The 72,089-nt window shown below is 38.7% G+C and overlaps 2 protein-coding genes across 4 annotated transcripts in view; one reads left to right on the top strand and one right to left on the bottom strand.

The window, feature by feature from the left end:
* Positions 1 to 30,432, top strand: part of LOC121525904 (nesprin-2-like) — an 81,189-nt gene extending 50,757 nt beyond the window's left edge. Inside the window, exons 35-51 of one of the 2 annotated variants that reach the window (XM_041812111.1) lie at positions 12,682 to 12,844; positions 14,642 to 14,829; positions 15,059 to 15,209; positions 17,495 to 17,677; positions 20,611 to 20,748; positions 20,995 to 21,189; positions 21,289 to 21,598; positions 22,358 to 22,426; positions 24,726 to 24,853; positions 24,974 to 25,103; positions 25,249 to 25,460; positions 25,553 to 25,753; positions 26,562 to 26,690; positions 27,478 to 27,669; positions 28,760 to 28,834; positions 30,024 to 30,073; positions 30,222 to 30,432. In XM_041812111.1, coding sequence (XP_041668045.1) covers positions 12,682 to 12,844; positions 14,642 to 14,829; positions 15,059 to 15,209; positions 17,495 to 17,677; positions 20,611 to 20,748; positions 20,995 to 21,189; positions 21,289 to 21,598; positions 22,358 to 22,426; positions 24,726 to 24,853; positions 24,974 to 25,103; positions 25,249 to 25,460; positions 25,553 to 25,753; positions 26,562 to 26,690; positions 27,478 to 27,669; positions 28,760 to 28,834; positions 30,024 to 30,073; positions 30,222 to 30,432 — 2,725 coding nt within the window. The remainder of the gene's footprint in view (positions 1 to 12,681; positions 12,845 to 14,641; positions 14,830 to 15,058; positions 15,210 to 17,494; positions 17,678 to 20,610; positions 20,749 to 20,994; positions 21,190 to 21,288; positions 21,599 to 22,357; positions 22,427 to 24,725; positions 24,854 to 24,973; positions 25,104 to 25,248; positions 25,461 to 25,552; positions 25,754 to 26,561; positions 26,691 to 27,477; positions 27,670 to 28,759; positions 28,835 to 30,023; positions 30,074 to 30,221) is intronic. The other variant, XM_041812112.1, reaches the window with a different exon arrangement.
* Positions 30,433 to 37,941: 7,509 nt separating this feature from the next.
* On the bottom strand, positions 37,942 to 70,944 carry esr2b (estrogen receptor 2b). 2 transcript variants are annotated; one of them, XM_041812113.1, is made up of 10 exons: positions 70,686 to 70,944; positions 56,797 to 57,332; positions 54,940 to 55,139; positions 54,728 to 54,844; positions 53,250 to 53,609; positions 48,293 to 48,431; positions 44,327 to 44,460; positions 40,342 to 40,525; positions 39,777 to 40,106; positions 37,942 to 38,079 (listed from the first exon to the last, which is right to left on the bottom strand). In XM_041812113.1, the coding sequence occupies exons 2-10, from the start codon at positions 57,225 to 57,227 to the stop codon at positions 37,956 to 37,958; spliced, it is 2,019 nt and encodes a 672-aa protein (XP_041668047.1). In that variant the 5' UTR covers positions 57,228 to 57,332; positions 70,686 to 70,944; the 3' UTR covers positions 37,942 to 37,955. The 2 variants fall into 2 exon arrangements, with proteins under 2 accessions (XP_041668047.1, XP_041668048.1); XM_041812114.1 differs by lacking the exon at positions 70,686 to 70,944 and adding an exon at positions 60,831 to 60,871.
* Between the last annotated feature and the right edge of the window lie 1,145 nt (positions 70,945 to 72,089).

Below are 72,089 nucleotides of genomic sequence, written 5' to 3'. Positions count from 1 at the left end.
TGATTGTGGTGGAAAGCATTCAGATTCTACATGTAATTTTGCCTAAAAAGAAATATATACCACTTTTTGCTTCTTCAAGCAGTGAGTTTTTGGAAGTAATGAATGCCACTGGAAATCAACTAAAACACTGGTAGCTACAGTGAAAACACAGCTAATAAAAAGGGAGAAAGTTCATGGCTCAAATGTAGCATTGAGGTTTCTTTTATTTGAATCAGTTGGCCAAAACCAATAAACATCCCAGAGCAGTATTTGTGAATGGCCCCTTGTTACCATTGAAGATGTGTAAGGTGTAATTTTTTTACGATCATCATGACATCTAAAGAACTGAAACCAATTGTGGGATTAAGGATCTACTGTTACAGACTAGCGAGGGGTGAGACCTATTAAGCTGATAAAAGTGGGGAGTGTCTTTCTGCACAAGCTGCTTAACATGATGGGAAACCATTGTGACCACTGGCCATGCTCGGCACACCTCCAAACCGTCAAAGGAATTTTGTAGTAAGGGCTGAAATGGCATTTTCAGCAAATACCAGCAGTTAATTCATGATGACCAGCTCTATTTCCAACTTTGATTTTTGAATGTAAGCATTTCCACTGAATAAAGCAACAAGTGTCTGTCTCTGAGTGCATGTGTGGTGGATAAAAAAATGGAGACAGGGCTAAAAGTAGATTTGTAGATCACTGGGCTCCAGCCCTCACTTAACCCTCGGTCGCCTAATCCACCCAAGCATCGCACGCTGGAGGAGGACACTCCCCAACTCTCTGAACCAATCAAACATGCTGGAAGAGGCTCGTGAGAATGTAGAGGCAGATTATAACTGAGGTTTATTTTCTGTGGTCTGTATCAAATAAAAAACCATACCAAACAAACCAAAGTTGAAAATCAACTTAAACTTGAAAAATCCATAGGTACATTGCCAATTTAGTCCCATTGAAGTCTTTTTATTTTAATCATTAAAGCACTGAGGCTCAGATTTAGGTATTTTTTAATTATTCAAATCACTTATGATACAGAGCTCCTCTGGCATTATGCCAGTTACCTCTTCAATATAACTTTGAAATAACCAAATGATACAAATATGAGTCCAGAACTAGTTTTCTTTGCCTTTGCATTTTCTTGCAGCTTTAAAGGTGCTTAAATCCAGATATCAACATTTTCTACCAAGATTCAATGCTCACTGAGGCTGTTTCTTGTAGTTAAACAATTACATTACCATGGTTTGCAACTTTTTTAAATATGTATTTTATTTAAATCTCATTCAGAAGTGCTAATGTTGCAGAAAATGCATCCAGTAATGACTGCGCTTCAAATTGGATGCTTTAGTTCTGCAAAATTCTTAAATGGCACAAGAAAATCAACTGTAGCTACAAGTTAACTTTCAGCCTGTGTTTTACTCATATCCATCAAGCCATTGATCAATCCACTAATCCAACCATCCGTGGCCAGGTCTTTGTACCAGCAGGCTGTACCATCCATGCATCCATCAGTGCATCCATCAATACATCCATTCATGCATTGATCCATCCATTCATGCATTGATCCATCCATGCATCCATGCATCCATCCATCCATCCATCCATCCATCCATCCATCCAGATTCTACCACTCATCTGCACCTGGGTCTCTGGGTACCAGCAAGCTAAGCAGGCTGGCCTAGACATCCCTTCCCTCAATAACGTTTTCTGACTCTTCCTGGGGGATCCAAAGGTATTCCCAGGCTAGAAAAGATGTATAATCCCCCAAGTTCTCCCAAGGTTCAGGTTCAGCACCCGAGCCCAGGTTCGGCAATCTAATCCTGATCAGATGCTCAAACCATCCCAACTGACTACTTTTTGATGCAAAGGAACAGGGACCCTACTCCAAGCTCCCTCCATAGTCTTAAATAATCTTTGGGTGGTTTGCTGGAGGCAGAAATGCCACTCTGTTTTATTTTGTTAATCTTAACTTTCAAAGTTAGTTGACAGCCAGGTTATAGAGTTTGGTCTAAAGAGAAACACTCTTAGTGCACTAGGCTGTCGTTTTCCCATTATTTAACCCCATGTAGAAAGCAGTCAGGTCAATACTAATGTTTTAATGGTTAGTGGGCTTGAGTTCATTAAGTGCTTTTCTCTTCTGACTTCTGACCACTCTTAAGTGCTTTTTACATTGCATGTCACATTAACCCATTCATAAACTAATAGCAGAGGCTGAATGAGAGGGTCCATCAGGATTAGCTAATCCATTAAACATATTCACATGCCACTGATACAGCAGCAGGAGAAGTTTGAGGTTCAGTATCTTTTTCTTTTTTTTTTTAATGCAAGAAGCATTAAAGGAAGAATTAAGTATATTGCAACTTCAATTTATAACATATAGTATAACAGACTTTCCTAGATTTCCTTGAAGTCACTTATCAGTTATCTGTCCCTCCTTTTCCTGTTGGAAATTGAGAAGAACTGTAACAAAAAAATCAAAAAGTCCTTGTACATAATGCTTTCCAATGGGGCTTCAGTATCTTGTCCAGAGACACTTTGACACATGACCAAAACAGCAACAGCTTTACCACAGAGCTGAAATTAAATTACCAATAGAAAGCATCCAGCTTTACGCTATTATCACTTCAAGTTTCAAAGTCTAGCATCATTGTGGCCTTCAGTGTTAAAAGCAAAGTGGTGTTTTTGAACATTTGAAACCCTCATAGAATTTGTATCATAGCAGCTGAAGTGTGAGTGTCTTTGGATGGAGCATTTGTGTGAATCGTGTTTGCCGAGTTTGCCTGCACACAAACAGTCCATGTTTCTGTCTGTTGCTTTAGAGTTGATAGTTTCGACAGATGTTTCAGCAGATATATTAATGCAAGTTTAAATATCACTTTTTGCTTGTATCTTTGGCCTCATTCTTTACAAACATAACCACAGGCAATGCGGTCATCGTTGGGTCCGTTGCCAGAGTCCTGCACCCCTGTGTCACCCGTTTTGATAAGCGCTGATGTTGTTGAAGATGAATCAGTGATAACCTCGTCCCTCAGCCTTTGTCTGCATCTCGCCTCACTAAGTTCCCGCAGATGACTGCTGAGGTTTGACTTGCAGAGGGATTAGACGCGTTGACACTGGCCCACTGCTAGCCTTTGTCCCCCAAAACAAACCGGGTGCTCCGTCACCCAGCCCAGCAGCTGCCGTCTGCTGACACGAGCCTTTGTGCCAATGGGCCCTCAGCCACAGGGGCCACGCGGGGGCCACCATCGTCTCCCCTCATTGTCTGAATAAGATGCACACGAGGCAGATGTTTGTTTTTTAAAAGTAATCTCCCTTCTCCTCTCGCCTTTTCTTCCAGTTTCACCTGCATGAGCAAATTAACCCTTTTAACTGCCTCTCGGTGGGTTTTTGTTTCTTAATTGCAGTTTGTTAAATCGTAAATTCAAGTGGAGCTTTTAAATCTTTTCATTTGGCTGTTTAGTGGTGACATTAAAACAAAGAAGAGCTTAATTAAAACTATTTCTACAGTCTCCAGGTGCTTCTATATCAGGGCATCATGGTAATGATGGTAACTACTCTCCACTGACGCAGTGATTTGCTAGGACAAACAAGTGACTGTTCATGTCACTGTGCAGCAGTTAAGCTGAAATATAGGGGTGTGCTACTGCAAAAAAGATGGATTAAAGATTTTAAGCCTTAAGGTTAAGCTACCCCTTGTTTTCTAATGTGTGTGCATGTGTGTTACTTGATTAATTGCATTTCCTTTCAAAGTGTCTCTGAATTCTTGGATTCAGTGACCTTTCAAAAATTGTATATTAACTAGGGCCACTGGCTCTCAGTTGGTGGGCCAAGACCCAAAAGTGGGTGGCAAAGCAATTTTCACCGGGCCAAAGATTGTGCCAGGAAAAATATCCACCAAGAAGTCTATAATATGCTTTTATTTGGAAGGGAATGTCTCCATCTCTATGTTCAATTACATGCTTTGTTACATTCAGTGCCCGTGTCCATAGAAAGCTTTTTTAGCACTGGCAGAGCTGATAAACTCATTTTCAGAGTGCTTTTCACCAGCATTCCTTGTTGCTATGTTACAAAAAACGAATCCCGCTTTTCTCGGTAGAATCAGTGACGTTTTAAAATAGCTCTGTGTTCTTCATCCTTATCCATATTTCAAAGAAATGTCACTCAGAAGACATGCAGACAATGCAAAGGAATCCTGTCCTGACACAGGCAGCAGCTGCAGACCTGAAAACTACCCCCGAAAAAGATGAACAAAGACATCTTAGATCAATTTCAATTGTCAGTCCAACCCCTTTTTGATCTTGATTGGCAGGTGAGGAAGAAGTAATGTTGAGTGCAGCACTGTTCCAAAAGTTGAAGGCTGCTGCTGAGGAGGTTTTTAATGTCCAGGGCACTGAGTGCTCCATCCTCTTATCCATTGTTCGTTCCATCCATCCATTCATACATACATACATACATAGATACATTGTTGCATCGATAAATCCGTAGAAATTTGGGTTGTGATTTGCCATGAAGGAGTTTGTGGTGTTGGGATTTTATGGCACATTATAGAGGTAAGATGTATCAACAGACAGCACAAGCTTCTCATACTTTCACTGTGACACGAACATGCTTCTCCTGGTGGCTCTGGCGTTTGCAGTGAAGCTGTTTTTGCACGATACTACCTCTGATACTGGCTTAACAGTAGAAAGACTTTGCCTCATCATTAAACCTCAGAGACAGCGAGGTGAAACAGTCCCACTCTGAACAGTCAATGTAAATGATACTCTCTCCTTTAGTATTATGACTGCTCAGATATGGGCCTGCTCCCTCTGCAGCAGGTGCCAAATCTCACATGAACTCTGTGGTTGAATTGACTGTAATTGCCGCTTGTGTCTGAATAACAAACAGCCATTACTGTAACTGATGGCAAAGCTGTCACTTTTATGTCCTCTATGTCTGAAAAGGACTTAAGATTTACATTTATGTACGTGTTGTTTATGCATTGTTTTCCCTTCTTCTCCTCCACCTGTCGTCGCTGTGACTTGTCTCCATCATTCAATCCTGTAATGTATTACTCAGTTTTAGCACACTGAACCCCAGGCCAGTTTATTGGAAATAGAAGAAAGTGGCAGATGGACGTTTTTCCAGACGCGGGTTCCCCGCTGGCTCTGTCTGTCTGTCTGTCTTCAGTCTGGTCGTCCGAGGTAGTTCCCCCACAACAGCCATTGACAGCTGCACCTATAATCTGCTCAAGTCGTAGACTAACTTTAACTTTAATGGGCTAACTTTAATGAGATTCTGCTGTTTTGTTTCTGCTCAGTGGCTCTGTTTGTTTTTAGACGATAGTGCAGGCCGTAAAGCAATAAGAGTTTCACACAGGGTCTGGGTAATAGAAGGTCTTTTCTTCTCTGAAATGCTTAAAGAACTGGCTTTATGTCTGCATGTCTGACATCAGATGAATGCATGTGAGAAGAATCACACAGACACTTTAGCTTAAACAGCATGAGAAATTTAAGGGTCTGTATCTCAAGCTTTTACAGGCAGTGCAATTACTTTTTATTAACATTGTGTGGCATTTTACCTAAGTGTTTTAAGAACACACATCCATTCACTTATTTACTGCCTTTCCTAGAGACAATTAAATTTCAGCTGGTTTCTTAAGACCCTGTCTTATTTATCCAAACATCTTGGGATAATACAATGTACTTCTCCCATGGTTACTAGGAGATTCCAGTAGTTCTGTAAAATCATTACAAATGATCATTATCATTGGACACCAGCATTTTTTCAGATAATATGATAAATAGATAAAGATTTCCAGAATGCAACAGGTTCAAGTCTAGACTGTGGCCAATTTCCAGCATGTCTCACCCCCATTCTCTCAATCCTATTCAGACTATCTACTGTCCTCTTCTTTGAATAAAGGTGTAAAAAAACCCAAAATATACAGTATCTTTAAAAACAAGTCTGAGTTAGCTGTACTAAGATGAAGAGGGAGCCCATTCCACAGTCTGCAGCCATACAAATAAAAAGATTTCCCTTAACCAGAGTTCTTGTGCAACACTTTAGAGACTTCTCAATGAAAGACAGTGGGAAATCTCAGTGTAAAAATTATTAAAATGTGTTCTAAATTTAGCAAAAATCCCCCAATGCATTCTTAAATTATTGTGCTCACAAGATTCCAGGACACAAAAATAGTGTTCATGCTGACCTTTTTCCCTTTAACACCAAACTCAGTTGGCATGGACATTTGTGCAAAGTTCATTTAAATCCGTCAGAACATTCTTGAGATTCAGTGTTTGCAATCAAGGTCTGAATAAGGCCCAGTGACCTTGATCTTTGATCAGATCATCATTGGGTCAGAGAAGATATTTGCACAGAGTTTCAAGAAAATCAGTCAAAACATTCCTGAGATAACACGCTCACCAGCTTGGCCCTGACAAGAGTGCCGGTAGCTCAGTAGATAGAGCAGGCGCTCTTAAGCAGAGGCTATAGTCCTCAATGCACCGGTCATAGGACTGATTTCCTGTCTCTGCAGATGTTTGTTGCATGTCATGCCCTCATTCTCTCCCCATGTTTCCTCTCTCTCTTCAGCTGTCCTTAAAATAAGGCAACATTTCTCCAAATTCATCTTGAAGAAAAAGAAAGTCCCAGAAGGACTTGTGTAGATACAGATGGACAACATGAAAACATAATGCCACCCGTCCTGGCTTCTGCTGGTATAAAGGCATAAAGATGAATAAAACAAAATACAGCAAACATGCTCTGTCCACTCTGTCCCTTAAGTTGGTAAAACTGTCTGATTCAGTGAGCAATGAACATAATAAATCTTTATAAGATCAATAAAACTGAGCAAAAGCTTTGTAGTGAAACAAATCATGTAGTGCACTGCCCCAGAAGTAAACTACGTCATGCAAGCTTGATGGCAGCCATTGTTATTCTTCCCTATTGGTGGAACCAGTTGGTTAATTGAACCAAAAAAGCTGTGAGATTCTTTGTTCTTCTTTTGCTAATGAAAGTTGCCCAGTTCTTATCAAACTGCCGCTGTAGCTACACCCACGCTGATCTCCTCACTGGCTGCCATCGTTTACAGGTTTGCAGTACAAATAGACCACGCCTGTAACTACTGACTCTTATTGCTCTGATTGGGAACAAATGTTTTAAATTGAAGCTTTACAAGATAGATCTTCCTGATGACAGACATGGAATCTGATCAGGTTAAAGTTAAAGGGTTAAGGGGCAGATTGATACGACACATATATAGGTCTTCATATTTTCAAGACAAGAAGATAAACATGGACAAGCAGTAAGATATTACCGTACCTAATAACAGGTAGTCAGCAACAGTTATGATCATGTGACTTTAATTTTGCAAAATCCCTAGGTGTGGACTGTTCCCATTTTCTTAAATGTTATAATTTTCTGCTTTTCTGTGTCATGTTTCTCTTTAAGTTTCCCAATTTTATTGCTAGGTGTGTTTGATAAAAAACTCTTTGACTCTAATATCTCTGATGCTCATTTATTTTGGATTTTATGACTTTTTTGAGACAAAAACATATCCAAAAATAATCCAGTCATAAATTTTACTAAGAAGACTTTGATAAGTGAATCTGTTAGTGCATCAAGGTGTTTGGGGATGAAAGGAGGAGGAGACAGGCAGACCTAGGGGAGCGACAGAGAAGGGGGAGGAGGGGAGGGGAGGAGGGCAGTGCTTGCTAGCGGATGAGCCATCGCCATGGAGTAGCCTCCTCACCAGCCTGTAAGTACCTCTCGCTCCATGATCTCCTGAACCTCCTCACGCCTGGGCGATACAGCTTGCGTGAGGCTGAAGAGGAGGACGGGTGAAGGGGAGCAGATCGGGTGTTTTGTTGTGATAAAGATGAGGAGGAGGAGATGGAGGAGACAGGGAGGGAAGCAGGAGAGAGAAGGGGGATGGGCCGGGCTTTGTCGGTGCAGGCATGCAGACACGCAGTTGCATGCCGAGTCATTGAGAGCAAATTTAATTCAGACGGCCAGCTCGAGTCGTCGTGTGTGCTGGTATTTAAACAAGGTGGCAGCTTGGACAGCAGGTGTCTTTGTGCATCTGTGTGTGTGGATGTGTGAGGTGTTACTATGAGCCTGTCTATGCATGGACGTCTATCCATGATGGCAGCAGCATGTTTTATATGTCAAACATGTTTTCTCCGCCCAGCAAAGATATGCAACCTGGAGCACACGTCTGCATGCACGCACTCACAAATACACACAAAAACACAAACAGATGCGTGCAGATGCATCGGCAGCTAAATATAGGACAGGAGTTTCCCCCTTCAGGCTCTTTTAAATGCAGCATCAGCATCTAGGATTGTCTGATGTCTGTCTCATTATGCAAATCATGAAAGAGTCTTGAGCTTGTCTTTTGGCAGGAGAGTAAAGAAAATGCAGCTTCAGTCATGGTGAGAAGGCTGCTTGTTGCTGCTTTGGTGTTGGTGTTGCATGATTCAGCCGTGCAGCGTAAACGAAAACGTCACATCTAAACTAACCTTTAACATTGACGTACAATGCTCAGCTAGTATTTTTAAGAAAGAAATTCCCCCTGTATTTTGAACAAACTATAAGACTTATGCTTCAACAATTTTGATGGCTATCACTGAGCCTTATTATGAACTAGATAAAGGTTTATTTTAAGAGGAGGCCCAGGGATTCCCCTTGAACCTGGTCTGTCATCTTCAAGAACATGCATTTAAATCATCTTTTAATACCTTGGATTCTTAATTTTTGATCTGCTGTTGTTTAGAATTTCATACTCAGCTACTTGGTAAGAAATAAAAGTCTTGCCTATGTTTTCTACTTCCAAAATAAGTCTTGTTTCTTGTTACCTGCCAAAGAGCAACTGGTTACTACCACTTTTATGCCTCTGATTGCTTAAAGTGATGTTTGAAATATGTATGCATTTTCACAGTTTCCTTCAAAGCGGTTCCATGTTCTCAGAGAGGATCAGTAACAAAAAAAGGTGGAGTCCTACTCATGGGCGAATTCAAAATAAGAAACTGGAGCACACAAGTCACTTTCTGCAATTTACTCAGGAGTAGAGGACTGATGTTTTGCTGCCCAGTGCGTCTTCTTTAGAGTCGAAAACCATGAAGATGTAGTGTAAATCAAAACATCACTGAATCGTGATCCAATACTGAGAAAACTGCCCTCTTTCCCTTTGGTGATAAGAAGGACATGCCTTAAGCGTCTGCAGTGTGTCTGTTCCTCTCCTACCTGTTGGCATGGTGGCACGCATGCATGCCAGCGGAAGGTAAACACAGCTGTGACGTTGTGTCGTGCACGTGTCTGGCTAATGGATTAAGCTAGTGAGATAGTGGAAAGGACTGCATTACTATGTGGAAAGAAAAGCCTCTGATATGTGGAACTTTTTCATGAAAGGGATTTGAAGATCACTGTGAAATGTTGGCTCCTGCTGTACTGTTTGTTTCGTCCTTTATCAGGTTATGAGCAAAGTAAAAGAGCTGTATGGTTGTTGTGTCTGTTGTTTTGTTATTAAGTTGTACAGATAGAGATTATGCGCTGTTAATCAGGTTGTAGAACGATGTTAAAGTTGATTCATTCAAAGGCAGACTTTTATTAGGCTACATGCTGTTTTTACAACTGATGTGGAACTAATAGGCCTTGTAAAATGTTTTTTATTTTTGACAGACAAAGTCCTATAACATGTTTCTTTTCTCAGTGGGTAAAGCAATAACACGGGAGTTATCTGAAGATAAAGCTACCCAACATTGATTTGGATAGAGCACCAAGATTTATTTAAAATCTCAAGCTCCTAAGTCATCATAGTGCCCTATATGCTCCAGTTGGTTGACCACTCACTGGTTAAATCATTGGCATATCTGTATTTTTAACACTAGACTTAATCTGTTCCCCTTGTACTGGTGTGATATTATTCATTTGTAAAGCTTCTTTGGCTGTCTGTCCCCAGATGTTTTGAAATGTTTTAAAGGAGTTGCAGGTATGCTGCTCCTGCAGCGTGGAGTCTACTACAGGAGCATTTGTGTCTTGTGGAGATGGTTGCGTTAAATCTTTTTAAAGCAGATTAAAGGTGTTGGAAGATGATGCATTAGGTTGTAGATGCTTTGACTAATGACTTTATGCTCTGTGAGCGGGATGGTGGACCTGCGGTTTATGTCTGTAACCTTGCTAAATGAGCCTGTCTTGGCCAGGGTGCTCTCATAATTGAGATTATACATGTTCAATAGAAAAACAACATTAGTACTGAGATCAAAACCTTTATTCTTGACATTTTTTATGTTTTAACCAGTGGTTTTCAACTGGTCATGCCTTAGGACTGAGGTCTGGGCTTTGGCTCGGCCACTCCAGAACATTCATTATGTTGTCTTTAAACCGTTTCTGTGTAGCTTTGTAGGAAAATAAATCATCCCCAAAGCTGTTTTTTCCTGAAAGATGAAAAAGATTTTCCTCTAGGATTTTCCTATATTTTTGCTGCATTCATTTTACCCTCTGCCTTTACAAGCCTTCAAGGGCTGGCTGCTGAGAAGCATCCCCACAGCATGATACTGGCACCACTATGCTTCACAGTGGGGATGGTGTGTTTGTGGTGATGTGCAGTGTTTGGTGTCTGCCAAACATAGCATCTGGTCTGATGGCCAAAACCTCCCATTTTCAACTTTCTCCCACTTGATCATGGAGTCTCCTACATAACTTTAGGCAAACTCTAGTCCAGATTTGATCAGCTTTCTTTAACACTGGCTTTCTCTTTTTTCACTCTCCAAAAAAGTTTGTTTCCAAAACGTTCACCCACTGTCTCTGCTGCTGTGTTGAATGCTCAACCTCTTGTGCCCCCCGCCACATGAGTATTCTGCGTCTTTTGTCTGTGTTGTTACTTGTTGAGGGCATGCATCGCTAACACATCGAACCAATTTAAGGGATGCATGGTAGCATGATGCATCTGTGCTTTCCTAGTTAGCAGCAAGTACTTCCTGGCCCGTGAGGTGTAAGTTCTAGCTAAACTGCAAACTTTGTAGGCATGCATTGGCAGGTTTTCTATTAAAAATGCAGTTCTCCTGTAGTTGAGATAAAATAGTTTTGAGTTTTATTTTGTACAAAGACAGTACAGCAAGAATCCAGGCTTCAAGAATCAGGTGTTTGGTTATGTTGTAAAAGAGCAAGTTTGTCTTTGCTACCATAAAGCAATGTGTGTTTAAAGAAGAAACAAAACCATCCTGGTGTCACAATCAGAGTGACATAACCTGCAACATATTTGTCTAAGGGCAATGACAGACCTCTGGCTGACAAAGACACTCTGAACTCAGACTCCAGGTACAGACCTCTATACAGAGTGATTCTCAGAGGTGGATTTTAATGACTGCTCAGTCCCCTCTCTGCTTTATGTTGGTGTGTACAGGAGAATGAACTGATGTAGGTCACTGACCTGAGAGCTGGACTGGAATGCGGTCTCTTTCCCAGACTACACCGAGCTCTGTCAGATGTAGGTCATCCTGCAGCCCTGCTATAATAGTGGCTGTTGTGTCAAACGTGAGAATGACAGCAACACTTCTCAGACGCTCTAACAGGCTGCTGCAGCTCTGATCCGTGCTGTAGAGCTGATAACAATGACGGGCTGATGGGTGTGATTCTCACTGTGAATGGCAGCAATCAACATTTGTCCATCCTGTTGTTAAGCCCAATTTGCATCTCTGTGTCTCATTTTTGATGATTCTCATATGAGAGGAGAAACAGGTGTATTTGAACAGTTAAAAGCTGCATAAAGTTTCTTATTTTACATACCAGCCCATACAAACTTCAATCCCAATTCAGCTCATTACAATTGTTCATTATATTGTTCACTGAAATTTCACAAATTCCTATGAAAATAGAAAAAAGAGAAAGAAATTTCCATTAAAACAGTTATTTAGCAGTGAAACAATAATCAGCTGAAAGTCAAATAAAGGTCTAAAATAAATTGTTAGTCTGCACAGTCAGTCCAAAAGTTCACACTGATATCAGCTGATACCCAACACCTTGGTATTAGGAAGGAAAAAGTGGTATCGGAACATGTCCAGCCAAAGTGGATATTCTTCAGCATTAAAAAAAATCATTTCTCAAGGACCAAAACAAGCAAATGTATAAGTATTTCTTTAATAACTTTCTGTATTCATTAATGTCTCCCATAAATCATTAAACAATGGCTCATTTTTAACAGTTTCACTCTTTGAAAAAGGCCTGGTAACTTCTTAAACAGCTGACTACTGTGACCAGCTGCATACAAAAAGAGGGAATTCTGCATTTGCAGGTCTATTTTTAGCAGCAGATTAATCCACATTTGGTTCTCTAGTGAGTATTTCTGGTAGCAGGATTGTGTGTGTAGGATTAAGTTGAACAAATAAAACTACTATGTGTGTGCATTCATGGTATTGAGTCCAACAGTGTGATTCATTGCTTTGTTGTTTTTAAATCAATACAGTGGAGATTACGATAAGAAAACGCTTTTAGAACAATTTACGCTTGGTTTTGTGTTTTGACATTGATACATTTTGTTAAATGGTGTAGACTTCTTCAACATTGTAGGGAAAAACATCCCTGAATTCATGCATAATCCTTCTCTGACAAAAATAAGAGAAATGGCAGTGTCAAACAGGTTAGCACTCTCAGGCTTTAGGGGAAATGACTTTTGTCCACTTAGACTTTAGCAGCAGATTCTCTAACATGACCTTTTTCTCCCTGCAGGGTGAGGAAGCTGAAGGAGACGCTGGTGACGGTGCAGCAGCTCGATAAGAACATGAGCAACCTGCGGACATGGCTGTCTCGTATTGAGGCCGAGCTGGCCAAGCCGGTTGTCTACAATGTGTGCCATAGTGACGAGATCCAGAGGAAACTGGCAGAGCAGCAGGTCAGCAAAGACATCATGATTTTTGTTTGTTTGGATCAATATACATCTTTAGAGAGAGAAAGTAAAATTGTTCATCCTCACAGATCATACAAAGGAATAAAAGGAAGATCTCATTAGCACATATCAATTGTTAGAAATGAAAAACCATGTGACTATGTGGAGGAAAAACAAGATTTATGAGTGAAGGAAAACTTTCACTTGGTGGTTCATGGCCTCAAAAATATTGCACTATTAACTCTTGCACTTTGCACAATTCTACTACTCAGCTTAGAAATCATCTTTGTTAAAAATGGGTCTATAAAGCTTTTTTGTGACAGCACAGAGCAAAGGTTTACAAGCAGTGAAGCCACTTTAAGGTATTTTTAAGGAAAGAAGTATCGTACCCTCAAACAGGTGACGTGTGCCTGCTTTTAAAGCCTTTATATCAGTAGAAGCAGGGGGACTGTGGAATAAAATCACAGCAGGAAGGACAAAGCTGTCACACTGAGTGGAGAGATGTAAATGCATCAAGAGTTGGTCAGACTTCAGTAGATGGACAAAAGACAGGAAATGGACTGCAGTGTGTTGACTGCAGTATGTTGTCGTGCTGTTTTTCTAGAAGAACTTTTTCTGGTGTGGGAGAAAGTGGAGAAAGAAGACAGTTATTACAACAGAAGATGGATGAGGTTTCATCTTTATAGGCCAAATGGCTCTCTGCCCTCCTTGATATCATAACTAGCAGTGTTCAGTACCATTACTTTAACAGGACTAACTTGCCAGCTACAAGATAATTGCTATTAAACATGAATTTATAATGTTACTTGTACATACTAAGCCCATATGGAGAAGTCCATATGGGCTGATTGAATGTACGACACAATAAAAACTTCACATTTATGACTATCTAAAATCTGAAAACAATTTGGACTGCAGCTAACTCTAAACTTGGGAAAAAGTCTGAAAAGAGAGAGGGAGTTGACGGACAGGAAAAGTAGAAAATGAGTAAATTTGTAAAAGTAAGTAAGAAATAAAGCACCATGCTGACTGAATGAGACAGAAAAAGGCTGCAGCTCTCTCCATTAGTGGATGAGGGACGGCTGAAATGACTCCAACGTGGATGGGCTCTTTAAGCTCTCAGCTTGTCACCATGGCAACCCAGAGAGTGGTAACTTTGAACAAACAAGTGCCGACAAAAGTGCTGTCAGGCTTCAGAGGGAGGCACACATACAACGCTGAAAATACACAGGATGTGTGAGGTTTTAGCTCTTAAAGTGTTTTTTGCTCCGAGTTTACAACAAATCAGTGTACTTTAGCAGCTTACAAGTAGGACAAGAGGTAAAAGAGGCACTTGGGAGGTCAGTCAGACAGTCACGATGAGGTTGACTAGAAAATCAACAAAGAAAACCTTAAATAGTGTTTTTTCTTTCAACATTTTCATCACAAACTGCAATTTATTTAACTTTCTGTGACTTATTAGTTCCCCATTTTCTATAAGCATCATTCATTTACATGGAATGAATACAAACATGTTTAAACTTTGACCATGTGAAACTTGATTTGCAAAGGCTAAGAATGACATTCTCCAGCAATTTTGAATCCAAAATCAAATATAAGGGCAATTCACAGGTCATAATAAAATAAAAGGGAAAGGAAATTAAAGCTATCACCTGCCTTTTTGCAAAGATCTCTGCCTCCATATGCTGATAGCTTCCTGGCTCTTTTTTCCAAGAATATTTGGGTACTGATGGGTCCACTTCACTTTCACCTAGAAGCCATAGTTAATTCACCTATCACCAATGTGTTTGTTTTGACCTGCAGGATCTACAGCGGGATATCGAGCAGCACACAGAGAGCGTGGCGTCTGTTCTCACCCTGTGCGACGTCCTGCTGCATGATGCAGATGCATGCGGCAGCGACTCAGAAAATGACTCGATCCAGCAGACCACCAGAAGTCTGGACCGACGCTGGAGGAACATCTGTGCCATGTCCATGGAGAGGAGGATGAGGTGGGTTCCACCAAATAGCCACAGTACATGTATTAATTCTAATTTTCTCCAAAAAGTCGACAAAATCTCATTAAAGCTTTGTTTTGAAAGCCTACAAGAGTGTTCCAGTATTCTAATACATGTTATAACTGTTCATCATAGACTTTCTTGTGCTTGCACGATGAAGTTTGTTACTTTAGCTCTCTAATCATCCATATTGAAACAAAATCCTCTTGCCTGTTATATTCAGGATTGAGGAGACGTGGCGTCTCTGGTGTAAGTTCCTGGATGACTACTCTCGCTTTGAAGATTGGCTGAAGACGGCCGAGCTCACCGCAGCCAGTCCAGACTCTTCTGACGTCCTCTACACCAGCGCCAAAGAGGAGCTCAAGAAGTTTGAGGTCAGGATTAGAATTTTTCTCTCCTCTAGTTTTGGCTTAACGCTGGAAATGAAGGAGCTTGAACCAAAGTGATTACTGGGAAAGACCTGAAGGGAACTGAAAAACCAGTAATATGTACTGTCATAGAGTTTCATACTGTGTTTTTGAAGTCTGCTACCAGGCGAACATAATTAAGCTGGAACTTGCATACACAGAGGCTTCTGGGCAAAAAATAAAGTTCCTCAAAAATTGTTAGCGTACAGTTATGTAAAATGTTTTTTTTGGCCACATTTATCACAGCGTGCTACATTATGCAGAGAAACTATGCCTGTTAGTAGCGCTGTATAGTCTAGCCTCCTAAAGCATGTCATGCTTAAAAGGGGCAACACTCACTAGGATATCTCGAGACCAATGCCTCTACTCTAGCCAAGTACCTTAACTTAAAAACCTGAAATATCCCCTTTAAGCTTGTGTGACCAATGTTGTCGTATATGACAAGAAGAGACATGCACTATTCAAAATGAAATAACTTTTGAACTATAAATCATAGCAACTTACTTGTTTTGTCCTCTGAAAGCCCTGTACTGTTCTAATTACACTATCCACACCTCTGTAGCTCTTACACAAGGTTTTCTAGGGAGTCTGGAACTTGGCTGACTTTCTGGGGTCTATTATGATTAAATCCACACCACTAGCTGCGATATTTAATGTCTTTTTATCCATTTGTAATCCATTTTTCATATGTTCCTCCAGCTAGCAGGTTAGCCCGCTGCCATATTGTCTGTGTGTGTCCCAGAGTGCGTTATTGAGCTGTGACAACCAATGGCAGACTGCTCCGTTGTCAAGTCATACTTATCCAAATAGTGCATGTGCACAGATTTTAAAATTGGAGAAAAGAGCCTGGCTGACTCTTAGTAGGGAAAGAGAGACACACAGAGAGGCTGTGATGTGTCCCTCTCTGTCCCCGCAGACAGGTACTGCTTTAAATAATGACTCAAATTCCCAAAAGCACAAGGACATTTTCTGTAAAAATGTGAATTTTTTGAAGACTTTCTGTCGTAGAATGATTATTTCTTTAATTATTTGGTCCCAAAGAGAGGGGAGAACAAGTTTATGCAAAAAAAAAAAAAATCTTAGTCATTCATGTGTACTGTGTTTAGTACATGAAAATCTCTGCGTTTTTATTTCTGATTAGTTTTTTTGCGTTTGTCTTTGTTGTCCCAAACTTTTTTTTAAATTTAAGTGACATTACTGCAGCACACATATTCTTAAAGCCCATGTTTTACAAGCTTTTTAAGACAAAAAGTCTAGGCTAGACACAATGGTTAAAAAATAGCTTAGGGGTTAAAGAGGTCAGTCACCTTTCTTCTCTATTCTGGTGCCCAGTTTGACTTTGGCATATACTATGTCTACATGCTGAAATGCACTAGTTGCTCCAATGTGATCAGCTGATGAGATATATGCATTAACAAGCTGTTGAACAGCTATACCTAATAAAGTGATCTGCATAAGTACATGTGTACTTGAAAGTGTCTTAATATCTTGGACAATCCCAAAGAGTAACCAAGGCTAGAATTTTGTTTATCAGAAATTTAAATGGCAGTCACCTTATAGTGCTCTATGTTTGGATTATGACTCTGAAGGCTTTTTATAGCGAATTAAACTCTCCTCTCTATTGTTATTCATCACAGTCAGCCCAGCGTCAGGTTCACATGTCCTGCTGTGCACAAACACAAAGGTAACCTTTGATGTGTCAGCCTGGATTAGGAACTCAGATTAGCTTCTGGTAATCTGGACTGTGAGGATGCGCACTCATCTCATCACCACAGCAACAGGGATCCAGTATAGATGCAGATGATTTAAACTCTTTTCATGCTGCTGAGGATCCAGTGACCTAAATACTGGCTGTGAATGATATTGTGATGGAAGCTGTGGGAGCGTATTGGTTTGACCCCACTCACTCAGATGCATAAACTGACTGGAAAAGTTGTTAATCCTCTTGAGCTGATATTTTAGCACTGCTGTGTGCGTAATCAGACTGTATAGACCTTTTGAGATGCTTGGTTTAACATTATCCATGCTAAATTTCTCAGGATTTTATTTTTACTTGTAGAAATTCTACATATCTATTCCACAAGGGCTTGTTTGTGGATAAAATAAACCCTTCCTTGTTTATTGAATTACCCATCCCTCTTAGATATTTTCCAAGGACACTTAAACATTTTCTAGCAGATTATCTTGCTCAGTGTTTCAACTTGTGGCACTAAATGTTTGTAAATATTTCTCAATTTACCATTTCTTTTTAGGCCTTCCAGCGGCAGGTTCATGAGCGTCTGACTCAGCTGGAGCTCGTCAACAAACAGTATCGACGCCTGGCCCGGGAGAACCGAACCGATGCCTCCAGCAAGCTCAAAGTCATGGTCCATGAAGGGAACCAGAGGTGGGACAGCCTGCAGAGGAGGGTGGCTGCTGTTCTCCGCAGACTCAAGGTAAGAATGCGACAGCCTGGAGCTTCCATATGAACATTTTTCAAAATTTCTTTGCAATGGAAGAGCTTGAAAAATCACACCATAAAACAAGAGCAGCAGTAGGAAAATACCCCAAATATCCGCATGAAAGTAGAGATTTTGGCCTGAAACAATGAAAATAAAGAGTTAGGAATCAGAGAGCAAAGCTCAGCCTGTATCAAACCCCTCTGCTGATCTGTGCGGTGTCTCCCGCTCTCAGCTCTAAGCCGGCAGGATTTAGGTCACCTCTCAGACGGTGACGAGGCACGAGGCGTCACGTTGGCAGGAAGCTGTTTTCAACAGGGCATGTGGTGCTGAGCAGATGGAGGATCTTTATGTTGCTTTATAAATACTACATGTATTCAAAGAATGCAGCTGATTGGTGCTTTCTGACCTCTGACATCACAGAAATGATAAAGCAGGCCGGGGTCAAGAGTGCTTAATGAAAGAGTAGAAATAGACAATCACAGTCATAAGCTGGAGGTAAAAAAAAATACAGCTCATGCTGCAGAGATATAATCTCTGAGATGTCACGATATCAAGATTATTGTGGCCAAAAATATTCACAATAATCATATTATCACAATATTTATTACAGAAAACTATGAAAAGTGCTCTCAATCAAATGTATCAACTTGATTGTTCATCTCTTCTATAGCAAAATAAACTCAAGCCACAATTGTGAAAAAATGTGCAAGATAGAACAGTCATAAATAATGAAGACGCAGCTAGATAAACTGATAAGGAAAACATCTACAAGGCCCAACATCTGTGATCAATATGCCAACTAAATCAGTCACTAGCTGCTGCTAATACCAGCTCTAACATGGTGAAATCTGCAGGATCATAGTCAAGTCAGCCTTTATTTATATAGCACATTTAAAGCAACCTCAGCTGACCAAAGTGCTTGTAATACTCTGTTAAAATACTGTTTATAAATGAAATAAGAAATAAAAGAACTATAAATGACTCATTAAAACACAATAAATAAGAGCCTTAAAACATACAGTGCTTAACAAATTTAATAGACCACCTTTCATATTTGTCTCAAAGACCATCCAGCATCATGAAGTGCTTTAATGTGGACTCTTTCATTTTCAGTGAGCTCTCCACGTTTTACTATTTTGAACAGGAATGAGGGATTTCAAACTGAATTCACCCAAATTTGAGCCCGCTCACTGGGCTTCTCTGGGAAGTCAGAAGTTATTCAGGCATAACATTCAACCACTAAAAACTCATTTTTCTCTTCAGGACTGCAAGTAAATAACTATAATTTGACATGTTAATCAAGAAATATTAATGTGCTTTACTATTTTTTCAGTTTTTTTGTAAATCAGCATATTTGAAAATTCATGGATAACAATAATAATTATATTTTAGCATTAAAAATATCATTTGGGTTAAAGAGCTTCTACATATTGGTGTATTAACCATTGCAGAAACAAAAAAAATGATTTTGGTAATTACCAATGCTGTTAATTTAGGGCAGCTGTGGCATAAACTTTACTTTGGTTAGGGTTAGGGTGGTCTAATAAATTTGTTAAGCACTGTATATACATTCATGAATATAGGCATGTAGGGCACTCAACAGATGATGTTCCCAGGCCCCTGGTAACATGCAAAGACATCCAGAGCATGACGAGGGTTGTGTCAATCCTCCTCCCAGCCTGATGGTGCCCTAAGGCTGGCCACACAGTAGAGGATTTTAATCCTAATTTGAGGCAAGATTTGCGTCCCCTGACGATCGTGGGGGGTATCCTCGTCGCAAACGACTTTTTGTCCTAATAATCCTCAAGTGTGTGATGTCAAGATGATTGTTTTATTGCTCCAAATCGTGCGGTGGACTCTTAAACATGTTTGATATTTATGATTCAAGGTCTTAATGCCTCGGATGAACTACCCAAACAACCATTGAGAGAAAGCAGACCAGGTTGCATCACCAGCCGGGTCATGTGTACTTTCACCATTCAGCAACATAAACACAACTGTACCTTAATTCCAACCAGGATTTCATCCTGATTCTTCTCCTTGTTTTATGGTTTTTGCTGCACCTGTAATACATAGCAGGACAGCCTGTGGTGGAGGGACGGCAGGCCGACAGTATTGATGGACATACATGGTTGTTATTCTTCTGAAGTCACATGATCACACAAGGTCGCTGGCAGGTTGGCAGGAGTGTGTTCTGAGCGGACTTGAGCTGAGTCATCTAATGTATGCGCTCAGAGGATTATAGGATGAAAAATCATTTGAATTTGTCCTCATGTCGTTCAAGATTTGAAAGTGTGGACAGCCTAAGTTGGCTTACTCGCCAAATCTCCACCTGACTTCAGCCTCTATTTTTGGCCCAGACATACCTAAAAGCTCTGCAGAGTAATGCATATCAAAGTGTCAAGCTCAGCTTGTATTAAAATCCATAGCAAATAGGTGAGTCTTGACCAAGCATTTGCAGTTTTCTATGGTTTCAGCAGCTTTGATGTGAAGTGGTTTCCCAGTCTTGGAGCAGCCACAGCAAACGCTTGGTCACCTCTGGTTTTCAGACAGCATCTTGGGACATTAAGAGTCATCTTGTGTGACTGGAGCATGTTGATTCAACAACTAAAATTACTTTTACACAATCCCAAAAATTCCCAAAACCAGAGGGGAAACTTTTTTTGGTCCACGTAGAGTTCTCTCCTTCCATCTGTTTTGTTTTATATATAAAACTTGTAAAAATGATTTCAGCTAAATGTTTCACTCCGTTTTTACCTTTTTAATTACATTTTATCAATAGAGTGATAATGCTAGTAGTTCTGCTGACTTTTAGATATGTTTTATTCTAGAATTGACACTTTTGGTTAATCTTTTTAAGTACTATTAAAGAACCCTTGAACCTCATCCTGATAATGCTTCTGCTCCTGTGTTCTCTGCTCCTGCAGCACTTTACCTCTCAGAGAGAAGACTTCGAGGGGACTCGTGAGGGGATCCTGGTCTGGCTGACAGAGATGGACCTGCAGCTCACCAATGTGGAGCATTTCTCAGAGAGTGACATCGAAGACAAGATGAGACAGCTCAATGTAAGTCTGCTTTTGTGGACCGTTCACTCCTCTTTAAATAAAAGGGTCAAATAATTTAACTTGAATGGAATAAAGATGAAGTAATACTGAGAAGTATATTTTGGAGCAAAACAATTGGTGAACTATTAACAGAAATCTCACCAAAACCACTCATAATTTCTGCAGTTTTGCCATTATTTTAAGTGTCTTTTAGATAGCATATTTTAACCCTTTACCTTGTTTCTCTTCCAATGTCCTCAACTTCAGGGTTTCCAGCAGGAAATCACCCTGAACACAAATAAAATCGACGCTCTGATCGTGTTCGGGGAGAACTTGATCCAGAAGAGCGCTCCTCTGGATGCCGTGCTGATCGAGGACGAGCTGGAGGAGCTGCACTCTTACTGTCAGGAGGTGTTTGGACGCGTGTCTCGATTCCACAACCGCCTGGTCAACAGACGCCCTGTTAGTACGGCCATTGAGGCAGACCCTGTCTCATGTTTTTTTTTTACATTACAACTTAGATGTTTCTAAATGAAATGCTTCTTCTTGAATGATTTTAAGGTTCTGGAGGAGGAGAGGGAGCTGTCAGACCGTGACACAGACCATGATGACTCATCTGAGCTTCCTAATGGGACCTCCTGGAGCGAGACGAGGAGGAAAAAGGAGGAAGAGGAAGTTCCAGCAGTAGGTGTAGTCTCAGCTGGGCGACAGGTGATGTGCCACCTCTTAGCGCCCCCTTTGGAGCGGTCAGGAAGAGAGACCCCCGTCAGCGTCGACTCCATCCCCCTGGAGTGGGATCACACGGTTGATGTGGGAGGATCATCGTCGCATGAAGATGATGAGGACGCCACCTTCTTCAGTGCTTTGTCAGGTAAAAATGACATTTATGTTGTCACTACTCTTGTAGAAGAGTTAAATGCTATTAGAAATTAAGACATCAGCAACAAACTGGCTCTTACACAATGGGATTTTTTAAAGGTTATTTCTGTGGTTGTTTGTGATAAATAATGTTACTCTAGTCTGTTGTAATAAGTTAGAAGCTTCATTCTTCTACACAGCTAGCTCCTCTTAATACTTTTGTTTAACATTTAAATGTTTTAAAGTTATTTTTTAAGACTTTTCCAATGTTTTTTTTTAATTATTTCTTGAAAAAACATCACCTTCAGGCTTAAAGCCAGAAAATGATTGATTAGAATTAATAAGAGGTTTAGATGGGAGAACTTATGGTGGGTTTTAGTCAGCATGGCTCACCGTGAGGTTTGTTGACAGCCAAGCATGTGTCCCTTTGTCTGATTGGACTTAAAGCTTTTTTGGCACTTAACCAACACCGTTTTCTTCTTTCTAGGTCCTGTCATGTGTTTCTTTTACACACAAATGCATGTCACTTAAGACTAAAGTTTCTGCTTAATGAAAACTGTAAAACTCTCACATATTGACATCCCTTCTGTCTGTGTGTTTAATTAACACATTAGTCTTCAGTAAACCCTCACTGCTCTCTCTCCTGGTGCATCCTCTTTGTTTTAATCAGACCAATCCTTTAATTTCACTAAAACAGCATCCTAACTTGTGCAGAGCTGCATTCGTTCCAGAGCAGCTGTTGGACGTTGTTGACCCTCCCTCTCTCTTCCAGATGTGAAGGTCACAGAGAGCTCAGAGTCGTTTGTCAAAGCGACGGTCAGAGCAGTGAGAGCAGCTTCGGGTAGGCACTCTGCCTCCTGCATGTGCCTGCCTCACTGTGTGTTTATGGACCCTCATTTTCCTCCCCTAGCAACCAAAACCTCATCCAGCTGTACCCCGCATCCCCGCATCCCCGTCCCTCGTATCCATCATATTTTTCTCCATTTCCGTCATGAGTACACATGTGGCTGAGCAGCAGTGCAATTAATGATTCACTTTAAAAATGACCTGCAGAGATGGAGACCTGCATGATTTGGCAATAGAGTTTTCATTATTCATCCACTTGAGTTTTTTCTCATGTTTCTTTTTATACTTTTATTTTGGTAGCCCATATTTTCTATTTTGAAAAATTGAACTGTGGACCCATTTTTTAAAGTCTGATCCAAATCTTTCTCTTGAGTGTGTAACAGAGGGAATGGAAGTAAGGATAAAAAAAAGAAAAAACAAAATCCAAAATTCCCTTATTTCACCAGTAAAACCAAGAGCAACCCAGTGGCTTATTTTCATAAAATGTCCTTGATTTATTTTTTGTAAAAAAAAGACTAATTTTAAAGTTGCGGGTTTTTAAATATTTGACACTCTAAGACGTGTTTTTTAACATTTTGTTAGAATAGTTTCTTAAATACGTGTTGAAGTAAAACCTTTTTTTGTCAAAAAAATTCAGCCACATGTTAAAAATCATCTCCAAATTTGTTTGGTTTTTTTTTGTTTGTTTTTTTGTTAGAAAAAACAATTTGAAAATAAAAAAATGTAAAACAAAGTTGTTCAAGGACCTTTTTCAGTCCTTGAAGCAGGAAAGGAAAATGTATTAAACTAATCATATGTACTGCTAAGACAGTAATATGATTAAACTTTTGAAATACACACAACAACAGATTTTTCTCTAAGGCATTTCTGGGCTACTGTAGTTTTTGCATGTTCCCTTAAACATGTTGCAGAAACTCATTTTGATGACATTTAAGCCGGAAGTTTAAAAAAAAGGCTAAATTATCTGTTTTAGTAAAAATAAAAAAAAGTGGAAAAGAAATATATGAAAAAGTTGAGTTTCTTCATCCTTGAAATAGGCAAGGAAATAATGCATTGAACTAAGCAAGATTTTCTCTGCAATTTTTTTGCATCATATGCGCTGCTAAGAAAGTAATACAATTAGACTCGTGGAACAACAAAACACATTTTTTACCACTCATTTTGGTTACATAAGCCACAAGTTGACCAAAAGAATCTTTTTCTTTTTTTGTGCAAAATTAAAAGCAAGTGAGAGAGAAATATATGAAAAAAAACTTGTAATGACTTTTTAAAATCCTTGAAACAGGCAAAGAAAGAAAATATTTAATTAAGGAAGATTTTCTTTGCAAATGTATTTTCTTGCATCATATGTACTGCTGAGAAAGTAATATAATAAGAGTTCTAAGACACTACGATTGATTTTTCTTTTTGGCATTTCAGGGCCACTGTAATTTTTGCATGGTCCCTTAAGAACATGGTGGACTAGCACTCATCTTGACAACATTTAAGCAACAAGTTGATGAAAAAGAATCAGTTTCTTTAAAATAAATATTCAAACAAGTGGAAAGAAATTGTAAGGCCAAAGAAGTTGTTTAAGGATTTCTTTTAAATCCTTGAAACAGGCAAGGAAAAAAATATTGAATTAAGGAAGTTTTTCTTTGCAAATGTTTCTTGTATCACTGCACTGCTAAGAAAGGAATATGATTAGTATTGTGAAACAGACTCTACAATTGATTTTTGTCTTTGGCAATTCAGGGCTACCACAGTTGTGCATGTTCCATTCAGTATGTGCTGTGATATTACTCTTCTTGACGACATTTAAGCCACAATTTTGGGGAGACAGCTCCCCTTTTTTTGCTATATGAAAAATAAGTGGGAAATAAATATTCAAACAGTTGTTTAAGGAAATTTTTTTGAAAGTCTTGAAGAGGTCAAGGAAAAATAATTGAAGCAAGGAAGATTTTCCTTGCTAAAATTTTCCTTTTTCTTTTGTTTTTTGCATCATATGCTCTACTGAGAAAGTAATATGACTAGACTTGTTAAACAGACACTACAGTTGATTTTTCTCTTTGGCATTTCAGGGCTACCATAGTTTTTTGCATGTTTGTGACAGATTCTAATATTGGCACGAGAAAAACTGTTTGTGATGATTGTTGTGTGATGAATCTTGTGATTTTTCTGCCCTGTTATTTTTGTTTTCTGTAATCTGCCTCTGTGTTTGATTTTTTTTACCCTTTTTGTTTTCAGGTTTTTACCCTTTTCCATATCCTCTTTGGCATTAGTTTCATTCAAATTTTTCCTCGTTCTCTCTTCAGTGAAATCAGTGACTGACCCACCCAGCTGGCACCAGCCCGGCTCTCCAGAGAGGAAACGAGCTCTTCTGCGAGGTCTGAGCTCATCTCCGACACACAGCACCAGCGCTCCTTTCCACCAGCAGGGCTACGTAAGGATGCATTCAACAAAACAATAAAATTATTACACATTTCCATGCCTAAAAAACTGCAATGCCGCATGACAGAAGAGGTTTTTTTAGGTTAATGTTGAACGTAATGTGTTTGTTCAGGTTAAACTCATGTCGGAGTGCAGTGGCAGCATCAACACAGTAAAGAGAGTGAAGCTGATCCTGAATGATGAAGAGGAGCTGGATGATCCCGGTCTGACCAGCAGTACAGCTGACAAGCAGACCAGCACAGGTACACGATACAAGAAGAGGTCTCTCTCCACCACTCATATCCTCAGAGGAATATTTCAAGGATATTTCAGGCATAACTAAAAAAAAAAAGTGAAATTATGAAAACCGTTCTAAAGTCCTCCACAGTAACTTTGGTTTGTCTGCAGGTGTGATCGAGCGCTGGGAGCTTCTACAAGTACAGAAGTTCAACAAGGAGACGGACATCAAACAGGACCTGGAGCAGTGGCAGAAGCTGAACTCTGACCTCTCTGAAGTCACTTCCTGGTTGGGCAGGGTGCTGCCAGAGCTTGAGAGGCTACAACGAATCGCACCGTCCACAAGCATAAGAGACATCGAAGTCAACATCAGGAAGCTAAAGGTGATGCACGACCACAACTTGACGTTTAGACCATTAAACCTTTAAAGACCATTAAACGTCACCAACACAAATCTCTCTCCTCGTCTTTCCAGGAGATGCAGAAAACCTTCAACAGCTACAAGTGTCTGATGATCTCCGTTAACCTGAGCAGTCGTCACTTCCTGCGAGGCGACAGCGCCGAGCTGCGAGAGCTGCAGGAAGCTCTGAGCTCAGCCAATCAGAGCTGGACGCAGGCCTGCAGCGGCCTGGAGAGATGGGAAAGGAGGCTGCACTCTGCTCTCATGCAGTGTCAGGTTAGAGATAGAGACATTGAGACACTAATGCATGTAATGTGACCGAAACAGCAGTGGTAGAGTCATTAAGCTTGATTCACTAATATTTTCAAAGACAAACCTACAGTATGTTGGATTCATGACATGTTTTTAAAGTGCTGGATAGAGTTTATTGGATGATATTTCTGGTTCAGACCATGCTTTCATCAGAAAATACATGAATCATGCTGCTATAATAAAAGGAGGCATTGACTCTGTCATTATTTTTCCTTGGCTAATGAGGGGAATTTGCATTTACTTACATAATAAGGCATTTATTTTCTATATAGGTTACTTTGGGACATTTAGGAGGTTAATTCAGGGAGGTTAGAGTGATGTAAAAAGAAAAGTGGTCTGTTAAAATGTACCAATACTACAAATTTGTTGTATGGCAAAGATATTAGAGCGTGAATCATATTTTAGGTACAATTCAATCAGAAAACAACAATCTTTATGCACACAGGCGTGCTCAGACACCATACCTTCATCCTAAGAGAACAACAGGTTTAACACCTCTCAGACACAGTTTTTATTTCATGAGTTTTGGGACACTGAAGCACTGCAGCATTTGTAAGCCTGGTAGAAAAGACAGAATGTACCATTTAATACTGAGCTGTTAAAGTAACATGCGGCTTTGCCATTGCTTGTAATGAAAAATGTACTGGGAAACCTGCAGCAGCTTCTCTGGTGTCTTTTAAACCCTCGAGGGTTTGAACTCTGAGAGGATGACACTTAAAGTATAATCACGTATCATCATCCGGTCTTTCTTCTGCTTTGTCTCCTTCTGCAGGAGTTTCATGAGACGCTGCACTCTCTGCTCCTGTGGCTTTCTCAGGCTGAGAACAAACTCAGTGCTGTGAACGTCAACGACCCGTCAATATCAAACCTTATTCTGCTGGTGCACCAGAAATCACTGATGGTGAGCAGACAACTGATCATTGCATCCATAACAACATCTCATACTTTCAGTTTGGTTTTGACAGAAACCAGGAACACTGCCCCAAATGTTCAGGTTTTAGTTATATTGAAGAACTGGACGAAAATGATTAATTTTACTATTTCTAGCAGCAAATTATCCAGTTTACGGTAATGCTGTCTTCATTTTACAACAAATAGTCACACTTTAGTTAAAAAAATTTACTGTTAGTGTAAACACCCTTTAAAAATATTGCGAATCAGCTGAGTAAAGTGTTGATGTCTCTACGGGAAACAAACATGGATCTGGTTTGTTAACATTGTCCTGACTTGGCTGAAAACAGTTCTACCAGGATTGTCCCTCTTTCTAAAAAAAAAAAAAAAAAACCAAACAAAACTTTTTTCCTCAGTTACAACCCCTATATGTTTTCTAAAAAGTTTTGTATGTCTCATTAGTTTTAGTCTTAAATACAAGTCACACAAGGCAACAAATAAACATGACAATAAAATATGTAATTTTGTGAAAGAGGGCCTAATTATGCATCAATTTCTAAGTATTTACAGAAACAACTGCATGCATAATTTTATGACAGACCCCAGGTTTGAAGATTTTGTTCTGGAAGAGCAAAAGTATAAATGTGCACATGTCCACTTTGTGTTATTGAAGATCATTGATTTGTAAAACTTTCCAGTGATCTATTCAGCCCTTAAAAAGAGGAGTTTATAGTTTCACTGACCTCTTGTTGTCTGCTGTAATGACTCCCATGCTCTCTGTCGCCCCCTGCTGCCAGACTCTGCAAGAGGAGCTGCGTGGCCGACAGCGGCAGGTCTCCTCCCTGCAGGAGATCTCCTCTCAGCTCCTCCTTGAGGCCACAGAGGAGGACAGCATCGAGGCCAAAGAGAAGGTCCATGTCATCTGCAACAAGCTGTGTCTGCTGCTGCGGCAGGTGGCTGCTGACCTGCACGTGCTGCAGAGAAGACTGGTATGTCCGGTTTATCTTTTACCTACTGAGGGCTCTGCAGTGGCATGGTTACACAAAGTCAATGAGTGACATATTTACAAAAAAAAAGGGATTGAATTAGTGAGTTAACCATTTCAAGGGCAGAAAACTTGCATACCTCTTTGCATAAGGCCAATTTGATGATTGATTTTCAATATAACCCAAACGTCTATTTCTATAAATCTCCTTTGGCAGAATTTTTTCCCCATAAATCTACTAATTTAAGCCCTTTTTAACGAGAAACATTTCCAAAATCTACTCTTATTATGTTTAGAGACTCATCTAATTAAATACATAACTAAATAAACAAATTAGCATAATGCCACAATCTAATTTTTTAATTTTGTAACAAACGTCCCTACAGCCAGACTCATCCAAGGAAGGATGTTATCAGGTGCCTTATGGAGGAAAAGTAAGGCATCATCTACCAGACTGGTGACAAGAAAAAAACATGTAATTTTGAAAAAAATGAAAATTGAATTTTACATCACTCTTTCCTAGAAGTCATGCAGAAATAGTTAGCTGTTAAAAGAGAGCCCTACAGAGACAATTTAGGGCTTTTAGGCTAAATTTTCAACTTCACCTTTACATCAGGCAAAGTCTGAAAAAATTAGAAAAGCAGAGCTTTATTCCTTCAGAGCTCATGTCCTTTGAATCGGTGCCATTTTTAAAAACATTTTTCTTTATTTTGAACCATTCAAAATCATCCAGTTAACTAAAATTGTAATGAATATTGGTTCATAAAGCTTTTCGTAAGTCACCAAGTCAAACTTTGATTTAAGCCTTAATAGGTCTGACCAGTGTCACTGCTGTGTGTAAATATGATGGTTATCTCATCATCACCCTCTGACTGCTCTGTTTAAATATCTCCCAGCCTGCAGAAGGAAATGCAAAATAATGATTGAATCAAAAGTCTAGTGTTTAAGATTGTTCATAAATAAAACAGAGAGCATGAATGAGATTTCATCAGAGGTGCATTGAGGTAACTGTCTGTGCTCCAGTGTAAAGCCTGTTGACTCTGATCCTGTCTGATGAGTCTTATCTGACACTCTGTTTACCGTCTGTGTCTCAGGAAACCGGATCGACCAGCCCTGAGGTGGACAGCATCGGTCTGGGAACTGTCAGCTCTCCTCTGCAGCTGCATAAGGTACACCTGAACATTTACCTTTACCCAGACTTACTGATTCTGTTTTGTTTGCCTTATGGGAGGTGATTTTTAATGCTGATCAAACTATTGCCACTACTACTAGGGGTAAACAATGTTAGGAACTTGATATTCGTATTGGCAGATATGAACTATTCTGCTAACATTTTCAACCAATATTAACTATAAATATTTGCCAACAAATAAGTCAGTGGAGTTTTCGACTGGAACAACAGACCTACGTCACCTTAAGTTGTTTTCTTTATTCCTCATCATTCCTTACACTTTAAAGTGTGTTTGAAGGAATGAAATTTGTTCATTTGTTTATCCTCAAACTTTGAAATTTTTGGTGGGGACTGAAGTTTTAGGTCTAAAATAAAGCTCAGCATTAGTTCATGTGGGGCACAGTAGCCATACACCATGATCAGCTGACAGCCAGCTCATCCCAATTATTGACTCCCAGAGTCAATCACAGCTCTTTCTCTCAAAACATGGGTTTATTTAAATATGACGTACTTCTTACTGATTCCTGTTTGCATTAATGCTGATGCATCAGGCTGCTGCTGCTGGCAAAGTTTAACCTCCTCCACCCCAGCCTCCTCCTTTAAAGCATAAAGCTTGTATTGAGATACACATGACTATGGATTAATTGCATTTGAACTAATTTTATTGTATTCAGTACGGATTATAAGTAATTTATCCATGCATACAGGGGTTTCTAGCCATACGCTCCCTGGAAAGTCAAAGCATGCTGCTTGACTAACCGAGGGAGCATCTTTAGAGCAGAGCCTTCTCCACCAAGTAAAACTGTGTATGCATTTTGCAAAAAAACGGTAAAATGTATGACGAGAGTGTTCCTGGCTTAACACCATTTATATATCGGTATTGATACTGGCATCAGCTAAACTTTGGTTAGAATACTGCTGATGATATTTACAAAAGTAACTGTACTTTTGAGTACAATGGTTTGGTCCTTTTTCACCTCTGCCTGGTTAAAATATTTAGCCTTTCTGTGCCATCAGGTCATTAGCAGCATCATTTTGGCATCTTAATGATGTTAACTTGCTTCCAATAGGCATGATAGCATTAACACATGCTTTTTGCCTGCACTTTAAACTTTATTGATTTAGCTGTTTTGTTAAAGATAATAGGCTATAATTTAAAGGTGAGTTCATTTTCTTGTTTGTTGCAGGAGGAGGTTGCTTCACAGGCTGCTACTGCTGGACTTCCAGCAACAAGAAGGTAAACTTTCACCACCTGGAACTTAACTTTATAAACTGTTTTTTGTTTGTTTATCATTAGTTAACAAAGAGCAGATCTATAAGGTTATAAAGTTGTTATTTTGCAAAACAACCACATAACTATTGGCACATAAATTGTCTCCCTGCAGGGAGGAGAGGAGGGATTCTTCCCCCCACCGACCTCTCTTCTACCGCGTTCTTCGAGCTGCCTTCCCTCTCCACCTGCTCTTCTTCATGCTGCTGGTTCTGGCCTGCCTGATACCTCTGTCTGAGGAGGACTACAGCTGTACTTTGTCCAACAACTTTGCCCGCTCTTTCTACCCCATGCTGCGCTACACCAATGGCCCCCCACCCACATGAAAACCACCAGAGTGGAAGGACTGAAAACCTTTAAACAAGGTTAAAATCCAACATGGGTCCCCTCACAGTTAAGGGTGGAATTTTAAAAACCCTTTCTACTGTTTAGAGGAAAAAGATGCACTGCCTTCCACGTCTGAAGGCCTCATCTTCTGTTTTCTGACTTAACTTATCCATGTTTTGAATATCTATTTATTGTTTGTGGAATTCCAAAAGTCTAAAATAAGAAGCCATATCACTGGTTTGTTTTAAAGTTTTTCTATGTAGATTTGCCATCCTAGGACCCCATCTTCAACACGAGGCACAAAAAGACTCCAGATTTATTTTAATATTCACAAATTATTTAATTTTGTACTTTCACTTTAGTCTGTGGTATCCAGTTTGAAGGATAAAGGACAGGTACAACCAAAGCACCAGTAATAAAAACTACACTCGCCATTTTTTAACCACTGCAGCAACTTCTGATCAAGGCAGCCACTTGTTGATAGCACATTTTGTACAGAAACATGTTTGTTGTTTGATTTAGGAGTATTTAAGATGTAAAATATGACTTTTTTAAAAGGATGGCAGTGACTCGTCTGAAGACATGCCTTCTGTAGCCAACAGAAATACCAGAACTTTATGAATAATGTACTTTGAATGGTTTTGCTGCTGAATTTTGTACATAAGGGCAAACTACAAAGAAAGACACGTTAAATTATTGTTTCTGCTTATGAGTTCTTGAGTGTGGCACTGATTCTTTGAGATCATTCAACTAGTTTAAAACGCTTTTATATTGTAAGTTGTTTGTGGCTTTCAAAGTCATGCCGGCTTGTAGCAGTGTATTTTGGCTCTCCCTTTTTTGGAAGCCAGTATTTTAAAATGTGGTATTTTCCTATGATCATGTAAATTTTCTGGCCAGTGTTTTATAAGGGTCACTTTTGACTATTTTAGCAACATGAAAACACCCTAAAATACAAGCTGCATTAAGTGATTTTTTTGACCACTAGGGGGCAGAAAGGGTCTAAACACACAGAGACATATGCATAAGAACCAATAGCTAATCAGGTGCTTTCAGCTAACCTTGTAGCTTTATTACTGTCTGTTGTCAAGCAAATACTGCTTTTTTTGCTATGAGCAAAACAAATGTAGATACAATTTTTCTGTCTAGTGTCAAATTTGCTTGCCTGAACTGTCCAAATACAGTTTAAACACGCAGGTCAAGTGCAGCTACGATAATGAAAATGTAGGCAAATGTAAGCTAAAATTTCTGTACATCTTTGGAGTTTAGTAGCCGATTCTCAGATGGTTTGGTACCGTGAACAATGCATTTAATTTGACTTCATGTAATAGAGCCTGTGTCCATTAGTGGCTGGTTTTGCAATGGCAGCTCCCACAACCTCAGTTAAGAGTGTTTCTCACAAGCAGCAACCTCCATGGTTGAAAAATGAAGCCAATGCAGTTTTGCAAAAAAAGCTGTAGTTCCCTAGAAGTCCACTAGAGGGCTGGCTGAAGCACAGGATGTCACGTACACATCCCATGTTAAATGTTTACAGCCAGTTTCAATGAACAGTTTTGGACAGAGTAGCTCATACATTTATAGGCCAACACTGTACAGGGGTGAGTTTTATAAAACTCCTCCACTTTGATTAAAATAAAGATGCTGAGTTATGCATAATTAAAGGGCACAGCTGCCCACAAGGAGGAAAGAATGGGTAGCTTCTGGAGCCAATGAAAGGTTCGTAAAACATGGTCCATAAACCTAAGCAATGCCAACCAATGATGCACCCACTGTATGCAACAGTGATTCCAGTGATTCCAGAGTGTTTCCAGGACTTCCAAAAAAAGAAAGGAGAGACAGTTGTTGGCTAAGCATTTGAACCAGACAACTTGTCAACTACAATCTCCAAAAGCTGGCTGGAAAGGCCAAAGTTTCCGAAGCTAGCAAAAGAGGCTAGCGCCAATACTAGAATCTACACGCATCATCAAGGAAGGGCCCGGTTCACTGGACTTTCAGGAGTCCAGCCATTTCAGCAGGATATAGCTGTTTGCCAGTAGATGCAAGACCCTCCTCAGCTCCACCTCTTTGCCTTATTTCTAAGTGAAACTAAAGTTAGATTGAGACAGCATTTTTAATATGTTGGTTGCTGTAGATTGGACTAAAAAGCCTCCTTCAGTAACCAAATGGTTTAGGCTTTGTCCACTGGTTTCAGCAGTCTATGGTCTCCTACTAGTTTACAGATGCCCCATTATGACGGTCAACTTCTGCTTCCCTTGGCAGGTCTGTTTTAAACAGCTTAATATTTCACTTCATTCAAGGAATATCACAAAGAAAACAGTGTTAGAGTATAAGCCATGCCCCTTTAGCTAACTTGGACAAACACTTAGCAAGCTGCCCTAGTTAGTAGTACTGGTTTTTATTTGAGTGGACTTTAACTACAACCTTTGGATACAGCGAACACTGAAGTCTGATTACGCACTCATGATGTTACTAGAAAGAGTAGCATGATGGGTTCACCTGGGTTCAACTGTCAAAGCGTTAGCCATGCCAGGACTTCCACAAAAATCAGAAAGGCAAAAAAGAAAGCAGAAAACAAGGTGTTGGCTAAGCATTTGAACAAACATGCATCGTCTAGGGTGGGCTCTATTTACTGGGATTTCAGGGGGCCAGTCATTGCTGTGGTCAGGCAAGCCAGCATGATGTAGCTGTTCGCTTAAAACCCTTCTCAGCTCACCTCTTTGCCTTATTACTAAGCTGATCTAAAATTAGTGTGAATCAGCATTTTCAACACATGGCTACTGTTAATTAGACTCGCACTCCTCCCTTAGTAACCACATGGTATAGGCTTTATCTATGTTTATGGTCTCACACTTGTTAACTGTTGCCAATCTCTGACAATCAACTTCTGCGTCCCTCAGCAGTGACCAATAGGTCTGTTTGAAACAGCTCAATAACAGCTAAATATGTCACCTTATTCAAGGAAATGTCACCAAGAAAACATGGAAACAATTCGTAGGAACTGACCAATGCTAAGCCCTGCCCTCTTAGCTCACTTGGACATACATTTAGCATGCTGCCAAAGTTAACATTAATGGTTTTCAGCTCAGTTGGCTATAACTGAAGCCTTTCACTACAGTAAATGATGAAGTCTGATTGTGAAAGAAAAACAAAACTATGTTTAAAAGATATGATGAGCTAACGTTACAAAGCTAGGAAGTTAGCCACAGCCTTGGTGGCGCTCAGCTAACTTACAGTAATGTTACAAAGCAAAGTTTGCTGCCAGGTGATATTATGTTACTGACATTATGTATGAGGTTATATACTTCTCACTTTTGCAGCAATGTTTTTGCTTACACCATGTTGCCTTACTTTCAAACAAATGTTGATCTCCTTTTTGTTGAGCTGACTGTGTGGTCTACCACACTGCTCCAAAAGAGACACTTTGTTTATTCATGTGAGGTTGAAGGGACAGATGAAGTACACTTCACTCTCTAGCCTCACAGGATACCTTGTATCCTTTTAACCCCAGACGCATTGTTTTAACTGTATTAAACTGAAGGAAACTGAAAACTTCTAATGCTTTTCTATGGAGGCCTACAGGCTGAATGTTCAAGTGCATTGTATAGCTACAACAATTGAACTGGCTTGTGGCATTGGAGGGCGGGGCTTAGCTACAGTTGAATTGTCGATGCTTTAGCAGAAGCTCAAACCTGAGATCTCTATGTTTAAAAAAAGGAAGGTGGTTAGTACCTCTGCTGCCATTGTTGTTGACAGAGCTGGTATAACAAGTCCGGCCCTGTCTTGATTTGATTGGTGATTGGTCAGCGAAGGAAAAGTGACTGGGAAGCATGGAGATGTTCCAAAGTGTTTCAACAGAGTGCTCTGCGAGTGCAGCAACAAAAATAGCTGACACTGAGGGTGATGTTACGCTTATGTAGCTAGGTGCTGATATTGCTAATCTGCATTGGTTTTGAATGGCCAACAGGTGCTCCAAATGCAAGAAAGCCAACATTAATGGACAAAGGCTCTTACAGAATAACGATCACTTAATGCAGTTTTAAACGGGCTGCTTTTCTGAGATTTTATAATGCAATGTCAATGTAGCAATAGACCAGTAACAAGGGAAGAGATTAACAGCATCACATAAATGCCACACTGCCATTTAGCTACATCTTTCTATGTATAAATTATATTTATATGACTATAAATACCCCCCCTGAGTAAATTATTGTTGTTTATAACTTACCCAACACAGTCCAAGCTTGTCCATGACACGAGACCCTGTAGGTAACACACAGATTGTAATAAAGACTGATTTTTGTTATTTATACTGTCATGTACATGTGGGATTTACCTGAACGCTGCTTTAAACTCTTCAGTCATGCAGTTGAACGACTAGAGTCAACACCTGACACGTCAGACTTGGAGTAGAACATGAATGTAAGCGATCCTTTGGGCTGAATGTAGCTGTGTACATGCACAATCAAAGATGATTAAAGAAATGTCATTTGCTTTGTTAATATTATCGATCCTACATGTTAAAACAACCGTTTGATTTGTTTGAAGCTCAGTGTTTTTTCCTGATTTGTACATAATGTCAGCATCACACTCAGAGGGCCAGAAGAACAGAAACAAACAAGACAAAGTGTGTAAAGTTTGATTTATTTTGTGAACTCTTATTTATGGGATGTATAGATTGTCATTTTTGATTGACATTAAACCGTGTTTGCCATGATTTGTGACTGAATGTTTACTGTTCCTTTTGGTTAAAGATGGAGCTGACGAGGCTAAAACTCGAAGAACAGACATACAGCATGTGTTCGTCTTGTACGAACAGCCAAGAGAAGTATTTTCAGATTTAGATGTGAGTGTATGCACATGTTTGTGCATGCATTTACAAGTCACAGACACCAGAAAGAAAGGACAGTGAACATTTATCTGTCTATTAGCAGAGAGAGGACAATCCTGCACTAAAGCTGGATTTACACTAGTAGAAAAGTGGCATTACTCATGACTGGAACTCCAATCAGTGACAAGTGATTTTACCTTGGATAGTTAGAAACAATTTATTTCTTAAAGAGAAAAGTGGTGTCATTTTAGCAACATACATCAAAAAACAAACACATAAATCAAATACTAAAATGCACATACCAACTTCTCTGAAATTCATATATTTGTCAAATAGTTGTTGATGTTGATTGCCTATTTATGATGTCAAATATTACCAGGTGGATAACTTCTAGGGCAACATGCTTTAGCGCCGGTTTCAGTACACATGCACCTTCTGGGAGCGCTTCCAGCATGAACATGGAAGGGCCTTTTCAGTGCATGTCCCCCTCATTATTAGAAACTTATGAATGAAAACAAAATGTCAGTTATCTGTTTAGTAAGTACACCTCATGAGGTGCTGTGTTACTGAATAGATTCCTCAATTCAAAACAAGAAGTAAAACTGGGAAGAAGGCCGCGGAGTTAAGCAAAGCCGAGTAATGCTGGTCTGAACTTGCTGGAAATGGGGGAGCCATGATACTAAGATCAGTTTGGGGGATTAAACTCGCACCCTATAGCAACTGGCATTAAAAAACATTCCATTACAATTTTAAAATTATCTCTGTCTGCAAAAAAATCAGGAAATATTTAAGTTTCTGTAATACTTAGACTAAATAAAATATATAACAGCAGTGGTCACCTTTTAAATTAATTTAGGTATTTCAGTGCAGAAATTCTACATACGGTATCTGTAAGGAGAACATGGTAATGGACATTTTTAAATCCATGCATTGTTTTTTTATATTTACTGCTTTCTGCCAGTTCTAATACTTTTGGATTAACAGAGCTTGTTCTATTTTCTCTCAGTGATTGTCATTATTACTGACATAAATATGGATTAAAAGTACAACAATTATTAATCAAAATCCATTTTATGTGAACACAAGTGCTTTTTATTCAGAAACCCACAGTTCTCAAGTTTGCTTGTATATAAGCAGCGTCTACGTATTTTATGTCTTTGCTCGTCACATTGTGTTATACTGGTTTAGAGCCACCTGCAGGTGGAATTTTACTGTGAGTTTAAGGAGTCTGAAAAGTCAAGATTTTGTTGTACAGTTTGGAGCTCAATTTGTTTCAGCTACACATTGATGCTAGCATGTCAAAATCCATTAGCCTAGTAACATTTAGCAGCTTTAGTCAGCTTTACTTATGTACTTAATGAACAGCTTAAGCTAACACTTTAGTTACTGGGATAACAGATGTCATTCATCAGTACAGCTATAGTAATAAGTTAATGTGAGAATGTTTACATGGTAGCAGTTTTGTGTTTTGATCACACACTCATCTTTAAGTATGGATTTAGTCTGTTAATGTTTGCTTAACTTAGACTTAGTGTATCTAAGAGAAGAAAAACTCTTCAGTTACAAATTTTACATATTAAGAAAGAGCCCAAGTCCATATGTAGTTTTTACAAGCTTAGCTCGTATGCTAATGTAATGATATTAGCATGCTAAGAGCCTTTAGTGCATCTAAAGTAGCACAAAAATGTGCTAGTATTAACATTTTACCATTAGCCTGCAGTAAGCTAACACTGTCAGATGTTTAAGTTTCTCAAAAGTTGCCATGCAGTGACAGCTGTTACTCTGAGAAACAATTATGTACCTTTGCTGGTGCCAAGTTGTTAAATTTTGAAAAACATGCTTACATTTAGTTAAAAAAATGGCACATTAGCTTTCAAGTACTTATTGTTAAAATATGTCTTGCATAGCATAGTTCACAGGTCATAATGTACAAAATTCGTAGGAAATGTTTACAATAAATGTACAGTTAGCATGTTAGCATATGTCCATGCTAATCTTTCAAAGGCTTAGGCTGTCCCTTTCAATAAATAGCGTTTTCAGTTGTTTTGATTCTTTGTTTGCAATTTGGTGGGGCTGAGAGTAAAATACAGCTTGTGCCACATTTCAGATGTGTAAATCCAGCCTTAGTTTAACCAGAGGAACAGAAAAGAAAGCTCACATAACAGTCATTTTGTTAAAAGGCCACAAACTGCTGCTTTTGACTCCACTGACACTGAGAGTAGAAAGAAATCCTCTATGAACAGGCACTGAGAAAACACCAGAGTGCACAGTAGAAGTGAAGGAAATGAACACCATATTTGACATAAAAAGACTGCCTTTTTGAAGCTGTATGACCATTAATCCTTTTAGGAATGATGACTGTGTTGACCACATGCAGATGGCTTGTCCATTGTTCTGGATGTTACACCGAGGTGAAAAACGAGATAAAAACACTATCAAAAGAGAGCTCAAAGTTGACTGGCAGAGGTTCAGCGATGTCCTCCTGAACACCAACTGTAGTGCACATTCACGAGAAATATTAACGCACACAAAATATACATTCGATCCAAAACATTTTGTTTTTTCAAAGACTAAAAACATCTCAACATGAAAAAGAAAATTTACCTCACAAAAGCACTTTTTTCTTTCTTTTTTTGTTTTCTTTTCTCGATCTTTGGGGGATGGAAAAACCACAAAGGTTCAGTTTCAGGTAGTCTCTCACAGTCCTGTCACCTCTAGAGCTGTTTCCATTACAACTCGATCAGGGATTATGTAGTGCGGTGGTTCTACTGATGGACCTGCATCTCCCGTCTCCACTGACCACTGCTGCTGATGGATGTAACTGTGGAGAAAGACATTACCAAATTTTTACCAAAGGAGGTTAACAGATAAATTACATTAATGCTGTTTTAAGAAAGTTAGTGATTTTTTTTGGGGGTTATTTTTACAGGATCATACTATCACATAAAGAAAACTAAGCTGAATATTTGCTATACATTTCAAAAAAAAAAAAAAAAAAAAAAAAAGGAAAGAAACACATGCAAAGATTTTTAAATCTCTTAAACCCATATTTTATTAATAATATAACATAAACAACATATAAGATGTTAAAACTGAGACATTTTACCATATCATGAAAAATATTAGCTAATTTTGAATCTCAAAAAAGTAGGGAAAGGGCAAAAAAATGCAGTAAAAGTCAGTGGCACTAATGAAAAACAGCTGGAGGAGCATTTTGCAACTAATAGGATTAACTGGCAACAGGTCAGGGGTATGACTGGGTATAAAAGGAGCATTCTAGAAAGACAGAGTCTCAGAAATAAAGAGATAGATGTTCATCAATCTGTGAAAAACTCTTGTGGAACAATTTCAGAAAAATGTTTCTCAACATGAAATTGTGAAGATTTTGTATATCTGACCATCTACACTACATAATATCAAAAGATTCAGAGAATCTCTGTGTGCAAGGGACGAAGATCAATATTGGATAATTAGGATTTTTGGGCCTTCGGGCAGCACTGCATTAAAAACAGGCATGATTCTTTTCTGGAAATTACTGCATGGGCTCAGAAACAATCCCAGAAATCTCTGTCATGCAAGTTAAAGCAATATAATACAATATAAGAAGCCATATGTGAGCCAGTCCATCGTCATCCAGCCACTGTGTTCTCTGGGCCAAAGCTCATCTAAAATGGAATGAAGCACAATGGAAAACTGGTCTGTGGTCAGATTAATCAAAATTTGAATTTTTTTTGGAATCCATGGATGCTGTATGCTGTGGACTAAAGAGGACAGGGACCATCCAGCTTGTTATCAGCAGACAGTTCAATAGCCTACATCTCTGATGGTATGAGGTTGCTCTAGTGCCTATGGCGTGGGCAGCTTACACATCTGTAAAGAAACCATCAATGCTAAAAAGTACATAGAAGTTTGAGAGTGGCATATGCAAACAGAGGAGGGTGGCTGATGAAGAACTTTCACCAATAGAGCACATGAAAAACAAGCAAAGAAGAACCAGCACTGTTGATCAGCTAGAATCCTCCATCAGTTGAGAATGAGACAACATTACTCTCCCAAAACTCCAGCAACTGCCCTCCTTACTTCCTAGACATTTACAAACTGTTATTAAAAGAAGCGCGATGCTATAAAATGATAAACATTGCCCTGTCTCTACTTTTTTATTTATAATGTGTTGCTACCATCAAATTCAAAATGAGCTCATATTTTCCATAGATGATAAAATGTCTCATTTTAACATTTGATGTGACATTTATGTTCTATTGTGAATTAGATATGGGTTTATGAGATTTGAAAATCAATGCATTCTGTTTTTGTTTACGCAGTTATTCTGTTTTACACAGTGCGCTAACTTTTGTGGAAATGGGCTTGTACTCTCTAGTTGAGAAGGTCAACTCAGTAATTCTCCTCTGTCTGCTATTAAAGCAAATGAGTGTATTGTTCAGTCAGTATCAGTATTTGTTCAGTTGATCCAAGATAAGAGATTGAAGTTCACTAAAGAGTCTCAGTTTTTTAACTTACTCATTTCTGTCCATATGAGCCGCCATCTGACTCTGAAACTGAGGAGATGAATGGAGGGGCAGAGCCGTCAGCTGTTCGTCCAGCATCCGTCCTTCACCTGGTCCATGTGCAGACATGTGGTTGTGCTCAGGAGTTGTCTGGTCTGAATCCGGCTGCATGTGAGATGGATGTTGGGGGTATGGCTGCTGGTCTGAGTATGTGTCAGAGCCCGGTGAGGATGATGATTGGCTGCTGCTAGATGTGTTGGCGTCTAGCATCTCCAGGAGAAGGTCGTACACAAGAACCACGTTCTTCCTCTTCATGGTGGACAGATGGTCCATGCCTTTGTTACTGGACAGGGAGAGCAAATACATATGGAAACAACTTTAACATTAAACGAGCATTATCAGCAGTATCAGTATACTTCACTACCTGTTCAGAATGAGCCCTAATGCATGCATGTTTGCGAACATGTAGTACTAACAGAGATAAAGTTGGCAGTTGTTTAAATATCTGGGAGTATGTTTTCCATTCACTCCTCCATAATCTGCTGAGTCTTCTGTTTTATTGCCTTCTCTGGCTCTACCTGACATGGCGGATGTGGGAGAGCAGCATGGTGAGGTGTCCTAGGCGCAGAGTCTGCTGCTGGGTCGACAAGCCCAGTTTAGAAATGGCCCAGACCAGAGCATCGATCACAGAGTCCAGCAGACGCAACAGCTTATTCCTGCTCTCCAGCTCCTCAGATGTCTGAGGGGAGCTCGTGCACAGATCTGAAAAACATGACATGGAAGCATTTCAACAGCAATACAAAATATGTAGACTTTTGATCTACCAAACTATTATGTGTGACAGTTCAATCTAGGGCAACTGATAACTGATAGCTCTTAGGAGCATATTTAAATAGAGGCAGTGTACAATGTCAACTGTTCCAAAAGACAAAAATGAAGCAGAGACAACCAATCACTGCACACTTTGTGTTGCATTATGATAGTCCCAGTTTAAATAATCGCCATTACCTGTTGCGTTGAAGCAAACACAAGATACTAAAGCTCTACAGAAAGAATAAGTTCTCAGCGAAGAAGCTCATAAACCAAAGAAGCTCGTAATCCTTACTATTTGCCTCCACAAGTCAACCGTGCAGACCGACGGGTAGCAAGAAGCAAACACTTTGCTGGGGTTTTTATGTGGGAACCCTTCTTTGTCTTTGTTTTGTTCAGTTAGTCCTACGACACCTCCAGAGGGCTGAACAGTGATCTCCAACGTCTCAGAACCACGTCCTTCCATGCCAGCTCTCACTGCCCATCGTGCCAACATCAGAGTCATTTTCTTTCCTACCTACCCTGCTATATGATCATCTTTGTCACCTTTAACAGACACAAGCTTAGCAAGAGGGTTGGGGAAGCAGAGCTAGGGTGAGATGCCCAGACTGGGGCTGGACTGGGCTCATGCTCTAACTCCCTTTTCTACCTATCCTAGCAAGACCATAATTACAACAATCATCCATTATTCGGTCCCCAGCTAGCATAATTCCTCCTTATCCAAATTCACTGACTGTCATCTCCTCACTGTCTTTGGGGAGACTCTGCCCCTGCACTCACACACAGCTCATAATGAAACTGCTGACCTTGCTACAATCCCCCTTTACCCCAATTCTTCTAGGTGGATCCTAACTTTCCATTCTCTCTGTTCGGCTTCTGCTCCTCAATCTGCATATTTAAGCTTTGTCTTTTCATAACCTGAGTTGGCTTTGCACTCAGGGTGGCATGTATGCAGACCTTAAGAAATATAGGGAAATTTAAATGCAAGAAATGAAGGAAAATTAACATTCCCCCAACAGTATTTTAAAGGTTTGGACACTAATCAGGCAATGTATCTTTCCAAAGTAGGCAAAGTTATTGATCATATATGTCATTAAAGCAATGTGCAGCATGCATGGATAATGAGACTGATTAAAGTATACTGGGACACACTTGTAATGCTCTCCTTTTATATTCTCCCATTTTAACACTGCATGTAAGCATGATCAGATCTGTGCTTTTGCTTAGACATTCCTTAGTAAAAGTACAAGATTATAAAAAACACATTTTTTCATGGGAATTTTCTTACGCATTCATTACGCACAGACCAGTGCAAACATGATTAATGAGCACCCTGGCCTTCAAGCTCGAAAAGTCCTACTGATATCATGATGGCGCTCCAGGTGAAACCCTAGAGGGCAGTAGCAAGAGGAAGCTGTACATCATCTTATCCATCCAGCTTTTGTACAGACCAAGCACTGATGTTTCCTCTGTCCAATTCATAAATCCTTAAATTCCTCCCTGTTCTCTGACTTTTCAGACTTGATTTCACTTCTTTCACAATTTGTTTCTTTCTCGCCCCAGCTGCAGCTGAGCAGAGTCAACAGAGGGAACAAAGTCTGGCAGCAGATTCTCTGTGTCTGTTTAAGGGAGGAACTTTGTTAAACTTTGCAAGGACACGCAGAGGGGTCGATCACCTCGATGAAACCTGTACAGTGTCTGCTGCTGATGATGGCTGATGGGGAGAGGACACTGTGACCGCTGGGAGCACATGAAAGGCTAAAAACAAAGGCAGCAAGGCAATAAAGTCTATCACCACAGGTCATTTCATCCAAAATCTTCTTCAAACAAGCTGAAAGTTCAGCCAATCCAACACTGTGGGAGGATCACTTTTAATGAAACTAAATCCAAAGACAGGGTGGTGTAACCCTGGAGTACAGTACTTTAAGAGGTCAGTGATATTGTTGTTAAATGGATTTTTATTGGGAGCTTCTCAATGCATGACTCAGACTAAACTTTAAATCAATGAAATACTAGAAAACTTAAAAGAAACAAGAGAGTGTGCACAAGCAGTGAGGCTGCAAAACCTTCACAGTGGCTATTTGAGAAGAGCTCAAAGCACTGAAGCAGACGGATGTATAGAGCAGTATTATTTTTTCATGTTTCTCTGCTGTTAGGTAAGAAAAAGCAAAATAACCTACATTATGACATCCATAATAATTAGCCTTGTATTTGCTCTTTTCATTTGTTTACCTTGAGGGTCAAAAATTTGAGAGGTGTCATTGACCCACTTAGTTGCAGGTTATGTTTCAGTAAAAACAAAGCAGAGGGACAAACTTAACTGGATTATGTAAGAGTCCAAAAGCACACTGATTCGCCAACTGGAGAGTTGGTACATCTACATGCAGTTAGAAAATGTTGTGCTGTGTTAGTCCAGCTAAAACTGGACCTTTAAAATGCATGTAAACATGCTAGTTTGTCCGACAACAAAGTGGAATTTCTCAAGTTGAACTAAAACATCCAGATAATCCGGACAGAAGATCAGTCTGCATGTAGACACCTACGTGAGACCTGACTCGACTTGGGCTGAGCCCAAACTCCATAATCACACAAGGCACATTTCTAGTGTGAGTGCTTAGTGTTTTCCTATTTTAAAATGGTTGAGTGTTTGAGGAACTCACCTGGTGCATACTTCCCTGTGGGATTTACCCAGAGTTCATTGCAAATTTGCTGACCTGCTGAGTTGGTTGTGTTTTTGAGTCAAAGATTAAATATTGAGGGTGTTCTTTAATTTCTGTTTTTTTATATACTGTATATATAAATGCCAGGCATAAGAGGAGTTGCACTGCCATCTGCCTAAAGATATCACCATAAGCAATAGCAATAGAGTTCATCTCCTCTGTACCAAAAATTAAAGTCCATAGTGAGTAAAAAATAAACGGAGTGGTAAAATTTGCCATATTTTCCACTCAGCAATGACCAGTCAGCTGCTGGAAAGAAAGAAGGTCCACAGTAAATAACTAAAATTGGGCATACCATGAGGGTTGAAAGATACTAAGGAAAACTGACATTGTGGCATTTTTTTCTCCTTGCAATAGCCTATATGTTGCTTTTTCTTAAAATAAATAAAAAAATAAGCCAGATAAATGTCAATTCTTTAAGTGCCCTAAATGCAATTCGCCATTTCTAATAATGTCCAAAGTTTACCAGTTAAACTAGTTTCTTTAACTAGTCTACTATATTATTGAGCGTCTACTTTTGGTTTCTGGTCTTTCTGTAAAGATAATGGTGTCTTGTAAGCCCATTTGGGCTGGGCATATTGTTTATGAAATTTAATCTAATCTTATCTACATTTAGTCAACCAGACAAACCTCATGAGTTTACTTTCTGATTAAACAAAAGCTCACAGGGTCAAACTGCTGTAACTCTCAGACTGCATACTCACATGAAGCTGTAAAGTAAACAATCATTCCATCCATACCATTAATGGATCGTACATAGCCAGCACTTGTTACTAGGGGTGCATGCACACATCACTACTGTGTTTTGTAAAACAAGATATCATCTAGCCCTGCATATCGCCATCTACCATAGACAAGGCAGACATGTATGTCCATAAATCGACATACTCCTGTCCAGCCTAATTGAGATACAATGGTGAAATTTACTATGCTATGTCAACTTTCTGAGAAGCAATAAGGACTTTTTCTTCCTGTAAACATACTCGCCTATCTCACAGGGAATAAAGTAAAAAGTAATGCCAGTAAAACTCACGGGAGTTAAGGAGGATCATGGCCTTGAGACAGACGTACTCCTCCCTCTGTAGCTTCAGCTCACGAAAGCGAGAGGTGGCAGCCAGCAGCATGTCGAAGATCTCCATGATGCCCTCCACACACTGTCCCTCCTCCCTGCAGAGACACAAAAACACAGAACAATAAGAAAAAAACTGAAAGGGGACATGGATAGAAAAAAAAGGCGGAAAAGAGAATGGCTTAAAACAAAAAGTGTAGCAGGGAGCCAAAGGGTAAATATAGGCTTTAACCTTAGAATTTTGTTAATTTAAAATCCATCACCACCAAGGTCAATTTGAAAGGAAAAGAACTCAGAAATGACAGAAGTGTAAAAAAAACAAACAAAAAAAAAACACAAGAGTGGTGAAAAAGAGTACCAGTGAAAAAGAGAGGCAAAAATGGACAGGAAAAAGGCATAATAAAGTTGAGGAAGCATGACTAAACGATTAAATAATATAATGGAGGACTCACAAGTACAGAGTGCAAAAGTAAAGCTGAAAACAAGTTAAGCAAAAAGACAAAATAACAAAACAAGCCCTCTTTTTGGCTTGAAGCCTCTTGTTGAGTAGATTGATGGATTTGCATCCAGGATGTTTTCCTGTCCTTACCAAGGAGAAAAGGCAACCACAGGCTAACAGGGATCGCTCAGCAGAGAAAATAACACTATGTTATGAAAACAAATCAAGGTTAACGTAAGCCTATAGTGATAGTTTCCGTGGAATTAGAGGAAGAAAGGTCAAATACTAAACTCAACCTGCCAGAAAAGGAAGACAAGACCCCAGCTGTTCTTTTATCTCTGGCCTTCAGATGAATTCCTTTTAATTCTAACTTATCAATGAGTCCAAAATAGATATTGAAACCAGTAATCAGTGGAACCATATTACAAATGTGTTATTCAAAACCCGATGTATTTATTTTCTCCATGCAAAAAGCTCTAGCGACTTCTATCATCAATGCATCAGAACTCACAATCAGAATTCTCTTCAGCAACTGAGCTGGAGGACTTGCTAAATAAATCTTAGCGTTAGATCATGCAGGACACGATAGTCATACACCCAGCTGTTGATTATCATCTACCAGCTCCCACAGCCAATCACAGCTCTCTCTCTGTGGTCCATTCAAATATAACATACTTCTCACTAATCCCTGCTTGCATAAATGCTGATACCCCATGCTGCTGCTCCTGACAAAGCTTAACCTCCTCCACCCCAGCCTCCTCCTTTACAGCATAAAGCTTGTTAAACCCTCATATTGAGATTCACGCTACTATGGATTAATTGCTTTTGAACTAATTTTAATATTCAGTATGCATTATAAAAGTATTAATTTATATAGGGGTTTCTAGCCATGCGCTTCCTAAAAAGTCAAAGCCTGCTGCTTGACTAACCCAGGTAGCATCTTTTGAGCAGAGCCTTCTCCACCAAGCAAAACTGTGCATACATTTTGCAATAAAATGGTTAAACGACAATGCAAGTAAATGACAAAAGTGTTCCAACTGAACTAACAGTTAGCTAAATGAAAACATGCTGAGGAGAACAGCTTTCATATCTGAAGTGTTTGAGCCCCACATATTGTAAGGGTTGTTTCTCAAGTTTTGTCTGGTGGAAATAGGAATGTGTACACACACGTGTGTGTATATATATATATATATATATTTATATATATATATATATATAATATATATATATATTTATATATATATATATATATATATTTATATATATATATAATATTTATATATATTATATATATATATATATATATTATATATCTATATATATATATTTATATTATATATATTATATATATATATATATATATATATATATATATATATATATATATATATAACACAGTGCTTAACAAATTTATTAAACCACCTGTCTCAGAGACCATCCAGCATCATGAAGTGCTTCAATGCAGACTCTTTCATTTTCAGTGAGCTCTCCACGTTTTACCATTTTGAACAGGAATGAGGAATTTTAACCTTCACCTTTTTATACCCAAATTTGAGCCGGCTCACTGGGCTTCTCTGAGAAGTCAGAAATTAATCAAGCATAATATTCAACCACTAAAACTCATTTTTTTGTTCAGGAATGCAAGTAAATAACTATAATTTGACATGTTAATCAAGAAATATTAATGTGCTTTACTATTTTTTTAATTTTTGTTTGTAAATCAGTTAATTTGAAAATTTATGGAAAACTAATAATTATATTTTAGCATTAAAAATATCAGGGTGGTGGTCTAATAAATTTGTTCAGCACTGTATATATATATATATATATGTTCGGACCATTTGAGGAGAATGAGGCAGTAGCTACAGGCAGGGTTTGGTTGTACTCAAAGCCATTTGCATAGGCTCTCTTCACTGAGCGGGATTAACTAAGATATGGCTCTAGTCTAGCGTCAATTTTACCAGAACTTGACCACATTTCAGCATGAAATAAAGAATAAAAACAACACTTTCCATGATGGGTAAGATGTTTTGGCTCTTCTCACATCTCTTACTAAGACGCTTCTCGCCCGATTCAGTTTGACCAGGCAACCAGCTCTTGAAAGAGTCCTGGTTGTGCCAAACTTCTGTGTGTGACTTAGGGAGACCACTGTGCTCTTTAAAACCTCCAGTGCGGCAGAAGATTTAAGCTTTCCCCAGATCCATGACTTGCAACAATCCTGTCTCTGAGCTCTGTATGCAGTTCATTTGACCTCATGGCTTGGTTTTTTGCTCTGATATGCACTGTCAGCTGTGAGGCCTTCTATAGAGAGGTGTATACCTTTCCACATCATGTCCTATCAATTCATTTAACCACAGCTGGACTCCAGTCAAGGTGCAGAAACGTCTCAGCAAAGACCATGAAAATTAGGAGACACCTGAGCTAAATTCAAAGCGTTTTTTGCAAAGGGTCTGAATACTTTTACTTTTCTAAAAAAGCAAGAAAAAAAAATGCTTTTGTTACTGAAGCATCAGTCTGCAACAAGGCAAAATTGAACACAGTAAGGTCTGGGGGTCTGAATACTTTCAGAATGCACTGTATATGTAACAGGTACTGCCTCCACAGAAAAAAGAACAAACATTACATCAGGGTTATATGTGTATGCACAGCATGTTCAAACAGCAAGTACAACCATCAAACAAGCTGAACTTTACTCTTGTTATAATTTTTCTGCATATTAAACCCTAAAAAGAAACTTGTGCTGCTTTAATGTTTCTCCAGCTGCTGACATATTACAGGTAAAAGATCACTGGTTCATCAGAAAATACACATTTCCGATAAAGTGGTACGCTTAATATAGTGTGTTTACCACGGGTGAAATGAGGTGCCAGAAAGAGCCAGCCGCTGTCTGGCCAAAGTTGAAGGTCAGCGTGTAAGAGAACAGCAAGTGATAAAAGATTTTTTGGCAAGAAAACTAACCGGCAGCTCAGGAGAATCAGAGATAAATTTGCAGCAAATGTTGCTGATATCTTTACGGCTCCAAGGTCTGATTGAACTCCCCGTGTGATGTCAGCTCGTCAGCAGAGTGTAACAATGTGGGAAGATAACACTGTAACCACCAACACTGTTATTGCAAACATGACGCAGCTGCACACGAGACTCCCTTTCATAAAGAGCAGCTCATCAAGAACCATAAAATCTCCCAACAGAGGCTGTAGCTATTCTTCACGTTGAGTAAATAGAGAGAGGACCTTTATTTGAGACAGGCTTTATTTAGAGGCAGACATTTATTTCCTGATTTCAAACAGTCGTATCTCATGCAGTTGGTAGAGGAGACGATAAAAGAGTGTCTGTGTGTTAAAGCTAGCAAGCTTTAGCATGAAGGAGTGGAAAACAAGTTTTTTGCCGAGAGCCTGTCAAACAAAAGCTCTCTTAGATGATGTAAAGGCTGCTGAAACCTTACACTGCACAGCTGATGACAGAAGGTATCAAAGAAGCCAAAGCCTGCTCACCTGTTGAGTTTGAAGTCTGGTGAGAAGATTAATTTCCCAGGATGATCCACAGACCTCCACATGAGGCCAAGCATCAGAATCTCCAACCAGCAGCACTTTAGGAGGTGGATCTGATCAGTAAGACTCAGCTCTACAAAACCTGTGGACACAGAGAACAGAGAACAATAGGCTGGCTTTAGAGCATGCATTAACATGCAGCTTATATTCATGAGCCTAGAAATGGTTAAAGTGGTTGGAATGTATTTATTCCAGGAATTAAAAACACAATATCAATCACAAAGTCCTTAAGGCCTATTTCAAACAGCAGAAATCAGTTTTGATACCACAGAAACTAAGAGATGAACTAGGTGGTATGAATTGTAAACAGTAATAGTAAATGGACATGAGCTTGTAATGGTGCTTTCAAGTAGTCTGATTACTTTGAGCTGAGTTTTTAACACCACAAGTCACACCCATTCACTCCACATTCACACACTGATGACAGAGTATGCTATAAAGAGTCACAGAGATGGAGGAGGCTGCTAATGCAGAGTGGAATCAACTAATCCCATCCAGATCAGACCCAAGACCTTCCAGTTAGAAGACAACTGACTCTCTGCTAAGTGAAGGCCGCCCTACAAATATAGTACTGTGATTTGACAACTAGTTAGAGAAGCACAAAAGGTATTTAGAAATGTACAATAAGCTCCCATAAACAGACAGCTTTCATAATAGTACAGTCAGAACCAGAGGTGTGGATCTTTCAGTATTGCACGATTCAGATATATAGATTCAATACAGTTTAACTCTTCGGGTCACTATTTGATTCAGAATCAGTTGTCTATTCAAACTGGTCCCTGACTAGGAATGGAGGATTGACACCTGGGTCCATATAGACTTGGTTCTGTATTTTTCAAAAGCCTTGAAATCAATAGCATTTTAGTTCATCGATACTGTTATCGAGTCTCACAGGCTCTGATGTAACATCAAGTTATTAAATCACTGCCGTAAAAAAAACACATCAGTTCTTGCAAGGGGGAGCACAAGCTCAAAGCACACCAGCATTGTGCATCAAATCAAACCAAAATGCGGTACCTTCAACTGTCAGCTTGAGGGAAAAAACTCTCCAGCGGCGCTGGACTAACATGGCAAATTATAATTATTTACTTGCATTCCTGAACAGAAAAATGAGTTTTAGTGGTTGAATGTTATGCTTGAATAACTTCTGACTTCCCAGAGAAGCCCAGTGAGCCGGCTCAAATTTGGGTGAATTCAGTTTGAAATCCCTCATTCTTGTTCAAAATGGTAAAACGTGGAGAGCTCACTGAAAATGAAGAGTCCACATTAAAGCACTTCATGATGCTGGATGGTCTTTTAGACAAATATGACAGGTGGTCTAATAAATTTTTTGAGCACTGTATGTCCCCCTGGCCTGTCCACAATCCCCTCAAATACAAGAAAAATCCATTCCTTCCACCCTCTCTTTCTCCACCTTTCAGAAAATGTGTGCTGAAACAAGCCGTTCTCAGATTTCACGCTCATGACCTTACATGGGGAGTAAGCACCCACCCCCAGGTCTGGTTGGCCCTCCCCACTTGGAATAATGTTCCACCCTCCTCTCCTGATCTTCCTCTCAGCTCCCAGCTGAAACGCTGGATAGCTCAGTGGGTTACCCTGCTGACTCTGATCTGGGAGATGGGATGGTTCGAATCCCGGTCAGGTCCTTAACTTTGGATAAAAGTGTCTGTAATATCAGGAGTGCCACATCCATTGCCTGAGAGTGGTGTGGTCAAGGCCGGAGTCAGACAGCTCATTAACATTTAAAGCCACAGACACAGAAATGGCTCGTTCTGAGAAGTGCTGAAACAGAGGGATTTTTAGACATGCAAAAATCCTATACTAGAGTGTTTTTTCAGCAATAAAATTCACAGGCATATTCTAAGGACCTCTGAGAACAATATAAACTTGTTTTTACATGGCAAAATATGTCCCTTTAACATGATTAATAATACATTGAACAGAGAATTGCATTAACCACTCCCACCGGCTTAATGCTGGGATAAACACATTAATTTGATAAAGTCCATGTCCATAAAAATCTTTTCATCTGATCACTAAAAAGATTGTGTAGCTATTGAAACCACACCTAGTTTATAATGGTTTTAAAGGGCAACCATTAACTTTCATTAGTTCTAGACAGATAAGCCATCCTCTCAAGAAGCACTACCACAGAAGTTAATGACAGAAATTGAACAGCAACTATGTATTTAGTCGACAGCGCCTTGCTCACCTGTCTGTGCTGTCTTAGATCTTTTATAAAGTAGTGAATGCACACTAATTTTCACTTCTGTCAGAGCATAGAAGGAAGTCTGAGAGTTACCTGCTGAGCTGAACACTGACAAGGAGAGGAGAGGAGAGGGTGGAAAAACAAGAAAGAAGAGTGTAATAGGAGGAAGGAAAAAGGGCAAGTCAGCCACTAAGGATGTAAAATTGCATCTCTAAACCTTGCAATGTACAGGTAAAAGATTAAACATCATCTTTAATGAGTACTCTCTAGCTCTATTTCAACTTTGCCATTACTTCATAAGTTTGTGCTTTCTTAATCCAAGCCCACCATACAGACATACAGTTTGCATACAGTTAATATAGACACAGGGTAGATGGAGACCTGCCTACTGTGGTCTGCAGGGTGAGATTTGCTGGGGGGGATTTATCCCTTTGCTACTGATATCCCACCCTTTGATGATAAATTTTCAGCCCACAGGGAGATAGGTGTTATCCCCGCTTCTGCTCGGACTACAACTCTATAACAATGGTGGTCTAATGTTAGCATTCACTGTACAACGGAAACGTGTATAACACAATACCAAAATTTAATATTTATGTGCTCCTACTACGGTCTGATCATTGCGCACAGGCTGAGTTCTCAAACTGACGAGTTAAAACAGGACAGACCAGGCACAGAGGATTACAACTTATTTTCTACCTACCAGTAGCAAAAGTTTGACCCTTTCCCCTTCTGATAGCAAAGTAAATTACAGGCTTTTTAATAAATAAAATGCTGGAGATGTTTGAAACATTTAGCCCATGATATAGACAGTCTTTAATTTATTAACCGGTGCTAGTAAAGTAATGCTGTTCTGCCAAAAATATGACTGTGTTCTTTTTCTGCTACCTGGAGACCCATAAATCAATGACCAGAAGACTTTTCTTTAACGTCTATGAAGGAAAATTCTCTTTTTGATGATAAATCTGAATTATTGTTTATTTATTGGCGAGTGAGAGAGAATAGAAAAGAGTGTCAAGACTATCAGTCTACGGTTTGATTTTGCTTTAAAACGATATAAAGTCAACCAGATCAGACAGTGTAGAGATCAGACTGTTGATGAGATCGAGGAGGGTTTAAAACACCACATCATCAGCTTCAGATGCGCCCTCAAACGGGTAGCTCAGTCACTTAGCCATGCTGGGCTGCCGTACTGAGTCAAATCAAGTCAACCTAAGTCGCACCAAGCAAAGCACACGTCTTTTAAAAGGAAAATAAGCTATACAATAAGCCGTAAGCCATGAAGTTCAGCTTTAAATTGACATAAATCCCTTCATGACTCCTGAGTTGTCTGATATAGAGCTGATTACAACTCAAATTTAAAATGTGATCATTACTCTTACAAAAAACACAAGAAAAGAGTGGGAGTGGGTAAAGGGAATAGAGAAAGGCTCATGTTAAAGCTGTTTAATTTTTAATAAGTTGGGATTTTTTTGTATTTGAAAATTAGCTTTCCAAATGAATACCTATAAAACAAGAGATGGTGAACCCAACAGACCTGTCTGTTGCTTGTTTTATATTTAAATAACCTACTAAGCTGCTTTTACTTGCAACAAAACATTATTTGAATATTTAGCTTCTATTGTTTATAATAATTTAATTATTACCCCCCTGTTTAAGAAACAATTGTTTTCAATTTTTTTTTAAGAACTAGGCTGAATTATATCACAGGTTTGATGAAATTATATTCTGGATCTTTGCTTGAGGAAATTTTGTTGAACCGGACCTCAGAGGAATTTAATTGATAACCCCAGTTTTAAATGCTAGTATGCTAATATAAACATTTATTCCAAAAAGTAAACAAAATTAGCAGGACCAATAGAGCATATTTAAAATGCAAGTGTGCCTAGTGTCACGTTTGCCTGGTTCTTTTTCATGCTGATTGATATGATACGTTGTGTTGTCACTTCAATGCTCTATGAATGGTTTTCGTTAACATTTGATGTAAAACCATAGTGCTTGTGTTTGTTAGATGTTAATTTTATGTTAAGTTTACAAGTATTTAAGTAGAAAGAAAGTATTTAGATTATTTTTAATGTATTTGGTCACCTAATTTGATTTAAAATACAAAAAGATTTCTCTTAAGTAAAATGTGTATGAGAAGCCTTATCTAAGATATATTCTCGAAATTTAAGGCCTCAATTTAAGAGCAAGGACAGTGGATAGAGTCAGAAATCAGAGAGAGGGAGTGGAGAAGGACATGCAGGGGAGGAGCCACAAGCCAATTTTGAAGCCACAACACCCACTTTACCAACGACAACCTCTTTCCATAGGATGCACTGAGATAACCACAAGGGTACCAGCAACCCTATGGTTAAGTTTTTAATAGGAAATACAGACATAATTCTCTTAAAGAGAATTGGCTTGAGTCATTTGAAATAAACAGGATATTTTGGCCAAAATTGAAGTGTAGGCGCAGAGTGCAGTGATCCCTAATCTCAGTTATGCCCCTGGGTGTCTTTACACATACACCTTAATATAAAAGCAGTAAAAAAAATAATTATACAAAATTTAAATACTGTCAAAACTGAATCTATTTAAGAACATCATCATTGGTAATAATTCAACATTTAGATAGGGTTGGTTAGTTAATTTCAAAAAGGATCTCTTATAAAGCTGCCACAAGGATTTATCTGATGGTTAGGATCTTACCAGGGATCTTTTTGGCCCAGCTGATCATCAGGACAAGTTCTTTGTCCGCGAGATTGGTGAGGGACATCATCATGCTGGCCTCAGTGAAGGGTTTCTTTAAGTCCTCCATTAGGTAGATCTCTGGAGGCTCTGCCTCCATAATGCGAGAGATGAATTCCTCTGGGCTCATGGCAGTGTGATGTTTGTGGTTCGCCTGAGGAAGGGGGCCAACAGGGGCCAGGGGACCCTCCAGATGGAGTTGCCGCTGTGCCCGAGAACCCAGCCCCACCCTGACCAAACCCCTGCCTGTAGGATCCCGAGGCTGGAGGCCACCACGTCGGTGTCGGGCACCTCGATAACTGCAGCGCTCACGCCTTACACCTGGTGTAAGAAGAAAGCAAAAGAGTCAGCTTGTGTGTTATATGACCTACATGGTTTCTTTGAATCTTACATGCAAGTAAAAGCAAAATTTTGTCTAATAGAAACTTGAAAAGAAACCCCTGACATCCTTAAGGGCTCCATGCACCGGAAACTCACTGAATAGCAGTACCAAAATCTGAGTGTCTGTGAGGATTCTCTGGTTCTTGGCTTGAGTTTTAGTCAGGATATTCCTATACCTAGGAATAGCAGCAACCTAAAGAACATCAACTGAGTGTGGCAAATAGTGGACACAAATTTTACTGGAAAACCCTGCAGACAAAATCTCTGCATGCTTTCAAGGGCCATAAGCTGAAATCAACAACACAATTCTAAGTTAAACAAAAAAACATAAAGATCTAAAATTGCAAACTCAGATCCAGACACCATTATTGTTTTAAGGATTAGAATATGATTCTAAAATTGAATTGGTTTATTGCTTTCTTTATATAGAGCATGAAACCAAACAATCAATGAAAAGGGAGCTGGAAGCAAGTAGTAACATCTGATTGCCATCCCTCTGCAAAGTTTTCTAAGATTTTGTTGCTTTTCTGCAGTTCTGTGGTAGAAAAAAAAAGAAAAAAAAAACTTCAATTGGTTTAAACGCAGCTTGAAATGATAAGAAATGAGCCCATTTGCTGCTTTGCTGAAGGTCTGATGAGAAGATTTATACCTCACATGCAGCATATGTCCAGTACAGCAATGGGGTGATTAGCTTAGCTTAACATACAGACTAAAGGTAATAGGAAAAATAATTAGGCTTTTTAAAAGGCATCAAAATTTTGAAAATGATTTTTTAAACAAACATGGCAAGAAATTTGAGAGGCAAGCTAAATGTTTGCCCTGTTTAGCTTTATAGCGAGCTTACACTGCTAAAATGCTGGTTTTCATTTTCTCTCAACAAATTATCTAAAATGTTCAGATAAATTGTAATTCACTGGAAATGAAGAGTGAGTCAGATCCTGTGTGTTTTCAGAGGTCTCAAAGTTCATGTCATAATGAGCTCACAGGCAGCAATCTTTTTCTCATTCAGTGCTCAAACTTTTGTGCTGCTGTAACATGATCAAACTTCAAGCACTTACCGCATTTCATCATTCCCACTTCGTAGCATTTACGTAAGCGACAGGCCTGGCAGCTTTTACGCCGGTTCTTGTCGATAGTGCATTGATTTGTGGCGGGGCAGATGTAGTCATTGTGTCCTAATTAAAAAAAAAAATCAGACATATGGCAGAATTATTCAACAGATAAAGGAGTAAAAATTGAATAAACATAGGTAGAAAGACTGAGCTCATACCTTGGATACTCCTTTTGAAAAAAGCCTTGCAGCCTTCGCAGGACCACACGCCGTAGTGATACCCCGAGGCATAGTCATGACACACGGCGCAGAAGTGCATGTCAGCTTTCCCTACTGCAGATGAACACAAGGAGGAGTTCACACCATCCATTCCTTCTTCTGATCTCTTCCCCAGTGGCTTGTTACAGCTGATGATCGAGCTGCGGGAAGAACCAAAAACTCTGTGAAAGGGGGACAACTTGACATTTGGAATTTTTTGGCTGTTATTACTCTGAAAATGTCGCCATAGCCGCATTTCTGTCAACAGGAAAATGGCATCTGAAAAACCTCATCATTGAGACATAATGGGTCTTAAAACTCTAGCACCTATATCCAGTGTCTTGATGAAAACCAACTGATGCCACAGATATTAACTATTTAATTTTGGGTTTTCAAAATAGGAAGAGATGCAGCTGGAAACTGCTGTGTTAAGAGTAAATCCAACCACTAAAATCCAATAGATGAATGAATCAGTGTTCAGCCAAGTATTAAATCAAGAAGGCTCACAACTGCCATCATACTGATGCCATCTTGCATGGTCTCTTCATGCAGTCAATGGACATCTTTGCTGTAAACCACATTATACTTACAACTGTATCTCAAAAATGGGGTCAATGCCAAAGCTTCTCCCATAGAACACCCATAGTGGTGTAGGAATTTACTCAAGGTGTGGTCAGTTCATCATACCATTTCTATTGGGTGTGGTTTTAAGTGTAACCCAACTGATGCCACACATATCAACTATGTAATATGAGGTTGTCAAAATAGGAAGAGATGCAGGTGGAAACTGCTGTGGTAAGATTAAATCTGGCCATGAGAATCCAGCGGAGAAATTAATTAGTGTTCAGCCAAGTATTAAATTAAGAAGGATCACAGCTGTCATCACAATGAGGCCATCTTGCAGTCTGTTCTTTCAATCAATGGACATCTTTGCTGTAAACATCATCATAGTTACAACTGTATCTCAAAAACAGGGTCAATGCCAAAGCTTTCTCTCTCAAGTACTTATGGAGATGTAGGAATTTACTTAGGGTGTGGTCAGTTCACTCTATTATCACTATGAGGTGTGAATTTAAGTGCAACAGGCTTCAGGCTTCTGTCCTAATATGTACTGTAAAATCCAGAATATAAATCATCCCCACATATAAGCCACAGTGTGTTCTTTGGAGCATCCCAAAGAGTAAAGATGGTTAAAGCTATCATTCTGTGATGGTTTTCATTCAGTCCAGCACAACATGCAGTTTCTCAGCAGCTCTGTTTCTCTTTTAGTACTTTCCATTTCTGTCAAAAGAGGTTTGCTTATCTGCTAGCAACAGTGCGTTAATTACACAGCCTACAGTGATTGTTGTGAGACAGACTGACAGCTCACTGTCATTCTCTGCTTGTCTCTTTCCAGTCAAACCTTCATCAAATCCTATTACCATTATACTTCTTGTTTTTTTTTTGTTTTTTTTTTTGTTTTTTTTTTAATGCAAGGCTATGGCCTGACAAGGGAGAAAAGCAATTAAAAGGTGAGCTTGGAGATGTTGCACTTTGGAAACATCTGCTGAATCAAAAGCCAAATATATAAGAAAACATATTTCGAGGTTCTCCTATACAAATCTGTAGCCATGTTTCTTATGCCATAGATGTTATCAGGTTATTGGACAAAAAACACTAAGTCTGGTTGAAGAGAGGTTCATACTTTCTGTCCATTTTTCCCCTTAAAGTCTGAAGCACCACCTTTGGGTACCTTTCATTTTTTTGCATTTACAACACTCATCAAACATTATTTTTGCTTAATAAGTTCCATTCATGGAAGTGTGTCAATGAACCTACCTGTTGCTGTTGATGCTGTGAGATTTTGGCTCCAGCCAAGGTGGATGTAAGCCAGGCTCATTGTAGACTAGAGGCTGGGGGCAACGCAGCGTCAATGAGGGCATGTTAGGGTGGCTGTGTGGGGGCCAAAAGGCTGACGGACTAAGGGGGGCACACAGGGATGATGGGCTGTCAGTAACAGGTGGTCTAGCATAGCTAAGCACAGACTGGCTGTAGAAAGTCAGAGGTCCATGACCATGATGGTACTCTGGACTATTGTCCGTGTATGGAGAGGGGATGTAGACTGTGTGGTTGTCCATATTTCGAGGGGGGCTGTACACAGCAGGCAGGAGACTTGGGGAGTTGGGTCTTTCTGAAGTTTTACTGGAGTCCACCTCCTGAAGCTGAAGCAAAGGCACTGAGTCAGAATCCAGCCCAGGGGAGGACGCCATGTCAGGGAGAAGCTACAATTTCAACTGCAGGGATGATGTATGATGCTGCTGGTTTCCTTAAAGCATGCTGTAGTACAAGCATGCATTAAGTCCTGTCCTGAAGTCCTGTGGATGAGACACACTCTGTAAGGTTTGAATTACTGATTTCTAATTTAAAAATGAAATGGCAGCAAAATATACAAGCAAATAGTCAACACATTAAACCCCACCAATAAAGGTTAGATTTGCTGCCTGGAACGAGACCTTCCCAGTATGACCCATCTGGATCCTCACCTTTACCCTACTTATCCCAGTGTTTCCCCAATAGCTACATTACTGTAGCTATTGGAGCTAGCTACTAATATAGTTCAGCATACCATAACTGTTTTTAAAATAATTTCAAAAGTTTGATTTTCATAGATTTTCTTCATCCCTCTTCTTGACAATTCTTCAGTTCATAGTTTTCATTCTTCTCTTTTTTATCCACATTTATGTTAAAATAACCCTAAACTGCAGACAAAGCTTCTACTTTGACCACAGACTTAGATACAAAGGACAGTATCTGCTATGTTTTATGAGTATGAGTATGAGTATGAGTATTGGCGCGGAAACCCAACTGGTATCATACCTGCACATCCCTTATCAAAATTAATCAAAAAATTAAAATTTTTGACAAACTTTTAAACTTACACTTTTCTGTGAGAGAGTCAATAAATCTCATCTTGCAAAAGTGAAATAAGCTCACCATGAGGAGCTATTTGCACCATAAAGACTTAAAGAAAATACAAAATCTAAACAAAATGAATTAAATAACTTTGTACTTGACTGAAGTAAACACAGCGAACAACACTTAAAATTGAGCGTTAATAAGTTTAGTCATGTGAGTGTCACACATAAGCAAAATTCAGATATAACAAATCAAATAGCTCCAAAATATTGTCAATAAAACTACGTTGCATGACCAAAAGATAAGAAGATGTGTACCAGCCATAGACAACAATTTCAATAACACTTGTGACACTTCTGTTTTTGTATATTCTAAAAGTCAATCAACACTGTAATTCACAAAACTGCTTTTACACAAAATAATACGAGTTTGAAACCACACATGTTTTTTTCTACAGTATTCAATTGATGTGAAGAGCCTGCAGGATGGGTGGTAGACACTTTGCCAAATAGTCCCAAGGTCAATCTCATCAACTGTCAATATGTGTCTCACACATGTCAGGTCAGAGTGGCCTTTAGCACAACAATACAACCTTGTCTTTTCAATGTGAACACAGGGTACAAATACAGTCACAGAACAGCCTAATTTAGGGGCCTACATTTAAGTCATCATTGTTTAATTAAACACCTTTAACATGGTTGACATGCTCTCATCACATTTACAGAAAAATTAAGGTAAACATTTCATTGAGTTAGATATTATCATTGACCATGTTCCGTTAGTCAGCACACAATTTGTCAGTTACCCTGCATGTGTTCATGTAAAACACAAAAGCTTGTATTGTAAACTCAGATAATTGCTGAGCATCCTAATGAACCATATTTTTTCTCAGTAAGGCTGAATCTTTTATTAATGGGTGGAGAAGCATCAAGTACACCTCACTCCTCATTCTACTGCAAGAAGTGGTCAGATTTTAATTTTGAATGTAGAAATTACCAGATCAGATTATCAGTCCTAAAAGTAAAAAAAAAAAAAAAAAAAAAAAAGTATTGAAGATATGCAGTGACTAAAGACCAACCACCAGACCATCAACATTCAGCAAACATAAGGTTGCCATTAAAACGTTGCCACATTAAAAAAGTGATACATTTCAGGGTTGAAACCCTGGTTGGATTTGTTCCATCTAACAGATTTAACATTAATCAGTGTTTGTTTTGCAGAGAAGAGTTTTTCAGTTAAGACAGTGTTGTGGTTCAAAAACACACTCAAACATGATTCAAGCTAAACTTTGCCTATATTAAACCAGATTTATATAATTTTATAAGTATAGTTCTTGCTGAAGAGCAATGTGTAACTTCCCTTTCAATATGCCTGAACCCAATGCACCTGGCTGCGAGTGATGTTTCTAGCAATTAATCTCACTCTCAACTAAATACCAAATTAATTTCAGAATCGCTGATAGTCTAAAGTAGGGATAGGTATGATTTGGCTATACCATTGAACGTCTGGCCCCTCAGTTGTCAACACAAGAATTACTAGTCGGGTAACCGACATCTTAAAGTTTTTCATTATTTAAGGCCCAAAGTCCTAGTCCTGATTGGTTCAAACAGTATCTGGTTTGCCACAAATATTGTAGACAACAGCTTTGCCAGATGACAGACATTGAGCCTGCCCAATCCATCGGCTTTGCAAGGTTACTGCAACCCACCCAGCCATCTGCAACTAGTAGCCCCTGTAGCTGCAGTTAATGGCTACTGCCACACTGCTCTTTAACACAAATGTAAACAACAGAGAACTGTTACCATTGATAACATCTCGCAGCAAAGGTACAGTGAAGCACCATTGTGATCTAGAAAAGTTGTACAAAGACTTTGTCAGGTAATACAGACATAAAGCCCAAGTATTGTGTGATTACCAGCACAGGAATCTGCAAGGAAGGTGAAAGGCTAGCACTGCTAATGTTGGGTATAATTACCAACTAACGTGACATTGTTTACCTGCAAAATCTGTGATCCTGTCTTAAAGAAATGGTGCTCAATTTATGCTGTTTTTGGGGTGTTTCCTTAACTTAAGATGACTTGATTAAACACAGTTCTAACTTGTGATTTACCAGAGTTTAAATTCTTCAAAATTCTTCTCGGATCATCACTTGTTGAAACAGTTAATCACATTCTTAAATAATGAAATTATAGGTTGTAGTAAATGCTGTTCTAAATGGTCCTGAATTGCATGACATTTTGCATCAAGCATTACCTGCAGGAAAACACGTGATGCAGTACTAGTACCACCTGCTTTTTTGTCCTCTTTAAAGAATATCCATATGTCTGTTCTGAATTTGCTTGCATATTGTTCTGATTAAATGGTTTTAAGCTGGTTTAAGTCTATGTGCAAATTTGACAGTTTGTAGTATCACTGCCTTTTTTAATCCATTAGTACCAGTTTCATTAGCAATTATATTGATAAAAAAACCTAGGCCAATGGCAAAACATCATTCTAACAGCATGATAAAAGCTCTTAATATCACAATGATGCAAAACCATTTTTAGTCAACTCAGGATTAATCTGCTCTTTTTAAACGCACTGAAAAAGGCAGAATAAAAATATTATCATGTCCATGAAACTGGAACTGTAATGGCTAAACACAACCAGATCAAGGTTTATAAAACAAGGAAGTGAGCAGCAGAGAGGGATCCTTTCATACAGCCTGGCTGTAAGGCAAGACCGGTACAAAAAACATGATGATACACAATCATACAAATAAAACTTATTGCTTTCATTGTGGCTGACATTACACATCCAAGTATCTTCACAGACTTTCCAAAATCAAACATTCAGATGCAATGAAATAAAGTCATCCCCATTTTAAAACTTGTCAGAAGCATTTTATAACCCAAAGCCCATTCATGAGGTTAAAACTGCCAAACAAATCGAAATGTGAAGTTATCAAAACAGCTTACTTGGTTCTTTCGACTGTGTGGCTCCACAGTAAGGCTGTTACCCATCAACTATGCAAATATCTGTTTTGTCAGTGTCTGTGCTGAAGTTTGAGCTTTGGACGGACTGGTGTTCATGGCAGCTCTCCATGGTAAACCACCAGGCAAGCAACGAAGGGTCAAAGGTGCCTTAATGCAACTTTATTCCTCTGATTCATTCACAATACTGTTCATCAGGTCTTTAAAACAAAGGGCTGTGCTGAAGCCTTCACACTGCCTTTCTTAAAATCAAACAAGTATTAATGTAGAAATCATTGCAAATTGCTCATGCCAAAAGAAATATATAAATACAGAAAACTTAAACAAGGAGATAAACATAGAGATGGTATTGTGGAACTAAAGCTACTGTCCAATATAAGAACTTCAAAACAAACCACCTTTTGACAAATTTTATTCATCAACAAGCAAATAAAAAATGCAAATTCCCAATTGGATTAAAGGCAAATCTAGACTATATGCATGTTTCATTTAGTGACATATTCCTGAATAGGCAGTTTTTCTGTGTCCAATATTCGCTATGGTGCAGGTTAAATTGTCACAGATAGTTTTTTGGCTCACTAACTGTGAAAATTTTGACTTGACTTACAGTAAATAAAAAAATATTAACCAAGTTTCCATGTGTTTTTTCAGTAAAAACAAGAGAAACGTATAAAACTAAGTAAGCTGCTTTGGTGCTTTTTTTTGCCAGTCCTGGCACAATCTTTTCTTTGCATCTCTTTTTGACCAAGTATGTCAACTTTATAACACACAATCCATGCAGATAAAAACATTTTTCACAATTATCTGTCCATTTTTAATAAAAAAAAAATCAAATCAAATCATCTGGTGATGTAATTTACTCCAACTTAAAGTGCTCTCATGTGGTTAAAAAGTTTAAATCTAGTGCTACATACCAATTAAACAAATTGAGTGCTCATTCACACTAATAGTTTTACAGCCTGCTTTTCAACATCATGTATCAATGCATTGTGATAGAATGAGGCCCTATTGTGAAACATGAATGGAACGGGATAAAGAAATACTGAAACACCCTGCAGAGTCCAATCAAAGACAGGAAGTCCATCCAAGACCCTGTTCACATTGAAAAATGTGTGTTTTTTCTTCTCAAAATAATGGGGTCTCCAATGAGGAAAAAGCTTGTTTAGAAGAGAAAATAAAGCAGAAATGTAGCTCAGATCTGTCACCTTTGGAAGATAGAAGAAACGGTTCCAGAGGGCACACCCTGCTTTAACAAAGCATGCATCAGCAAGGAGAAATATCTCAACATTGAATGAAACAAGAGCTGAACATGAATGGAAGTACAACATGTTTCTCCACTGAACACAGTTTTCAGGCCAATGTATCAAAAACCTGTTTATTTCTTGTGTATAAAGAAGCATGGAGCCCTCCTCCCCTCAGAACAAGGCTCCAAGCCAGCAGCACATACCAAAACACAAAGACCCCCAGCAAAACCATTAGACGGACTCTTTTACTCCATTCTCTCTGCCCCACAAAGACGACAAGGAGCTGCTGGAGGAGAGGAGCTGGACTCAATTGAAGAGGTGGACAGATTACATGGGAGCGGGAGGAGCTGGAAGGAGCTGCTTTGGCTCATAGAGAAGAAGAAGAAAAAAAGAGAAGCTTCAGCAGAATGGACAGGCCCATTACTACATCTGAGTTTAAAGTCATTTTACCTGTCAGAGCTGCTGAATGGCCCACAAGCCTGACACATCTACAGTAGGACTGTACTCCTCAAAATGTGTGACATGCTCAGAAAGCCATTAATCTACTTTTCAATCTTACCAAAAACTTACTAAGTTTTACTGAATGGAATTAATGGGCAAGATGGAGCTGAAATGATCAGTGATCTAATGACATTTATAAGCAGACAAGCAGTTTAATCATCTTTTTTCAAATTTCTGTGCCTTTTTAATAATGCATCATAGGCAAGTAAACATAGTTGGGTTCTGGATTGTTAATAAAGGATACTGACTGTTCAACTGGTATTAAAGTTCAAAAAATTTTCTTTGCATTTTGAGAACAAAAATTTTAAAAATATCAATAAACCAAAAAGAGAAGAAAAGAACAATCCCCTATGCAGGTGATTCTAAAGAATTCCAGCACGGTGTCTTGGTATATCAGAGCAAATAAGTGAGCATTACAGTCCTTATACAATGAAAGCAACATTAACACTGTTTGCAGTGTAATACACCTCTGTAAAGGAAAACAAAGCTATAAAAATAAAAGAAGTATATTCCACTATATCAAAGCAGCTAGGAGTTCAATACTGTGCTTAAACTTTAACATTATCACAAAGCTGTATCTGTGGTTTAAAACCTTTGTAAAAGGAATTAAACCCTAAAAAAACGATCTGTTCAGGCTTAGGAAAATGAAAGTCTTATCCAAGTTTTATAATTTGTTCATCAGAACAGCAGCGACTGTAACACTGCGCACTTATACAATAGCAACACAATTAAGCTATATCCACAGTGTATTACACTTTGGTAAAAAAAAAAAAATTAAAACACAACAATGATACATTCAAGCATGGGAAAAGTAAGCTTCAGACTAGTGTGATAACTCAAAACAACAGAGTGTAACACTGTTCTTCAAGTATGAGCAGAATGTAGCTTCACCTGTCATGTCATACAGCTTGCTGGTGGAAGAGAATTTTAACCTCTAAAAATCATGAGAATATGCTAACAAAAAGCAACGGCTAAGGAGATGCCCTCAAAGACAGAAAGTTTTTAAAAAAAATCAAAGATTTGGGTTCAGGTTAAAAATTAAAACCTCAAACCAAATGCAGGAATTGCTTATAAAAACACAAGTAATATGGCTGTCATCTAAATAATATTAGAGAAAAAAAGCACCAAGCTACATTAATTCATGGACAGACAGCTGCCATGTTCTGTCAATGTTTAACTCCCATACTGTCATTGACATTTGACTTGTGTGACGGATATTTCCATAGGGATTTACTAAACCCCAAAAGACTTCACTTACAGTAGTACAGTAAACCCACTTATAATTTTTAATATCAATAAAGTATAGGCTAATCACTTTTAAATTCACTCTGATGCACATCATTCAGTAGTATGCTGCTTTTTTTTCCTAAGATGGAGAAGACATGACCTGCCCCTCTCTGCCTCTATTGGCTAGTACTCAATACTGCAGAGTGGGGTGTGTCAGACCTCTAAGATCTACAGGGTCATGATGAATGGAACTGGCTATTTTGTATCAGTTTTCTTCCCTTAATGATCCTTACTACCTGAAATAAAGCAGCAGAAGCTAGTGGTTGATGTTTAAATTACAAAAAGCCTGTTTTTAGGAGTCACAATAGAAATCTACAGCATTGTTCATCCTTCGATAAAAAAGAGATGGGAACCGTGGGGCAAAAATAAAGAGTACACATGCATCTAGTACACATTTCATGAGTTTTGTGCAAGGAAAGCATCCTCAGAAATACTGATGAGAAGCTTCTAATTAGGTACTGTTTTTCAGCAACATGCCTTAAATAGGATACAAAATCACCATGCTCCATTTCTCCACCTGTCTTTCTCTTTGCGGAAAGAAGACTGAGGAAGACATGATCCTCAAGGACATGTCCTTGAAGAATTTACTTGACAACATGGCTTAATTTGGCCCAGTACAAGTTGTTAAGTCTGTTTCATAGTAGGGATGTAAATTACCAGTTTCATCCCGATACAATATCGATATTTTGGAACAATATTTTCCAATATCACAAAATCTGCCACGATGTAAAAACTTTACATAGTTACAGCAAAAGGGGTTACATTATAGACAGGTCTCTGTTTTTAATAAAATTATCAGTTTAACAAAAACAGCAAAGACTGAAATTACCTTTAAATTAGGAACACAACTATGAACATTTGTGTTAAAACATGTTGATTTAAAACAGCAAACATTTTCAGTTCCAAACATTTTATTTCCTCAAATCCTCAGATCACTCTAGAGCACCAATATGGACTTTTTCTGCAACCCTTTATAATAATGATCAAAATGTTTGGCCTGTGTTCCCATTTTAGATTTTTTTTTCTTAAACTTATCTACACACATGCGGACTTCAACATGCATTTCTGCTTTATATCAGCCCTTCATACTTTATACAGGGGCCTATTAATGTGGCATAGTTTATTTTTGTAGTTTATTCATCTTAGGAGATTTAAATAAGGTTAAATATGTGCCATATGATGTAACAGTGATGTATTTTTATTATTTTTTATTCATTGCTACCTTGGTTTAAATAAATGGAGAGTTTAGACTGGAGCAAAATTTTATTATAAAAGACGTTCTTGTGATGAGAGCGAGGGGGAAGGGGTAGAGAGCAGCTGTCCTGCTTGAAGTCTGGACAGATTATATTTTCATTAGACGTGAGACGGCAAAATAAAATTTGTGTAACAAAGGAGACATGCAGCAGCTGACTTTTACGTCTCTGTGTTTCTGCTGCAGACAACTCTTGAGCTACCTCAGCCATAACGAGTGGAGGGATTTTATCCGTGAACAATCTGATATGGCGGTTATATACAGATAAAGATGTAGACGTAGTCGACAAACTAAGGGGAGAGACCCTTCCTGCAGCAGCTTCTGTCTGAAATATGTCCACACAGCTGAGAGAGGAAAGGTAATCCTCTTTCCCTTAGCCGCAAAACTTTACGCCACTGCTGCTGCTAGTTAGCTAGCTTGCAGCTAGCTTGTTGAACACACTGCCCGGGGTGGAAAATGTCAACAGGCAAGCGGGGGAATTTCAAAATAAAAGCATAGCTTGAAGCATCAATTTGGATTGATGTTTTGACTTTCCATCAATCTGATTGGAACATCAATCAATCAATCGACATATCAATATACATCGATGAATCGTTACACCTCCATTTCATAGTGCAACCTAAAACCTTTAACATAATATTAAAAAGCATCACTAACTTGTCCTTCAACGCCAATAAACCCCCATCATTAAATCAAAATAAAGCCAAGACACCACAGCAACCCAACCAACAGTGAGCAGAGGAGCAGTTGCCTGTCACACCAGCTAACAGCAACAGTCCCAGTTAGTTCAGTTTTGAGTCCCATTCATTACATTTCTTTATGTAAAAAAAAAAAAAAAAACAACTACTACTAAAAAACCTACATTTACAGAGCTGCTCTTAGTGGATGCTTTTAAAGTGATGCTGAGGGGACCTAAAGGCAAACCTGGCTATAGACCAAGGGTAAGAAAAAAGTTTCCTCAGTTTTTAGATCATCTAAAAAGTTTCCAATACTCTAACATTGTTTCAACTCTATAAAAAGAGAGCACTGAGACACCAAAGTAAAAAAAAAAAAAAACTCCAAAAATATAGCATTTTTGAAAAGTTGATAGTTTTTGATACCACATTTTAAAGGTGCAGTGTGTTATACTGAACCTAGTAGGAACTGTCAGAAAAAACTTTGTTTAAAAATTTATATATGTTTATATAGGCCCATCTAATTTAGTTTTAAATCACTTGAATGTATACAATCATTTTATTTTTATTTATAACATAAAATAATTATTTTATTCATACATAGGGAGGGTCCCCACCACTGACTTGGCCATTGGAATTTTCCATTTTGCATGTTTCTACAGGACCACAGAAGGGACCAAATAACAAATAGCCTATATTTTCTTTCTATTTTTTTTTTTTTAATTGCACTGGTTGCAACGGTTACTACCAGAATTGAGCATTGCAATATAGAAAAAGATTGTTATATTTTGCTGATATTCCCCAATAGGTTGCTCGGAATCATGTGATACTGAATGTTTGTAGGGTTCAGAAAGTGGGGGAACAGACATTCAGAATGAATGTGAATAGAGGAAATTTAGGACTTTCCAGCTCTAAATGGACTTGTACTTTGAATTTATCATCAGAAATTTTACATACATCGAGTATGAGCCCTACACATGACTAAAAGGGTGTCCTTTTCCCACAGTTTAACCAATGTACCTTGCTTTGAGGCAATCAATATCACAAATTACTCATTGTCTTAGGTCTTGTATTGAGCTAAGAGGCTAGCTGAGCCCCTTTAACATTAAAACTAATCACCAAAATGTATCCCATGCTGGTTGACCTTGATTTGCTTTTTTGTTGCTGTGATATATATACTTGCATCAGTATCAGATTTCTACTAGAACTGTGTGAAAGTTTAAAATTCTTATTTCCTAACATCCTTAACTGGAATGACACTTTATAATCACAGCAAAAAGTAGCTGCAAAGCATAAGTCCATCCACACTTTTTGGGCAACTTCAGGATATTTTAGACTACGTCTGGGAAACCTAAAGTGGTTTAACTCAGCTCTCTTCTCCAACATCTGAGATGTCTTCATGATTTTTGCTGCACTACTACAATTGAGGATAAAGGGCTGACCCTGAGATAGGACAAACTGCTTTTATTATGATTACACTTTTACACTACACACAAAGATAATAATATAACTGAAGCATGACACCTTTCTCTGCCTAGAAACATCCAGCGAGGGCGACTGCAGTGCTGCAGTGAGGCGCTGCTGTACTTTACTGTTCACTATGGCTGTGTTTTAGTTACGCTCTGTACTCGGGTATCTTGGGTGGTGGACTACCTGATGATGGAGTAGTAGTAGGAGGGTGGGGGGTATCGGGACTTGTCGAGCATAGTGACCTTGGCAAGTTTTTGGCGCCGGCCGGTGGAATTCTTTCAAACGTGGGTGAAACCCGGAGACCAGAAAAGGATGCTCTTAAATTCCGACTTTTTATTTCTGGTAACTGCAGGACTTCCCTCCATACACCCCTCCATACACCCACACATATTACTCCCCCTCAGCTGAGTTATTCATGAGTGGGGAATCTGGTATTTACAATTAAGGCAAGATTATTATTACTCCATGAGCAGTCTCAAGGCCATGAAGAGGAGGCTGAGCGGCATAAATCCTCACCCATTTCCATTCTGGGACTTTGGAACAGCAGCACAGAGGGTCAGGTTTGTAATAATTAAAAAAAAAAAAAAAAAAAAAAAAGCTTTAGTGATCACAATTTATACCTAACATTCCTTACAAAATGAAACAAAGGTTTGCTCTAATAAACTGTGCAAGGGCAGCATTTTAAAGTAAGTACCTTCATCCAGAAGCTTTATAACAAAATACACTTCTTGACTTCTGCAAACACAACCTCCATGTATGACTGATGGTAATATTTTACTTGATTTTTGAGAGAGAAACTGAACAAACTGATGACATTGGCTTGACTTTCAACCGCTGTTTTCTGGTTTGCAAACTCTTTCATGCAAACCAGCTGCAGGGAGAGATATAATTTAGTGCACAAATAGTCTGCAGAGCATTTGTGCAGAGGCAGTGAATCATGGATGAAACAGTCATCTTTAATAAGGCTGCACTGAGTGACCTTTAAGAGTTAGCAAGATATTAAATATGACAGAAATTTTATCATTTGGCATTAATTCAATTCAACAAGCTCCTCTTTGGAAGAAGTTTCGGACATAAAATTATTCCAGTTCACAACGATGACCAGTTTGCACATTATTTTTTCTTAATTCTGCTATTTCAATTATTTAAAAGTATTATTACCATTCAAATGGCATTTTTGCAAGTGAATATATCAAATGACAAAAAAAAAATTTGCCTCAGCTTTGACCACCCTAGACTGCTCTGATATTTACTAGACATTAGTGAGCTATGTTTCCACTAAAGTATTTTGAAATTAAACGATTTTCCATTGTGTACCAGATGTTGCCTTTTCCCTCTCAGAAACCCTGAAGAAGATAACATGCTGAGGTAGAGGGAGCTGCCAGTTAAGCAACATTTAGTTTCTCTTAAGTGGGAAAAATGTACAGAAGTAGGATAATGTGGTCCTAAAAAGCTAAAGAACAGATATTTAATTTAGATTTGGTAAGATTGTACTGTCACGTAAACATTTTAAGAGACTTAAAAAAAGTGAAAATGCTGAGGAGGAAGGAGCTGCCAGTTAAGTAACATGCAATGTCCCGTAAGAGGAAAATACGCATTTTGATACAATTATGTGGTTCTAAAAAGGTTAAAGGTATAATTGAGTTTTTTGTAAGAGTGTTCTATCAACTCTATTTTTTCAGACAGTGAAGAAAAAGTTAAAATCATGAGGAGGAAGAGGCTGCAAGTTAAGCAACACTCAATGTCTCTTAAGTAGAAAAGAGCTATGTAAGAAGAATTAAGTGGTACCAAAAAGCTCAAGAACAGATTTTTGGATAAAACTATTCTAACAACTGTACATTTTAAAAAACATCGGAAAAAAAACTGAACATGCTGAGGAAGAAGGGGCTGCAAGTTTAGCAAATTTAACATGTCTCGAGTGTAAAAGGCATGTTGATAGAATTGTGTGGTACTAAAAAGCTCAAGAACAGATATTTAATTGAGTTTTTGGAAAAGACTGTTCTATCAGTTGCATATTCAAAAAGACTGAGGAAAATATGGACATGCTTAGGAGGAAGTAGCTGCCAGTTAAGCAACATGCAATTCCTCTTAAGAGGGAAAGATGCATGCAAATATGATTATGTGGTACTGAAAGACTCAAAATCAGATTTTTGATTGAATTTTTAGAACAATTGTTCAATCCACTGCATATTTTTAGAGACTGAACATAAAGTGAACATGCTAGGAAGGAAGGAGCAACAAGTAAAGCAACATTCAACGTCTTGAAAGTGGGAAAAATGTATGTAAGAACAATTAAGTGGTACTAAAAAGCTCAAGTACAGATATTTAATTGAGTTTTTGATAAGACTGTTCTATCAACATACTGAGGAAGAAAGAGCTGCGAGTTCAGCAACATTTACAGGGTCTAAGGTGTAAAAGAAATGTTTAAGATGTGTTACCAAAAAGCTCAAAAACACAATTAACTGAAGTTTAATTATGTCTGTTCTATCTACTGCATGCTTCTCCTATCTGTTGCCTCTCTTTGGAGGTTTATTGTGTGTTTTTGATCAACAAATATAGAGCAGACTGGGGTTATGCCAGAATTCTAACCTTTAAAATGTTTTGTGTAAGAATAAAATGAATTTTATACCTGTTTCAGTAGCACAGAAATAAATATATGTCTTTAGCACTTGTTCTGGGATAATTCCATGTTTTTGGTTGACAATGTCTGCAGTTAAACACCTTCATACTCTTTAAATTGCACAAACACATAGGCAGTTATATTTTTTTGCAATTTAGTCAGGATGCTAAAAAATTGTATGCATTTTTAATGGATTCTCACTCTTCTATGCAGCTGTTCTAAGAATAACGTATTTTGTTCTGAAGAGTCGTGCTTTTTAATAATATGAATTATTAAAATAATGTAAATTATCATTTTAATAAAAGTTTTGTCGAGGAAAGTTTCGAAATATCGAGCATTTCTGACAGACTTGGAGCAGACGTATCTATTGGGCTAACTGAGCTAGTTCAACATATTCCTTTTTAGAGAGGTACTTTGCATAAATAACGGAATTAAATGTGTAGTTGTATTTTCCTCAAGGAGACCTTATAACTGTATTTATATTCCTTATTTTACATTTCCATACAGTTATAAGAAGAACTTGTTCATTAATGTTTAAATATACTTGACCTTTTAGCCCTTACTAGCACCAGGGTGAGCTAGCTTAACCTCGTGACCGTTAACTGCAATTATTAGCCAATTTAAGTAACGTATTAGCTGTTAACGTTAAAGTATGACGTAAAGTTTAAAAGGAAGACAAAAACTCCGCATTAAAAACACTTTCTCACCATACATTAATAAAAGAGACTTTTAACATTTCCCTGTCTGTCATATTCTGCTTTTTGGAGGATAAAAACATAACCTGTCACGAACCTGTCACTCGGTCCACACGTTGATTAAAGTCAAAGATCAGCCGCTGCTCTCGGAGTTCACTCGTTTTCTCAGCACTTTGGACAGTCAATAAAGGCAGAACAAGCGTTAAAACGGATACGAGTGAAAGTGAAACTATGAATCACATGTACACCCGGTGTGTTGTGTTAAATCCTCCGCCGTATTCCTCCGGGGACGACTTCTCTCTAAGCTCGTTATCAATACTTCACTTCATCTCCTCTCCACGACTCACAGCAGCAGGTTTAAGGTTTGGGCGTTGTGGAGACGTCACTGGAGGACACGCCCCCCTAGTGGAGAGGTGCCCGGCAGGAGGAGGGTCATAAACTTCACCATAAAGTGGTATAAATCACCAAAACATCATGCTCTTTGGACATTTCACGTTGTTATGCGTTTGAATAAACTACTAGAATAAAATAGCATGTCGTCTTTGAAAGCTTACCTTAACTTTGTGGTTTTCCTTCACCCCATCCACTTAAAGTTAATGATTAAGCAGCTGAACAGAATAAAACAACACTAAAGGCCAAATTGACCTGTAGGCACAACCTGTAGGCTGCTCAAGAAAATTTATGTTCCTATGAGCTTGTTTTTTTTTCTTTTTTCTTCTTCTTTTTTTTTTCAAAGAGCCAAACAGACATGACAGCTGAATTAAAGCTTCCATGTTTATCCTTCTGCTTTGTGTGGATTTGTTTTGATTATTCAGGCACCTTTTTGTCTTATGATTCTCTTTATGGCATTGTCTGAGTCAGTAAATTCTTGTGAGGCACGTTTACTTAGAGGAGTCATTGATGTTATGATAAAAACAATAAAACGTCTTATCTGGATCTGCTGCCGTCTCCTGTTTGTTGTTGTTCCTTTTCCAGTTAGTCTGGCCAGGGCCATACCAACCCTCCTGGGGAACCACGTGGCACCTTTAACCCCCCCTTCATTTTATGCCTTTTGTTTACAAATGGATTTGTTTGGTTAACTATTAAACTCATTTTGGAAACAAATTTAGGACAGAAAAGTATATACTATTACAGTAAACATCAATCGGTGGCCTCACTTCTCCCTATTTGGCCCCCAAACGATCAGACTGATTAAAGCTGCTGTGGATTTAGGGTCTTTGAGAGTGGAATTATGTCATATCATAACATATATTATACAGTAATGTATAGTGTTGTTACTGGACATGTCATGTGCTGCCATGGCATATTATGCCATATCACATTTTATCATATCTTATCATAGCGTTAGTGTTGAGTCTTAAAATATTAATTAAAAAACTAAAACAAAATAAATTTGAAAAAGAAAAATAAGGAAATATAAAAATCAGAATGATTAAAAAAAATATCTTAAATTTAGAAGGCCTGTAAAGCTTATACAGGGCCACCATTCAAATTAAGTGAG

Source organism: Cheilinus undulatus, linkage group 18 (assembly GCF_018320785.1).
Source record: "Cheilinus undulatus linkage group 18, ASM1832078v1, whole genome shotgun sequence".
Classification (NCBI taxonomy): domain Eukaryota; kingdom Metazoa; phylum Chordata; class Actinopteri; order Labriformes; family Labridae; genus Cheilinus; species Cheilinus undulatus.
The sequence above is the reverse complement of the archived record's forward strand: the minus strand, read 5'-3'. Positions and strand labels throughout refer to the sequence as shown.

Bases quoted from the DNA above. Each gene is read 5' to 3' on its own strand.
- esr2b (XM_041812113.1), bottom strand. From the start codon at position 57,227: ATGGCGTCCTCCCCTGGGCTGGATTCTGACTCAGTGCCTTTGCTTCAG. The intron at 55,140-56,796 runs GTAGGTTCATTG...TTCTTCCCGCAG, and splicing joins CACAGCATCAACAGCAACAG to CTCGATCATCAGCTGTAACA. The intron at 40,526-44,326 runs GTGAGTTTTACT...CATGTTTTTCAG, and splicing joins CATGATCCTCCTTAACTCCC to ATCTGTGCACGAGCTCCCCT.